The 72,089-nt window shown below is 40.1% G+C and overlaps 1 protein-coding gene across 1 annotated transcript; it reads right to left on the bottom strand.

The window, feature by feature from the left end:
• Positions 1 to 12,229: 12,229 nt before the first annotated feature.
• LOC124286810 lies at positions 12,230 to 42,400 on the bottom strand. Its single transcript, XM_046723244.1, has 2 exons — positions 42,257 to 42,400; positions 12,230 to 15,764 (listed from the first exon to the last, which is right to left on the bottom strand). The coding sequence occupies exon 2, from the start codon at positions 15,705 to 15,707 to the stop codon at positions 14,526 to 14,528; it is 1,182 nt and encodes a 393-aa protein (XP_046579200.1). The 5' UTR covers positions 15,708 to 15,764; positions 42,257 to 42,400; the 3' UTR covers positions 12,230 to 14,525.
• Between the last annotated feature and the right edge of the window lie 29,689 nt (positions 42,401 to 72,089).

The raw sequence follows: 72,089 nt of genomic DNA, 5'->3' as shown, positions 1-72,089 counted from the left end.
CGTACAAGATGGCTAGTTCGAATCCCAGTTGAATACATCGATAGGTGCAACTGGACCTAGTGTCGCTGCACTGACGTTCTAAAGAAAGTGTACCAACACTTGAGCGACGGGTGAATTAACCCGACTTCATGTTGGAAGTTATTTTTAGATACCATGTGAACAAAGTTTCTCCGCATGAAACAATGATCCAAAGTTAGAGAATACAGTTAACGGGTGGCTGTAAAACTCCTTCCGATACCTCTTTGCATTATTGGTCAGGCTCGCTGAATTGGTTGACACACGTCATCGTATCCCAATTGCGTAGATGGATGCTCATGCTGTTGATCACTGGATTGTCTGGTCCAGACTCGATTATTTACACACCTCCGCCATATAACTGGAATATTGCTGAGTGCGGCGTACAACTAAATTCACTCACTCCCGTTGACCTCTGTCTACTTGTTGCCAACCACCAGCTCAGGCAGTACCTACTCTAACAGGACAAGACTCGTCCCCCGTCAACCCGTCAACACAGCACCCCCATCTTCCATGACAACCTGTGGTGCCTGAATGTGTAACGGTAACGTCATTCCAGGGTTGGCAGATGATCATCGTGAGCTCGGATACGATGTTCCTGACTCACCCTGACACTAACGACTGACTACCGTCGGACTGTCCTCCACGTATGGATTGCTGATAAACGAAGCATTGCTTTTGTTTACTGTCCGTCGAATGTGTGGTGTCAGCAGCCTTTTAAACCAGTTTTGCGTTTGCATTCCGTTCAAGGAGTGACAAATGCACACTTTTAATTAAAGAAACTTTCTCAAGTATTATTTCGTTAAATATATTTTGGTTGTATTTGAGCGATATATGTATCCATGATTTCAGCCCTGTGTACATGTAATACGTGATAAAATAATGAAACAAAACGTTTTTGGACGTCAGTAGAATGAAGTAGTATCTGAGAATTGTTCAGATTTGTTAGCCTCACCTTCTCACACTCAGTATATGTTGATATTTTCACTCCTTGGGGATATTTGTTGACGTTGTTTACATGACAATGCAAATCGATGCTACGATAGCGGTTGGCATGCTTGCATGAACGTTGTGGAATACATAATACATTGCATTGCTACGTGTGTCCTCATGCATGTTTGGAATAAGGTTTGAATTCTATTGTTGGATTCTATGCATATGGACGACATCACCTATGGTAAATGATACTGACATGTGAAACCATGGAAATTGGAAATTGGCTCATAAAATAAATATTCCCATGTGTGCTTAATGGTGATTTTTTTTAATCAGCTATGTACAGGTTTGGAATTAATAGGGATAAAACAAAAAACATACTTTAACTTAACACTAGGATCTCATTGGGAATGTTTGCATTTCATACAACAGCTGTCCTGTGTTCTCTGAGTCGGGTGTTGAGGGGTCTGAGGGTTTCACCGATGTTTATGTTGCCACAGTAGCGGTAGATCTGGCTTACATTCACCTGATGAAGCGGTATGACAATACTCCGAAACGACGTGTTCCTCAAAGTAAAGAAGCTGACATCAACAAATATCCTCGCCTTTATCTGTATCACTTCTAAAGGCCGTTCAAAGACTTTCACCACATCTTGTTTAACCGTTTAATGAAAACGCAGTAATAAGTTTTGTCATTGATTTTCCAACCTAATAGTAACACGTACCCTTATCTTGTTACCCTTTACATACTGCCGCTGACTGCAGCGTCAGTCACTCACTCACTCAATCAATCTATCTTTATTTCATACTGAAAAGCCACAGGCCTGTAGTACATTGGTTAATCATGTGCGGGTAGTAGAACATTCTGTCTGAGAATAAAAGCTTTATGGATATATATGGACAATCTTTCTAAATGTGTTTTACTGGAATTATTCATCAATGATATAAACTTATGCGTTTCAGGATTCACATAATAATATTTCTTTATATATCTATTTCTTAACGACAAGTATACTGGGCAAACACATAAAAAGTGAAACTCATCTTCGACCTCGTGTAAGTTGCACATTTGGCAGATTCTACTCCCTTTCTTAATACCTTGGTATCTCCCAGTTTCAACATATAAATCATGCGCGGAGCAGCGGAATCTCGCCAATGAAGATTTATATTTCCTTATGGTCAAGACTGAAAGATAATGTTCTGTATATATGGAATCTTTTATCATTTTGTAGTAAAAACATTTATTAGATAATGAGAGACTAGTTAACCAATTTTGAAGGAATATATCTTTAAGTCTGTGTTTAACTGCACAGACAAAGTGAGAATGAGATTCTACAAATTGTCCATGCCAGGCATTGCCGAAGCCGATAGATGATAATAAGTGTTTTATGTCTGTTACCCAATTACGTTTTCCATGACTATCATATAGTATCATCATTTCATAACATTTTCTTGGCAATCTGTATGAGGGCATTGTTCATAATTTTTACCAATATCTAATAATGTTTACATTTGATTCTATGCCCAGAAGTTTCTTGCATGCATACATATTAACTTTTTTCTATAACATCAAAAATTTTAAAACCCCATACTTCTGCACCATATAACAAAATTGGGTATAGTTTTGCGTCAAATATTTTGAAAAAAGACTTGTAAGACAAGTCGCCTAATATATATATATACTTTGTTATACCTATTAATAATTTCTTTGCTTGTATAGCTGCCTGCGATGTGTGTACTTCCCATGAAAGATGATTGGTAAAATGCACACCTAAGTATTTATACGAAGTGGTTGTTTCCAGTCTATTTCCCTTGAGGACCATTTTTCATTATTGGCTAGCTTACCTCCATTTTTAAAAACAACTATCTTTGTTTTAGCCTGGTTTACACTCACTCACTCACTCACTCACTTACCTCCATTTTTAAAAACAACTATCTTTGTTTTAGCCTGGTTTACACTCACTCACTCACTCACTCACTCACCCAACCCCCACTCACTCACTCACTCACTCACGCTCTCACTCACTCACTCACTCACGCTCTCACTCACTCACTCACCCACTCACTCATTCACTCTTGATAACCCGACAGACAAAACAAGCAGCAGTATATCAACAGTGAAGGTTTGCTTCGTGTCTTATCAATCGTATGACGTTTCTGACGGATAAATACGATTTACTCCACAACTAGAATAGATTCCATTATTTCAAATTTTGGGTGAGGTAAATTGTATGCAATTGTCAAGACTCAGGATTTCGGGAAGCGTCCTGCGACTCTTGCACGGGGGTTGTCTGGTCGGAGTGTTAGCAGTTTTGACCCGGGTGGGGATTTCAAAAGGTTTTGTTTTGGTCGCGTTGACGGCATTTCCAGATTTGACGTACCAATTACAAACATGATGTCAGATGCGATTCCCCATTTTGGCTTGTACCAAGTGTCCAAGCAATTACTTTGTACAGGGGAACGATTGCCTTGCCCTTGAATGTGTTTGTTATGGGTGACACGGGTGGGGCGGGGATTAATTCCTGGCAAGTCGAACACGTAAGTCGACCCTGGCGGGACTTTATATGGTTTTGGAAAAGTTTTTTGCTTTAATTAACTGCTAAACATGAAAGATGATGTAATGGTATAGTTAAATAAAATGTATGGCATTTTTCAAATGCCTCATCATGTCCTAACCACGTCCAATCAAACATGTGACATACAGAACTATTTGACTTTGACGTTCACGCTCTATGATTATCTCTTGGGGCGACTATCCTTGGTACATAAGCCTATCGTGATGAAAGAGACGTTAGGCAATTCAAGAAAGCACGATTGCACCTCTGTGATCTGAGAGTATTGTGACGATCATGTTGATGAACAAGAAAGACAACACAAACATAATCCTATATTCTATAGAAAAGTCCTGTGGCGGACGTTTATAAAATACACATATTCGCATGCTAAGAAATTATAATTGTCCTAATGGTCTGGCGTGCTGTTTCAGTCGCTCTGGGGAAGCGACCATGCAGATGGTGGCGCACAATCTGTCGGTCTTGACATTGTGATGTTACTGAAGGTCGCCCACTGCGTGGACCGTGTTGGATGCTGTTAGTGACCTGATACCACTCCTGCAGTCGGTAGATTGTCCTAACATGAACATTAAAATGATTGACTACCCTCCGTGCAGTCTGGACAACTTGCAATCGTCTCAAGACTTGGTTCCTCTGATCTCTCGTAAGTCGTGCCATGGCGATTGTGCCAATTAGGGAATTCAGTTCATGTTAACAATGACATTGCATAGAAAAGCAATTATCTCTCCGTGTTTTTATCTTGTAAATAAAATGTATGAAGAATAACAACAAGTATTGAATCCGTTTTGAGCAATTTGAATTCCGCTCTCGTAACATAATGACTTTTCATGTCCCACATGTTCATCATTTAACATTAAAATTCTATTTGTTGTGTTGCCACCAGCAATTCTTCTGCCTTGGATGTATGAATTGTTTATGAAAGGAACATACTTGCTTCCGAACAAGAAACAGTTTATATCCGTCGTTTACAAGACTCCCTTTGTCTTTTCCGAAAGCTGAAAGTAGACACGGACAGACAGTACTTCAGCAGCATGGTTATATTCTTTTATGTACATGTCTTATTAAACAAGTGTTTATTTGTTTCAGGACTTAACCTTTTGTTCCATACGCAGTGCTCTGGGTTATTATGATATATTCCACGGTATGTTTACATGTTTACACTAAACACATAACAAATAATGTCTTCAGTCTTGTTATTTATTGACTTTCCACCAATTCAACAAGTGTGTCACCTAGCAACGCCTTAAATGAATGTGTTGGTAAAGCAGACTGAAGCGTCCCATAGATCCAGCCACTTTATGTACTGAGACCTAGTGCGTGTGAGTGAGTTTAGTTTTACGCCGCACTCAGCAATATTCCAACTATATGGCGGCGGTCTGTAAATAATCGAGTCTGGACCAGACAATCCAGTGATCAACAGCATGAGCATCGATCTGCGCAATTGGGAACCGATGACATGTGTCAACCAAGTCAGCGAGCCTGACCAACCGATCCCGTTAGTCGCCTCTTACGACAAGCATGGGTTACTGAAGATCAATATTCTAACCCGGACCTTCAAGGGTACTGAGACCTAGTGACTTAAGGTTCATGAAAGTTGCGGTACGAGAGCCTCCCAAACAACAGCCCGAGGAGGATGTGATGTTTACCTTGACCACATTCCCCTCTATAATGGTACACTGGCCCGCCTCACCTGCTGGCAGCAATACATCAACGTTACATACGTTACATTGGGAAAACATTTTCTCTTTAAAATAGTGCTTTGAGTACCATCCAGATTCGAACCCACACTCTCAAACTGAGTCACCTAGGTGCCAGCACACAGGTTAGCGATCCAACCCACTCAGCCAGCACGGCTTACACAGGATGGTAGTCTGACAACTGGTAGTCTGGATCACGTACTTCGAGTCACTTTCTGACGATATAACGTGGCACGTCACGCATGGAGGAAAGCTATGCTACATTTGACTACTTTCTAAACGGCACTGTGTACCTCCAGGTTACGTACAGACGGACATGTACAGGCAGAGGCACAGGCACAGACACAGGCACTTACACAGACACATACACAGACACAGGCACAGACACATACACAGACACATACACAGGCACATACACAGACACAGGCACATACACAGACACAGGCACATACACAGACACAGACACATACACAGGCACAGACATAGGCACAGACACAGGCACATACACAGACACAGACACAGGCACATACACATACACAGGCACATACACAGACACAGGCACAGGCACTTACACAGGCACAGATACAGGTACATACACAGGCACAGGCACTTACACATACATATACACAGACACAGGGACAGGCACATACACAGACACAAAGACAGGCACAGGCACATACACATGCACAGGCACATACACAGGCACAGACTCAGGCACTTACACAGACACAGGCACATACACAGGCACTTACACAGACACAGACACATACACATACACAGACACAGGCACTTACACACACACACACAGACACAGACACAGGCACACACAGACACAGGCACAGGCACATACACATACACAGACACAGGCACATACACAGACACAGACACAGGCACTTACACAGACACAGACACAGGCACAGACACAGACACATACACAGGCACATACACAGACAGACACAGGCACTTACACAGACACAGACACAGACACATACACAGGCACAGACACAGACACAGGCACTTACACAGACACAGGCACAGACACATACACAGGCACAGACACAGACACAGGCACAGACACATACACAGGCACAGACACAGACACAGACACAGGCACAGGCACATACACAGACACAGACACAGACACCTGCACAGACACAGTCACCTGATACAGACACAGACACATTACTGATACAGACACGTAGACTGCAAGACAGACGGGTAACATTTGTTGATTTGTTATTATCTCGCGGTATTCATCGTTCATTTTAAACTTAAAGTATATGAACAAACATTTGGGTTCGGTCGGGAGAGGGTGGTTTGGAAGCCCTGCATATAGGGTTTACATAAATTTCAAATATATATTTTCCTAAGTCAATCGACAATGTTTTACTAAAAGTCAGTGGGGACCATGACGACGATACCTACCTAGGGAGAAGTACGTAATGACCTAACAATCTGAGTTACTAGATGGACTAGTGAGGAACTCGGTGTATAGTGGACAGTTGGACTGTATGCATCATTACAATTAATAGGTTGGTTATATTTTAACTAGGTATTTGAAAGACAGTATAAATTAAGACTCGCACCATGGCTTTTTATATTTTCATGCATGACGGATTCACCCTGAACAGATTAAAGAAATCACATCCTGGTAAACACTCTGATGAAAACTCCCGTCGAATACTTCCTTTGAAATTAAACGGCATGCGGTCGAAATAATTTTCCCGTGTAAAGCGATTACCTGTAAGAAGCACTTGGCATTTATATGATTTGGGATTCAAATGGGAACAGTTACAGTAGGCGTCGTGAATAGTTCACAACGTAACACGTCATACAAAGGGCAGGATAAAAACCATGTTTTTCACCTTCAATTTCCTTGTTTTGTCCAACAGGTGCGACGACACATCTACCCTCTGAGAATTTGGTACTGACACAGGATATGCGTCTGTACTGAACTGCCCATACCGTAGTAAACTTTCTTTAAAAAGGCAACATGTTTTCAGTTTACTGGCCTTGTTTTTTTATACGTCGTACCATTTTAATTTCTACTGATCGAACATATGATTTTAGACAGTTTTCACTGTAGGTAGAGTCCGAATGGTTGTAATTCTGCCCACGACCATGGTGTCTAAACAACCTGTTCACTCTATACTTCTAGTGTGTTCATCGATGTGATGAACATTGTAGTAAAACAATTCTCTTCCATTGTGTCAATACTGCTTGTCTCTGTATTCTGCAATTGTTTTCCATTCTAGATCACCTATTTCTTCTTAAGGAAGTAATATCACGATTAAAAACTCGGATAACATGGCTAAGAAGTTTGAAATAAGCTTCTGGTGTAACAATGATCTGATATCGTTAAGTAATCATCACAGATATTTACCCACCTGAACAAGAAAGAAACATGACCAGTGATCCCGCCCCAACAGTTTCATACTTGGACCTAAGTTAACAGAGTAAGTAATACCCACGAGACCGTATAACAAGTCGAGAGTCACCTTCCCCTTTATGATATTGCGGAGCTCAAGACAGCGGGGTTATTTAAGGGACCATTGGTCTTTCTACCACAATATTCAAGTGTCAAGCTTCGGCAAAGGTTTCTCAAACATTGTAGTAGAAACATTGGTGACAAAAGTATGTCTGATGCAATTATTTTGACTTATACCGTAGTGCCCTTGCCTTTTCAGACTAATACGTGGCTATTTGCCATTGCGTGGCTTTGTCACTGGTGTCATCTGCGGAGGAGAAGAATGACAAGTGGAAGCGACGATATGAAAATTGGTTTGTTTAACAATTGTCAGTATGTGTTGAATTCTTGTAACATTGTATTAATATATTTATGAGCTATTTGTCCAGATTGTTTCTATTTTATCGATGTGTTGTGTTTTACGGTCACAGGGCATGGTTGTGATGTGTGGCTCAATTAAAACCGATACATGACTCTTTTGATAGCCTCTAACTTGTTCAAATATAATTGTGTTTAGAAATGGTGGCATAATCTCGAAAAATGAATCCTGTACATTTGAAGATAAACCTGTAAAATGTACAATATATTGTAAATATCTTGGAGTTTTGTTCTCGCCATCATGAAATGAACTAAGAACTGTCAGAGTCTCTCCGCTCAAGCTGGAAAAGCCGTCATTCCCGTCATTCCCATCTACAGTCTCTTCAAACAATACCCATCAATATCATTTAAGTCTGCCTGTCACATATTTAACAGTAAAACTAAACCAATACTGCCCCATGCGTCTGAGATATGGGAATTAAATATCAAGAAAGTATAGAACAAGCTACTTATTTTAAAGAATTTCTGAATGTTGGAAAATTTGCAACAAATAAAGCCATTCTGGGAGAAACTAGACGATACCCATTATACATATGTACACAGCTAGGAACTGTCAAATACTGGATCAGGCTTCTAAGAATGAACGAACGCAGATATCCTCATCAATCATATTTAATGCTGAAAAACCTAGATGAAAAAGGAAAACTAAATTGGACATCGGAAATAAGGAGTCTTCTTGTGGATTCTCAAATGTAGTGTTTTCCCAGGACGTCGGAAATGAAAATAGTTTTATTTATAAACTGGAGCAATGTCTAACCGATATATATACTCAAACATGGCATGATGAAATTTCAAACTCTACATATATAGCTCATTCCAAGGATATATACCCACAAATTGTAATAATTGCAGCATCGAGGATAAATTTCATGTCTTTCGCTTGTCCAAAGTATTCCGATTTATGAATGAAGTTGATGTGTCCATATCAAATCAAGAATACGTATACAATGACAAACCTGTTCATCTAAAAAATTGTAAATACCCTTAAATTTGTTGCAATATTCCTGAAACATATTTCTTAAGATCTATCACGTGAATATATATATATTATATGTATGTATGTATGTATGTATGTATGTATGTATGTATGTATGTATGTATGTATGTATGTATGTATGTATGTATGTATGTATGTATGTATGTATGTATGTATGTATGTATGTATGTATGTATGTATGTATGTATGTATGGATGCATGCATGCATGCATGTATGCATGTATGTATGTATGTATCATGTATGTATCATGTATGTATGTATGTATGTATGTATGTATGTATCATGTATGTATGTATGTATGTATGTATGTATGTATGTATGTATGTATGTATGTATGTATGTATGTATGTATGTATGTATGTATGTATGTATGTATGTATGTATGTATGTATGTATGTATGTATGTATCATGTATGTATGTATGAGGGAAGCAGAGTTGTCGTTCTTGGCTGTACTTGTCACAGACCATCATTACATGATATTCATCCTCAATAAGAGATATATTATTAGTATAGCCATAGGTGCACAGTCTTTCTTCACGTGGGGTATTGGAGTGTCGCCCAGTTTCTATGGCTAGTCTGAAGTTGTTGCATCTAAATCTTGCAATGGCTATTTTATAGTATATAATGGTATTTCAGGTGAAAGCAGATATTTTTCAGCATTCAGTAGTGACTTGTACTGTGAGTAATAATTGCATTTGGAAGATTCTGAAAGAGATAAGTGCAAGTTCTGAGTCAGACAGTCTTGTAATCTTTGTTTAAAACTATATATAAAAGCTTTTGTATCCCCAATGTCCTAGCTTATCCACACAAAGCCAAATCCATATTGAAAGAGTAGAGCCCTGATGTGAGTAGCCCATGTCATCTTCCCACAATCATCCAAGGACTTGAGCATGAGATATGCTTGCTGTGGTTGTCTGTTACTCTCCATATGAATAAGCCTGCACCAGTAGCTGACTGCTCTACACATGTAGTAATACTGCAGTGGGGTTCTGCCACACTCACCCAGGACCATGTTGTTATTAGTGTTCTTGTTCAGCCTCAGATATTTTCTACAGAATTTGAGTTGAACCTGTTCAATGACTTTACAATAGTTAGATCCCCATATTTCCGCGCCATAGCATAATATAGGAGTTATCATACTATCAAATATTCTAAACAGTTCCTTTAAGTCTAAATATCCACAAGTTTGCTGAAATCTGTTGAGTGAAAATAGAGCTATAGTGGCTTGTGCTGCTTGGCATAGCTGAGTTTTTGTCCATGATAATTTCGGCGTGAACAATGTTCCAAGATATTTATAAACATTTACAGTTTTGATTTGTTGACCTTTGAAATACAACTTTTCATAGTTTCTGAGAGGGCCTCCTTTCCTGAAAACAATTATCTTTGTCGTGTTCAGGTTTATCTTCATTCCAGTGGCATCACAAAATTCTTCAACTACATTTATTTTTTTCTGTACCTGATTGGCAGAATCTGAAACAGCCGAAACATCATCTGCATACATGAGGCCAACAATATCCGGAGAGTCAGTTCTTAAGAATATACCTCTTCCACCGGTTTCTTCCATTCTTGTAATAAGCTGATTAATGAAGATTATGAATATCTGTGGGCTTACTATACATCCTTGTCGGGTTCCAACATTGCAATTAAAATAATTTGAAAGACCGTGGTCAGTCCTGATGCAAGCCGATAGCTTAGAATACATTGATACAATAAAGTTAAAAAAATCACCCTTAATTCCAATTTGTGGAAGACTTCGGAACATGACATCATGGTTTACACAGTCAAATGCCTTGGAGAAATCGATAAGGAGGCAGTAAAGTCTACCTCTCTTCTTCACAAGATATTTCTGAATCATGGCTTGCAGTGTAAATATATGATCTATGGTGGAATATGTAGGCCTAAATCCAGCTTGAGACTCAGATATAATGTTATTGTCATCACACCGCTGTTTGAGCCTGTTATTTATCACACTTGTCAGAACTTTGCACAATGAATCAATGAGAGATATTCCCCTATAGTTATTGGGGTATGTATGTATGTATGTATGTATGCCTGTATGCATGTATGCATGTATGTATGTATGTATGTATGTATGTATGTATGAATGTATGTATGTATGTATGTATGTATGTATGTATGTATGTATGTATGTATGTATGTATGTGTGTGTATGTATGCCTGTATGTATGTATGTATATACTCTCAAATAACTGTACTCAAGGCCATGCGGCCATACTACTGAATAAATGACTGATTGATATGTTGTGGCGTGGCGTGCAATGACAACCTTCGTCAACTTCTAAAGCAGTTGCCTCTCCAAGCCGTTAATGTTAAGCTGATGGAAGTTTGTCTGCTTAAGAAAATAGGTAGTGATTCGTCGGGGTAAACTCTATACATCTGACATATGTTGATACATCCATCACTCACGGTTCAGGCAACAACAGAGACTCAACACACTGCTCGCTGTAAGGCACTTTAATATGCATGCTGCATAGGCAATACATGGTCATACAGTAGTTGAATGACGTCAATACTGACGTCAAATCTTGCATAAAAAGGAAATGTCATAACATCTTGCATAGAACTTGATGCAAGTTTATGAACCGTCGATAAACCAAATATGACACTAACTAAACTAAAAGGTGAAACATTCAAGGATAATCGAAACAATGATTATACCAACAAGGGTTACCGTTAGCAGCAGAAAAATATTGCCCACAGGGTGAGTATAAACATAACAGTACTTTTAGTAATTGTCACTGAGCATTAGACGTTTACTTTAACTTATTGGCGCCAACTGGTCTTCTGCTGGTGAAGATATCTGTAGCAACGTGACATCACATCAACATATAGTTGGAAAGAATGGCGTCACCCATTGTTCCAACAACATCAACGTTTCGAAAATTTCTCAGAAAAATATGTTAGTTTTATAGGGTAAATAGTCCATTACGTACGTTATCTGTCCAGGGAGAATTCATTATATTGTTGGGTTTTCTCTGACTTTAGGTACTGAAAAAAGCAGAACGTTTGTTCTGTGTTCTGTGAGATAACGGAAGCAATATGTATGTTGATGGGGGCCAGGTGCGGGGGCTCTGTGTGTGTGTGTGTGTGTGTGTGTGTGTGTGTGTGTGTGTGTGTGTGTGTGTGTGTGTGTGTGTGTGTGTGTGTGTGTGTGTGTGTGTGTGTGAGAGAGAGAGAGAGAGAGAGAGAGAGAGAGAGAGAGAGAGAGAGAGAGAGAGAGAGAGAGAGAGAGAGAGAGAGCACACGTGTGTACTTGTATATGTGGTTTGGTGTGAGGGTGTTGAGGGTATGGGGGTCTTACATGTGTGTATGTACGTGTGCGTAGGTCCTTGTGTGTGTACGTGTGGGTGGGTGAGGGTGTTTAAGGAATGGGGTTCTTGTGTGTGCGTGTGCGTGGGCGTGTGCGTGTGTACCAGATATCTCCAGTTAGAGGGGAGCGGGCTCCGGTAGTGTGACAGCCGGGGGAAGTTTGAGTAAATCATTCAGTAATGTGTCATTGTGTCTCAAAATGCTACAAACAGAGCAATAACTGCAAGACCTAGACTATAAGAGACAGATGTTGGAACATTCGGGGACACGTTTAGCGTACATGTCCAGTCTATCTAATGAGCTTCATCACAATGGAGAAGTTGGGTTGTAAGGCGCTTTTACAATATGCCATCCATATAAACGATTTAAGTAGTCTTATACCTGTTCGCTTCGAGTGAAATGGTATAATCACATAATGCAATAAAACAGTCAAACACCGCTGCCAGTAAGTACGTTACTGATGTTTACTTTGAAAAAAAGGAAATGAGAAAGGAATTTAAACAGAAAATAGCAACATGCTGAATGAGCACTAAACAAACCTTTCATTGAAAATCCACATTCCGACTTCGTCGCCATAACATGAACAACTCTAATTTACATCAATATCACAGATTACGCGATGACATGATAACACAATTAAACTGAGTGAGTGAGTGAGTGAGTTGGGTTCAACACAGCTTTTAAAAGTATTCCAGTTATATCACGGGTTGTCAACTTACCGTGGAAGCCCGAATTAATGCAGCCATGATCCTTCCCACCTTTTGTAAAACAAAACATCACGGGTACAGACAAACCATAATCTGGGCGAACTTGCGAAGCGAACCATAGTGTTACAGCGCGATAAAGGGACGCAACTCTTCACAGCTAATTGCGGCGCCTTGGGCATCAGTATCATCCACTATGAAACAAATGATAATATAAGTGCTGATGCTGGAATTACTGAAACCAGTGTGGCTAAATGTGAACAGTTTGTGACATTTTGAGTTTGGCACTTTTCACCTTTAATCAAACACATTACACTCCGTTATCTACATACATATTGTCAGGATACTAGGCCAGTAAAATATTTTACCTCACTCATGTTTTAATAACACATATCCAAATCAATTATAAAGATAACTTTTCCAGCCAAAGTATGATAAAACGTCTCTAAGTAATAGGAATCATTCTCGGTCAGGGTGCCGTAGTTCAAAACAACCTTAGCGCTAAGACTACCTTAAGTCTATGTTATGGTATGGGAGTTACGGTCACCTTAGCGCTAAGATCACTTTGTTACAACAGCACCCAGGTGTCTTGGCTGTGGAACACGACAGGTATATAATGCCATCATATGTTTGTCAAAGACATTCGTGTTTGCATCAATTCTGTATTGTTCAATAAGTAAATCAATAATTGTTTACAATCATAGTATATCAAAAGGAGAGCTGTGCAACACTTCAGAACATGGGGCAACATTCTTAAGAACATATCCAAGTACACAAGTCCCCTCTGTTTGTATTCACCTTGAAACATCAAATAAAAAGCGAAAATATATCATAGTCTTCTTCAGATGTGACTTTTTATCACGTTTTCTCATGAATTATGAGACATAAAGTGTTATCAGTGCACATTGGCTTACTTCTCTGTGTGAACCATAAAGACTAGTTCAGATTTGTGTAAACCGAATACAAAGAACAACTTGGTGGAAAATATAGTTGTAGCATGGCATAGATTGTATAAAAGGCACAACCTGCAAAATACACAAGGTGATGTTGTCATGTTTTATAAAATAAACTTTCACATAAATCGAGAGATTGTTCAAGCCTTAACTCGACATTTTCGGTCCATGTTTTCACCGACAACTCGTACATTATGAACGGAATCACATATGACATGTCAATATTAAAACCACTGCATGCAACGCTTACACGTGCTTTCACTTTCCATCGTAAGTGTGATGTAGTGCTCAAAATGCCACCTTGGAATTGAAAAGATTGTCAATGTTCTTAGTTCTTCAACGGATATTTGCAATCACCTGCTCACAGCTTCAGTTGAGTTCCCTCGGAAAGTGACCATCGATGAAGTAGTGAAACTATAAACAAAATTACATAAAGCAATTTTTCGAACTTCCCCGTTTTGTCGTGACGCACTTCATAAAGATATGCTCGTTTTGGTCGAAAACCGTTTCCTACTAGCCTGCCGATTCATAGCCATGAACAAGACCACCACCATCACAATCAGCACTGTCAACACTATAGAGAAGAGACTTATGTAAATTGATATCCTGGCTCTCTTAGCGCCTTTCTTCTTCTCACCATCTCTGTAAGCTTTGGCGGACATCAATGCGTAGTAAATGGCCAAGGCACCCAATGGGAAATTAAAGCATAGGGTTACAAGGAAGGCAACGGCGATGTTTGTATTAGGAATATCCGGAATCTGAGATTCAGTAGACTTGGAGGCTTCGGAACCATTTTCATTTCGGTCTATATCCTGTTCCTTGGGAACTAGGGATTGTACAATGTCTTCTTTGGGTGGATCAGAGGGTTTCTCTGAGGAGTACTTCCCGTAGGGCTGTACAAGGAATGGCTCCTGATCAGCGGATTCTGTCGGAGGGGCGGTAGCAGGAGATGAAGGTCCTGATGCTCCATCTGGTTCTTTCAGTTCCCTTCTGTTCAGGGCAATAGTCCCTGAAGGGGGTTTATCACCAACAGCCTCATATTCTATCGGTGGACCAGGCGTATATTCGCCTGCCAGTGTAGCGTTATTTGTATCTTTTGGCACCTTTTCGTCAATTTTATCATCCTCACCTATCGCTTTTTGGTCAGATGAAGCATTATCAACTGGCGAAGTGATTTGACCTATGGGTCTCTTGGAAGAGTTTTGTGATTCATCATTGTAATTGGCTGCATATTCAACCATGCCGTCAGTACTTTCATCCAGGATGGTCCCAATGTCCGATTCTGAATATCGTTCTTGTCTTGGCGTCTCCTCCTCATCAGAACTATGCCCAGTTATAGGAATGCCAGCATTGTAGGACTCTTTCGTAGATTCACTACCTTGTTCCATGATTTCGTGTGGTGGCTCTCTGGTTCTTTCAGCTATGTCCTTGTCAAGCTCTGACAAGTTCTTCAGACCCAAACTCTCAGCAACGTGTGACCTAAATCCTTCCTCTTCCTCTTCACGAGAAGAACGACTCTTTGGTGAACTGTCTGTGCTTGAATTACCAAATGTAACTTTAGTTCCCTTCGTTTTCGGTGAACGCTTTAAAGGAGGAACACCAGTACCATCTGCAGGCAACGAGGTGTCTTCGCCGTCAAGTGAGGTATAGTCCATTACCTGATGGAGTTATATTAACGGATGTTCTTATCTTCGGAGAATCATCTTTGACAACTGCAAAGAAAAAAAGTTAGCATTAGGGAATGTTCCCGTTGATTGTGCTTACATACGAGACAGCTGCTAATGCATGACGCCATGCTTTATAAACAACCACGACAAGCTAGAAATTTTATTATTCAAACATCACATAACATTATTCAAATATAACAGACAGACGGAATAAACACTGGAGTGCGATGAAGAAAACAAACCTATCCCCAAAATACCGAACAGCGATGGGTCTGTTTCATGGGGGATTTGACGGGGGATAGGTGTGCAACTTGAAACGACCTATAGTCAAGACTGACGTCATTGACGGAGAATTCAGTCTGTCAGAGGATGGGACTGTTGTTCCTCGACACTAAAAGAAATACGTGGAGAGGTAGGAACATACTGACTGTTGATGCTGCTGCAGCCGGGGTTTGGAATGTGCTCGATGGGTGATGATGAGGCCATTAAGATTGAGTGATAGGCTGTATCAGCATTAAAGGCGTGTTCATGAGTGTGGCGCGCGTTGGACAGATTACAGACGAAAGTCAACGATATATAAAGATAACTGGAAAAATGAGCTGGGGTTGACATTATGTTATCGTAATAAGGACACGAGAATACTCTAAACATACTGTTGTAAATTATACTCCCGGTGACGAGCCGTTTTGTAACCACCACTGTAGTTGACATTACACTCATATTGGGATGGTCTTCAATTTCATGCCATTAATGATTTCTAAGGCCACACATTTTTCATGTGATTTAAAGTGACCGAGTGAATTACATTTTACGCCGCTTTTTGCAATATTCCAGCAATATCACGGCGGGGGGACACCAGAAATGGGCTTCACAAATTGTACCTATGCGGGGGATCGAACCCGGGTCTTCGGCTGTGATTTAAATAGACTGGTGTGTGTTGTTAAACATCAGGTGTTTGAAAATAGCAGGATTGTACATGACAATATATATTTCATACCTTATATCAAAGACAATGTTTGTCTAGGGACTGACCGTCCGGTGCTCTGGCTGACAGTATGGAGGTGTGGAGGGGGAGGGGTGAGGGAGTATGAGGATGGGGGAGGTTGGGCCAGGTTAGCACTTAAGATGATTTTCTTTCCGAAGCAGAGGAACACATATATTTAACCCAATATCTTCTCTGAACCATTGGCACTGTCTTGTCATAGATCTAAAACTCTGCGTTGAAAAACTAAGGACAATTTTATTTCCAGTGTTTTAGTTCCAATGAAACCCGCTCCATCCCATCAAAAATAACAAATAGCCAGCCCCTTGGTATTGCTTGTTGAAAGGTGGGATAGATTTAGATGAACTCAGGAGGTACCAGCATGTCGTCCCTACCCCACACCGAGATAACTTACCTGTTGCATATCAAGCAATAACACAAACCGATATCTCGTCTTGAGAAACACCAGATAAATCTGCAAAGTACATAAAGAATTCCGTGGCACGTCAAGATTTCAGTGTGTGACGTCAGACGCCTTCAACCACCCTCTGGTACAAACAACCATAAAGATAATAGACTCGTTAAAATTACTTACAAATAAGATAAGGAGGCATCAGGGAGATATGTTAAGATATCATAGGCAACAACATCAAGACATTGAAAACAAACGCCGTAATTCGAGACAACGTATCTCGTCCACTTGGGATTATACGGATGACATTCAGCTTTGTGGCGCATTCGTGTGGAAGTATAAGCAGTGTAGAATAATATTGATATATTGTTCATTAACGTATTTAACAAACGTATTATATATCATTTGAACGATACAAATTCATTATCTGTCATTTGAAATGACTTCCAATGTTTCTTCACACTACAATAAACTTCTTATGTATATATGTATAAAAAATAACACATACAGGTGTATACTCTCTGTATACATCTTACTCTATGTATTCGCACAGTGTATATTAACATACTGTTTATCACCACCTATGAACGCACGGTGCGATTATGCTTGTGATTACTCTTTGTTTGAGAAGTACGGATTTTGGGACCTACCTTGAAGTGTCTGAAGTATTGCTGAACCCATCGTGATATGCATCAACGGTTGCTGAATCTGTGGTGATATGGATCAGTGGTTGCTAATATTGGAGTTTAAACAAACTGACTCATTGCGTGCGCTTTATACAGAGAGTGTCACCCTCTTTGGATACGTTATCTTTAGCAGGGCACCACTTAGGACATGTCAAGAGCTGGCCGTGTCCAATCAGACAAACATACTCGGTTTATGCATTTACGGAATCGATACAAAACTGCCACCTTAACCACTCCCCCAATTCCTGGGTTGAGACTAAGTAGTGTAAGAACCGAACGCAGCCGGTTGAGGGACTACAGCATTCGTCCCCAGCAGCGTCCCCAGAGATGCGTCCAGTGTTGCCTCCACGTCGCCGTCATGCATGGTTGAAGTCAAGACAAGGACAATCTACAGCGAAGAGATGAATGTGCAGCAGGAAATACCCACCCACATGACGCATGTGTTTTACCAGACCTGCTCCCCACAGAACATGTCTGTGATGAGACGAACGACACCTACGACAGGACCAGAACCAGCCAAGTTGACATTTGGAACATGATTCACAGGGTGTTGTCAACCTTCTTGTGTCTTGTATGCAAAACAGCTGTATCGCCTGTATCAACGTAATCGGTCTGCTACATCCGATATTGACATCCTTAACTGAGTTGTTATACCGACCCTCCTTCACGGTATGTCGCTATGCCGCCTGTTATCAGGTATCCGTTTCATTGAATTTGTTATGATAAAATATTGATGAGACGAATACTTATTATAACATCACTTTGTATGAAGCACAGTTTTCATTACTATACTATATAAAATCTTATACAGTGGTCGCAGTATCTAGGTTATGTTAACTTTAGCTGTCTATACGCTCTGTCAACAGGGCTGGCTACCCAAGCGATATGTTATCAGACATGATACTCTGTGCCTATAAAGGCAACGACGCTGGATACACCGCTCCGAGAATGCAATGATAATGGCCACATTTCAGACGGAAAAGAACTGTGTGATTCTTATCTCGAAATAAAAAGGCTCACAGTTGTGTAACACAGGCGTGTCTGTTACGCACATGCCGATGTTTGCAGTCTGCACACCGGGAAAGTCAAACCATTTGGCACTCAGGGCGCTCCAGTGGTATAGAAATGGCAGCATGAAGGATTGCTCAAGAACAGAGCAGACAAAAAGGCTCATCCTTTCTCATTTATAGGTCACAGGTGGTTATGACTAATCCACAAACCATTTGATGAAAACCTTCCATTATCACATCTTACAAAACTGCTTTGGATGATTTCAAACAGCCGACGCATACATCCATCCCATGACTGAGTGCCTTTTATAGGCTGTTATAGAACTAGTGATATGACTGTGTTGACTTTATACTATGGTGTATATCAGTCTCACTAGTTGTAACCAGCCTTATTGCTCCTTTGACATATGTCTATATGCATTAACTAAGCACCAACTGAATCCAAAGGTGTTTTGCCCAATCAAGCGATCATACCTTAGCATACTGGATTGTACATGTAAAGCACGTGCTCCACACAATAGCTTAAAAGCAATGGATCGCATGTTGACTTGCAAAGGCGCCAAGGACATTGCGGTATAAATTTGAGAATAGTAGAACTTTCGTTACAGTTTTCTGAATAAGAAAATAACTTTAATTGACATGGCAAGCAAACAAGCTTGCGGAAAATAAATGATGCAGGTGTTGGCACGTCGGTGCTAGTCGTCTCGTGAAGGTCTGGATGACCGAGGAAGACCAATAACCGTCCTAATTTCTCTGGCACGACGCAGTCCCATGACCCATACCGAGGAAGTGGCAAGTCGTCCGATCAGACGTTCCTTCACAGATAGGCACGCAGGAACGTCTGGCGTGCTGAAGGCAACTTGAAGACATGGTGTAAGGTTCATTGGTGTAAGGTTCAATTCTCTGATGAAAGTCGCCATCTTCTACTCGTTTCCGATGGGTCATCACCAGGAGATGACCCTTGCAACTGAACCCTTTGGTGTGGCTGAGTGATGGTGTCTAGTGAGCTTCGTATGACTGCAAGCTGGATGTCAGTACTGTACTTGGGTACGTAATTGTCAATGTTATCAAGAGGAAGTACTGATAATCCATGGATGACAAAGCTTGACCTCACCGTTATCGAGCCGTCATCGTCTATTTGCTGAAAACGCCATCGAAACACTGCCCGCAAACAGACCCGATATCGAACCGCATCGCCACGTTTGAGCTAGAGATATTCCTGTTCATAATTTACAGATATTGGCGCAGGCACTTCATGAGGAATTGTAGGGATACCAATACGACTGTCAGTATGAGGGGGAGAGTTGGGGGGGGGGTTGACTAGTGCCGATGTGGTCACCAGTGGTAGTTCACTACAATCATTATTTGAGATTTGTGTGACAATCATATTTGTGTCGTAGGCAGGGGGACCATATTTTCCGGCAGTATTGACAGTGTGTATCCTCTCAGACTGCAAGTAAATAGTTACCAAGGTTTGTTTTTGTGTGTGTTTAATGAGAGTAAACTATGCAACAGTTACAGTTATCATACGCGGAATCAATAATGGTTTTCAAAGCATATGCTACATGTAGGTAATGGTACTTGGTTAATGCTCATGAGTATATTTGTATTTGCATTGCCTTCATGTAACACAATCAATACCTTGCTTTTCACATGAACGATGCAATAAATATAGCTTCACAGGGATTGCTAACATATTGTTTAGACGAACGCGTTCCATGAGGCCATTTTGCATACAATCACGTAGGAGACATAAACATCCATTAAGAAGGACCTCCGTGAGTGCATGTACTGGTATGTATGTTTTGTGTAGCGTCAGCTATTTTCAGTCTTACTTGCATACATGTACGTACAGAAACACCTGCACACAGATACACAGAGCTGAGGGAAATACCTCACATCGTGTCTGTTGGAGCAATAAGCAGCTGTTTCACGCTCCACAATACACGCAGAAACTAGTCCTCTATTTTTTTGTTTTAAACATATTTTATTCACAGAGAAAAGGATTAGGATTAACTTCTCCAACTTAGCATATCCTCTCCTGGGTATGTACATAGGTAATTTAGATTCCCGCAAATAAGGATGACAGATAGTGGACTTAGTATAGTATAAGTAAAAAGAGATGGAGCTTATACAGAATAATATCAATATGCTTTACCGATCGTCTTGTTTGCGTAAGGGCACACAAAATATTACATTTCAATGGTAGATAGAATAGAATAAGTAATGTTTTAGTACCACGTGACAAGAAATAAAACAATAATAGAAACAACTTAATCATATATACGTCCACTCATAGACTAATCATGTGAACATGTTATAACACTAATCATTTCTCTATCAGAACCAACACCAATCATGCATATACAGGGGCGGTGGGGTAGCCTAGTGGGTAAAGCGTTCGCTCGTCACGCCGAAGGCCAGGGTTCGATTTCCCACATGGGTACAATTTGTGAAGCCCATTTCTGGTGTCCCCCGCCGTGATATTGCTGGAATATAAAAGCGACGTAAAACCCAACTCACTCACTCATAAATCTATGTAGCTTTGGCAGTTGTTTTAACTGGTACTGTACTATTGACGTTTACACAGACCTCAACCCTGGTCTACACATTTGTCGTGTACTGGCACTCTCCTTCGACGTACATGTGCCATGCACCCGCAGGCTTTTTGTGTTAACGGGTTAATCAGAATAGTTTGGCATGTGTAGAAACACTGGTTAGCATTCACTGGGAAAGAAGGAAGCGATTTGCTGAGTTGGCTATTTCCGACGTGTGATTTATCATAAGGAGACAGGAACGACGCAGTTGGACATGCATGCGGACTACTATCAGCACGGCTCAGATACGAAAGTCGGGGGCACGATTTCTCAAAACCACTTAACCACAAGCATGGATGTGGGTATGCCATTAGCTCGCTATTAATCAAGTAACAAGATCCACGACTCCAGACATCCACACGAGTAATGTCGTTACCAGCTGCCGATTCCATACATGATAACGTACCCTGAAAAAACATTTGGCATAACGCGGGAGACTCACTGCAGGCAGTGGGAGTAATAGGTGTCCAACAAGGATGTATTTTACATCAACTCATTTGTACGCTCCCTGACGGAATCTTTTCAGCATTCTTACGAAATGTTAATGCATCGGAGAAATTATTCTGATGGTGACTTTACACCAGTTTTGAGTCTTCGTCTACTGAAAGTCCCACACACAAATTCCCGTTGTAAATACCTGTAAATAACCGGGATTAGATAACACAATCAAGTGGTTGATATTATTGCAAACAACAACCGTCGCCGTCGGGGTACAATAACATGGTATCTACCAAGTCTCCAATCGGAACCGTTAACAGGGAATCAGACTGTACAAGAATTAAGTGTGAAACCAACAAACAACAGAAATGAGCTGTAATTAACAATTACATTCTCAATTAACTAAATTCACAAATCAATACACTGTGACGCATTTAATGAAAAATTATCAGTGAGTTGATGTATTTGTACACCTGTAATTATACAAGCAAGGAGCCACATATTCACCATGTCTATGCATTTATCTCCCATCAAGACAGTGTTCGGGCCAGGCAATGCTACGTACATAGCTCGACACCTGTTAGTGTAATCATACATGGCGAAAATACATTACACAGTTACAAATTGGTAGTGCTCTAATGATATTGCGTTGTTTCTTTTCAGATTCCGTAGAGGGTAGTGGTGAACAACGTACTATAAATAAGACAATAGTATGGAGACAAAAGAATCCTAGTTCAGCAAAGTCTAATTCGGCATAGTATAGAACCTTCTGGAAGCTCAGAAGCTTTTGGGTACTATATAAGCGGCAAGCACATGCCTCTGTCAACTCACAGTACAGCATCTTTTCACCTTGGATAACCAGCCTAGGCATATCTAGGAGTCTGACCAAGGTAGCTCATAGAAGAATATTCTTATCGCTGTGCTATTGCTATTACTGCTGCCATTTGTTTCACACTGGTATTACAATAGTACTGATACTGTTGTTTTGTACTGCAAGTCTACTGTGTACTGCCATTGTCATTACTTTGGAGTACTGTGTGTTGATTACTAAACCTGGCTAATTTCGGCATACATTACATTATTGTATCAGTAACTCCTAGCTCCTGTTGTGGAAAGATTTCATTTCTGACTCACTCATTGCATTCAATACAGTTGTAGGTTAGTTGGCGTATTAAGGAAATCGAAAATGAATTAAACTCAAACGTAGAAGTAACGAACGCATCTATTGATAACACATACTGAAATACTGAAACCAAAATCACCTGCTGCAAGTGGCTTTATGTCAAAACACACCTATGAGGCATTATGTCAAAACGCATAGTTTGCTTAATTTTCAAATATACATTGATTAATGTACATACCAAACTTAAGCCAGCTAAACGAGTTACGTGGATGATAAATCAATGAAATAGTTTACACATTAAATTAACCGAGAAATTACATAGCGTGGTCGTTGTGACCTCTACACGTGAAACAGTTGTAGACATACACCACACATATATACAGAGACATACACCACACATATATACAGTCAGAGTGTTGGTTTGTAGACATACACCACACATATATACAGTCAGAGTGTTGGTTTGTAGACATACACCACACATATATACAGTCAGAGTGTTGGTTTGTAGACATACACCACACATATATACAGTCAGAGTGTTGGTTTGTAGACATACACCACACATATATACAGTCAGAGTGTTGGTTTGTAGACATACACCACACATATATACAGTCAGAGTGTTGGTTTGTTTACATACACCACACATATATACAGTCAGAGTGTTGGTTTGTAGACATACACCACACATATATACAGTCAGAGTGTTGGTTTGTAGACATACACCACACATATATACAGTCAGAGTGTTGTTACCCTGGGCGCAGACTGTTATACATTGTTTCATATTGTTTGTGACGTTTATCTGCAGGAGTCCCAGGTTACAGAGGGTGATAAGCTCTGGGACTAACTGCACTGTGTTTATAGAGTTGGTTGCTGCTATGTTTCATCATGCCCATCGAGGTGCACACACATCCACCAATAGATCGGAATGCCTGCATTAATCTGGCATAGAAGCAGAAGCAGTACAGTACTATACATCAGAAACTACGTCACAATGTTTGCCAGTTCTCGTCATTTGTCATGTTTGAGGAGACGTGTATATATGACGGTGTCATATCGTGTATTTATGGATGATGTTCGATGAGTTTAACGCCACAGTCAAGTCAAGAATTAAGCACAGGTACATTGTCCCTGTCGAATGACACACCATTGATTATTTTTCAAGACGTTTGGCCTGTTGTTTCTCCTTTATTGGGGAAGGGGGTATTAGATGTTGCCACTGTTTTTACTTCTGTCAGTGGTTAACCCGCGAACCTTCTAATGTGGACCACTGACTCAAGCCTGCTGACACCCTTGTCATCCCCACTTCATATCTTAGAATGTTTTCACCTCTCTCATATGAGAAGCCTACCGTATTGCCTGTGTGATCTGTCTACCATGCATAATCATATACTGACCCTGACGGGTCCATATTTACTACCATGGTAGCCGACATCAAATAGTCTGATCACACCAGGTACCCGCTGTAAGATTCAGGAATTGATACAAAGTCTCTGCTTAGGAGCCCTGGCGAATCTCATTTTACACTGAGGCTGACTGGAAAGTTTTCTTTACTGAAATATACATATACGTCCGATGAACAGCAAGCATAGGCAGGAAGACATATGGACATTAACTACTGGCAGTATAACAACGGAGTTGTACTTTCACGACATATCACGACATATCAGAATGACTTACTTAACTGATCCGGGTAGTCCCGTGGGTACCCAGGTCACCTCCCACGCAACCCCAGTACCCGAGTACCCGAGTACCAGCCCTACATCAAGTATGTATTTATCAACAGTTTCCTTATAGCTGGATGTCGGGTGTCTTCTTGATCATCCACTCCGTTACCCATTTCGTATGATGTGGACGCCGTGTCGGCATGGATGGCTGTCCTTTAAGCTGGAGATACTTGATGTCATCGCAAAAATCAATAACCCGTTTCCATCAAATAAAATATATTATTACTTGGACTGCAAGATTATATTCTGCTCACGACGATTTCAGGGAGTTAAGGAACATCCGATTATTTTCTATTCCAATATTAAGTCTACTATAACACCTTATATTGATATACTACTAAAACTAGATTAAGGAGTTTCCTTCGTATTACAATATGTGGTCAGTCATCGCACTTTTATACTTTATTCAAATATGTTAAGAAACACTAATGTCCTTCATATCACCATAGTTTATCATTCATGACTTTAGATACCATGGGGTATATACCGTTCACAATAAATTAAGAACCACATTACTGTGATTTATCTTTCATGGCACCATATACATTCATAATATCACCCATTTATTATGGTCACATGAAAGCACCGCGTGTTCGTTAACTTCTTTGAGCAGTATATAATGTTTTCCACTGTTCTCATTCGCACGAGGACCAGATTACGGCGGTTTCCCCAAAACCACAGTATAGTGTTACCCAGTTACCAGTGCAAACACATGAAACATGACAGAAACACAACATGGCTGTTCATGGCGTGTAGCTAGCCTCAGAACATTCCATAAAAACAAACAAAGTTTTCCCAATTTCACAAGCTCAACACAGAACAACACATAATTTAAACAACAACTAAACTATTACCCATACCTACTGACGAGAAAAGAGGGAACGGCAACAGACACAATGGGAAATAGAAATTTCACACTCGGAGACCCACCCTTTGTTGCTACAGCGGAGGAAGCAAGAGTTTGAAATACGTCCTGACAACCTCGATGACTTGAAGTAGTGTTTGTCTATGAAGACGTGAAAAGCACACAAGCATAGACGTGCAGAGAGACCCACGTGGCTTACATTATTTAGACGCGTACTTACATACCCCCCGCAACATCTGTCTGGTTGAACGAAGAGAGCACAGTGTAGGTGGAGGAGGAGTGTATCTGTGTCTAGCCAGAATAACAATCGAGCAGGTCAGATGAGTTTGTGTAAGCCTTAATGAATTTGAAACTCATATTTGACCAATCAGAATCAAGTAATTCATGGGAGAATAATAAAGTAAGGCTTCTTAGACTAATCATTTTGAAATATTATTTATATACATATATCTCTTTATTCACTAAGTGCTTTTATGAAATGTCAACATGGACAGATGGCATTGTCTGCATATCGTCACAAACACTTCAGATCTAAGTGTATTCATGAATTGTGTTTGCCACAGTTTTCCTTAAGCATACGAATGGTTCCATAGTAACCATTCTTAAAGTGGTTTTAAAACTACATACAGGTACACCAGAAATACACGTACACGATAAAAACTGCGCACAGGAACTACACAGGAGAGGAATAGAATTGAACTGGCGATGTCGCCTATGGTATACAGGAACACACATTTTTGTGTTAGTTTCAAATAAAATTGAATAAGTCCAATCAAACCTTTTCAAGATATCGGCGCTTGCCTACGCCCCTTTCTAAATACCTGCACTGGAAGAAAACCAGAGTGAATTCCAAAATATGGTCACTTTGGATGTTGGTTCCCATGTAATATCTAAGAATATTTCAAATTTCAGTTGTATTTTCCTACACAACACCATTTCGCCCAAGCTGGTCAATTGTGGGAATGTTTTGACATCAACTGTCCCATAGTCACCTTTCCCTTTCTGACGCACAATATTCTAACAGAACCAGAGTCTACCTGCCACAACCTTCAGGTACAAACACACATGCTCGTTCTACCAATGTTTCAAATAGCGTCATTCGACTTTTGCTCGGGGGTTGATGGATCGCGGTTACAACATCCAGGACCTCTGCAAAGTTCTGAAGACATTCTCATGTAGAATGAAATATGGATGATGCATCAGTGACAAAATTAATGTCCGACGATATTCCAATTTTATTCTTTCCCGTGCTGTTTTAGATCAACAATTGACCAGTAGTGACAGGTATGTCAGGATACGATCACCTATTCACGAACAAGTGGTATCATCACCGAAGTGCCTCATAAATACATGCCCATGATATCATGTCATTTTTATCATTCATGGGATTATTGAAACATTTTCGCCTTTATATGTTTTCTAGTCAGAATGAGGGATGTACATGATATGGTAATCATAAGACGTATCTCTATCTCACAACGGACCTTCAGTTGAAAAGTATAAACAGTCGCTCTAAATAGTAACAATATATACAGTAAACCTATCAGTAGGAGTCTACCAACTATCTGGTTCTTTGTAAACTTTCAACCGATTGAAATATGAATTAAGGATGCAACACCCACTTTAGGAGAAAGTATTACATACTTCGATACTGTCTTGAAAACCTCTGTCCCTTTTTCGTTAAAAGTGAGTAGGAAAAATTGAAGAGAATGGTGAAAACAACTAGATATTAGCCTTTGAATCCATAACTGCGTATATGTTACCTTTCAATCCCAACATGAACACATCATATTATATGACGGAGGCATCTAGATCCTACACTAAAACAGTCCAGGGTTTTCACTAAATGTAGATTTTCACTTATTTAGATATAAGAGATAACTGGCACTCTTTCATATCTATAATCATGAACAACTGAATAAAGTCTACCAGTATGGTTATTGCCCAAACTGGAACAAGTGTCTCGCCATCAGCACATCAGAAGGAAACAATGTCACCTCCTTAAATGATACATACACACCAAGACCTCAATTCCAAAGCCTCAAACATCAGCCATTCCAACAATATCGGATTCATGTGCAGTACAAAAACCCTCTCCGCTAACTAGGTTAGCAAGCCAACAAATGTATTGAACCGTACATTCAGGTGCCGCCGAACACAGACATAATTGTTTCAGAATTATCATCGTGACAGACGTTAAGCAAACACCTAGCTGATATATTACTGCATACATCTTACGGCTCGCATCATGACGAGAATGACTTCTGGAAATTAGAGAAAGACGAGCTAGGTTTGCGTTATTGGTATGTCGGGTTTTGCAGAAATGAAGAATTGCGACACATGCGCATAAATCACATTCCTTGGTGTTCATGACTCTGGCCTACAAAGCAAAGGCATGAAATTACCTGTCTGTCTAGTGGTATTGGCTGATGGTGCAACATATTTAAGGGGACCAAAATTACACATCCGGCTCTTGAAGTAGGTCGAAGCTTCTTTTGTACGCCATTTACAGTTGGTTAAAAAAGGGATGCAACTTGAGTGTGACGATCAGTGTACGGTAAACGGTTCTCGAGGAAATGGTTATAGATTGCAATCAGACCAACATTAAGGAAAACAGTCTTTAAATACTTACAAGGCACCGTGGTTTTTGAGTCTTCGGATCTAATTAGGTTGACTGTTACTGACTTAATGGATCTCTTGTGGTGTTGATATTCAACAACTGAGTTGTCGTATCAACACGCAAGCTTATTAGACGATGAAAGTCAATATGGCAGTGACATCGGGGGTTTCTCTGGGTTTGTATGCTCCACGAATACAGTTGACCACTTTCCGCAAAGTCTGTCAGTCAGGTGATGAAATGAGAATGAAAACATTAACTTATGGCATGCTCAAATTCCGTCTCCTCCGCGCATGTGCGAAGCCTACCACTGACTGTCATTACCCGACGATAACGCCAGGGCACAAGTAGTCTGTCTCACAGTCCCTGAACCACATTATGCTAAAGCCCTGAATTAAGCAAGTCTAGATTTTCCCAGGTTCAGTTACTGAATCTCCCAACTCACTGGGGCTCCTTTTCAATTTAAATGGGTTTATTTGTATATATATATATTCAGGGACTAAGCGTTAGTCTTGGGCATATGTTGCAGGAAGTTGTACGGAGTAACTGGTTTGACTGCCCTGTTACGCTTGCCCTCCTCCATTCGTGATCAACTCGTGTTATGCCGGGACAAGCCTTTTCTTGGTGGTTACGGACAGGGGCGAGTGGTGACGAATGACACCTTGTGCAGCTGTTAGGACTATTTGTCTATTTGTGCAGAGTGTGCTGATCCTTGCATTAGATATCAATGTATGTACTTAACCATGTATACACCCGTATACATATATATACGTATTGGAAACCTCATCATGTTACATTGTAGCCTTGAATGAATTAAGTAATTCAATCGAGTACCCGCGGGCTTTCCTCACAGGAATCTGCTTGATACGTTGGTTGGCTGGTTGATGCAGATTGTACGAGTGTCGGGTGCTAGCGGTAGGGCAGGACAAGGTGGCTCACTCAAACACCTGCTGTCGTTACTGTTTCAGTAATCCATATTTATAATTTCATCATTATTTCGACTTTTATGCCCCACGGAATCTGTTTCGGCTGACGATAGCGACGTTTTCATATATACATATATTTACAAACAGGAAAGTACGTTACACTAACCAGTATGGTCCAGACTGATGTACTCATAAGCAACTATATATCACTGAAATATTAGATTATTAACACGTCTGGTCGAACATGACTCTCATGTGACAGTTTGAGTGAGTATTGCAGGTCTGGAGATAAGGAGAATATTTCTCACCAACTCACAGATTACACACGCATGCACATATGAACGTCATGCACTGTAGTCTCGAGCAATAATCTTGAATGCGACTTAAACCCACATCCACCACACTCATAAGAATAGCATTTGAAGGAAACGACCACGCCTGAACGAGTAACAGATCAAAGACTACAGCTGCCTTTCATACATTATAGAGAAACAATTTAATTAGGGAACTAGCGCCATGAAGCCCAAAAAAAATCCCTGAATATGTGAGAAGTAAACGTAGCTTCGTCTTGAAATAGAATAGAGGTGTACACAACTACTTCAGTCAATGCCTCATTCCAAGTCATTCACCACAGGACTCTTGCAGTTGCATTCCTACATTGCAGTTATTGCCATTGCATTTTCTTGAGTCATAAATTCCTTCTCCAAAACTGGAAAAAATGTATCTGATGTATATTCCAGGCTGGACTTCAGTCGGTCTGGTGCACCTTCTGACTGACAAAAAGGAACAACAAAAACACAGACAAAATAACACGCGTAGTTCCGGCAGGTTTCTTTTAATGACCTAATCTTTAGATGTTCGACATGCTGGTATGGGCGAAATACAGCCATGGCTACTTAGACTTTGGTAATGATGTGGATTTATTGAGTCCATGGCATAAACAGCAGACGTACCGGATCTGTCTCAGATCAAATTCTGTTTTGTAATTGACAATCGGTTTAACTTCTGTCTTTCAGATTCGAGGGAAACAATTTTTATGGACGGATGACTTCTTTATTGCAATATATGCGACGTTTCGGTGTAGATGGAAACACCGTTATCTAGCAAGTGGTACACAACCTTTATCACAAGGAGAATATATACATGAAGGGTATTTAAGTTTATACAATTGAAGAGGTTGAAGTACAGTGTGAAGACACTACTGGTGGTAGCATCTACAATTGAAGAGGTTGAAGTACAGTGTGATGACACTACTGGTGGTAGCATCTACAATTGAAGAGGTTGAAGTACAGTGTGATGACACTACTGGTGGTAGCATCTACAATTGAAGAGGTTGAAGTACAGTGTGATGACACTACTGGTGGTAGCATCTACACCGACACGTCGCATCTATTGCAATAGAAGTTGTCTATCCATAAAAAAGTGTTCCTCTTCATCAAACCAGCTTCTAAATGCCACTTAAAGAAGAAGTGTGTTTAACATTGTTGGATAACGGAAATGGCTTTGTTGCTACATTTAAGTCACAGTAGTCTTTTCTGAGCTGTGAGCAAAACCTGCTGCCGACAAACGTGTTTTGAATGGTTATGAAAAAGTTAGGTATTGCTTAAACAGATATCTTATGTCAAGACTTCCGAAATGAAAGGTTTCATTGACACATATAATATACTGAACAGCAAAAGAAACGCACGTTTCGAAAAAATGAAATTTCATGAAGGTAAGCGTTCATGTTTATGGAACTTTCATGGTAAAGTGACGTAATGAGCCCAGATGAGATGATGTCATGCAATTTGACGTCCATACGAACCATTCGCACAAACACACCAACAGTGCAGCAAAACCATAACTTTAGCACGTGCGTCGACGGTTCTGGGTGGAAAGCATGCATTTCACTCTGAGGTATTCTTTATAAAGGCTTGTGTCAAAAAACAGTTCAGTATTGACGCTAGGAGGTGTACACGCCACACAAACGATGCCTAGACTAACGACTGAGCAGAGGGGAATGGCCATTGGAAAGTTGCACGGAGGTAGCTCTGCAACCGCTGCAGCTAGGCAATCGGGCTGTCATCTTACCGCATTACACGACTTGCTCAACGTCATCAGCAAACCGGGGTTGCTGCTGATCGTCCCCGTACCGGACGGCAACGAGTGACAACTCATACACAACATCGGTTCATCCGGGTCACTCATCTAAAGAACCAAACTCAAGCAGAAACAGTAACAGCAGCCTTAGTTCTTGGGTCAAGTGGAGCAGTGTCCAGCGATACGATTAGGCGTCGTCTTCGGGCTGCTGGAATCCACTGCCGACGGCCATATGTGGGGCCAGTTTTGACACGTCAACAACGCAAGCAGCCCTCACACAGCAAGGGTGTTGATGGATCATCTGGCTCAGAATAACGTTAACATTTTTCCATGGCCGTCTCTTTCCCGGATATGGCTGCCTTTGAACATTCTGGGACGAAATTGGACGGAGGATTGGGGCAGGTAGACAGCCACTCACACTTGCACAATTGGAATACGGATTGGTGTTTGAGCGGAACCAGTGGCCTCAGGCAGTCTTTCAGACTCTAGTGAACTCAATGAGGCCACGTTGCACGGCCTGTGTGCAAGCTCAAGGTGGCTATACGCGTTACTAAAGAGACTGTCACTTTTCGCGTTCAGGGGTATCTCCATTTGACGGACTGTGATCAATTTGAACTTATTGCAATTCAATGTCAACAGCAACTTTCAACTGTTAAATTGACAGTGTTTCTATAGAAGAAATGATTAGACATGATTTTGGTTGTCTTCTGTTAAATTTCATTATCTCATAAACTTTAAATATTCTTGTTGTTGTAGAGACATGTGGGTAATATGGTTGGATACCCGAGGTCACTGAGTAGTCACCGGCCATTGATAACCGCCAACTTGTCAGTCGTCCGACGTTCCTGGATGACAACGCCAGGCCTCGCCATTTTCGAGCCGTCATCACCCAAGGACAGAACAAGGCCATCGAAACATTGCCACGACCCACAAAGAGCCCCGATGTGAACCGCTCCGAACATTTTTGGGACTATCTTTGACGCTCAGTTCGAGCTACAGATGTTCCAGGAATTGTTATTCACTTTTCAGTTTTATTTTTGTTTTAATCAGAGTAAAACCATAGTTACCATTTTGAAATGAGTAATTTTTATTTTCATAGCGTATACAACAACATGTAGTGTTAGCACATATGAAACATACAAGTTGCCTGATTAATGCTGACGTGTCTGTGACAACATTGTGACCGGGAAAGAAAACTTGAAGTACGTCTTTTGGTCTGTTTTGACGTAATCAGGCTCTTGTCGTGGGTAGAATTCTCTTGCATTACATAACACTGAGCTTTGTAAAATAGTGCATCTTATTTCAGGTGATTATATCTTAAGAACGACCTGATCCAAGGTTATCTACAGCAATTCAGATCAGCCAATTTACAATGCATATAATAATAATAGTCCACTTTTATAGCGCCATTCCAGGATGAATATCTTGCTCAAAGCGCTATTATTATTTCCCCGGATAACCCAAGCTGCCCGTGAAGCGCTAGAAGGTGAATAGTCACATGACTGTTCCACCTAGTAGCCATTTTCTGCTGGGTGAACAGAGGCAATTTTGAACAAACTCACTTGCCTAGGATGAGACCACATGTATCACATGCGCTCCGTTGTGGGGCAAGACTGACGTCCTAGAAACCGGGAGCCTCTCAGGAGTTAAGCTGCCAAACACGGTCACCCATCCAAGGACTCTCCGCGCGCAACGTTGCTTAACTTCAAACATTCAATTCAGATTTTATTGTTTGATTATATAAAGACAAGTTCAAAATAAATTCCGCTGCGCATTGACACCTCCCTTATGTTCTTCCTGATTATGGACATTATAAAGGTTTTATCGTCATTATTTTAGAACGTCAACGTCGACACACCGAAGGTATGTCTGTCTGTAATCAATAATTATTATGCCTAAGCAATACTTATCATAACATTCAGACTGGAAGATCATTTAAACATTGCAAAGTTATTCTTAACAGCTCCATTTTGAAGCCTAAGGAGGCTTAGTGTGTATTGTCTTAGAATAAAGAAACACCGACCAATCACACATCCTTGTCGTAACCCAGCCTTGAGTGTCAGGATTTATAAGCACCGGTACATAACAGACACAAAGTCACCAACTTCCAGGAACAGAAGCTTTTTATGTTATGACATGACCTATTGAGAAAGCCCTCGTTAATTACTGAAGAAATGCACCGAGGACTCCTGTTACGGGCGCTGCAAACAGCATGGAACAGCATAACGCTAACGACGTAATTAGAACGGCAACGTCATGCTGGTTCAGAATCATCGGTCGGTGAGCAGTACATCTTCACGCACAGCAATCTATGCACCGTACGTTTGTGCAGTGTTTTTTTCTGCATGCTGGTTATCGTAATTGTGTACGTAAATATTAACTAGCGCTTGAAAATGGGTGCCCATAAATAATATTAATCGTCGATAGTGAGCTGCCCGGGCACCTGCCGACATCCGTCTGTCGTACATGAATGTATTCACAGGTTTTTCTATGGCTCGGATAGTCATTTCTCTATGAACATTTGTATCCCTTTGCCTGTCTCCAGTTGCATATGTTGAACTTGCACAATCAGTATACCGATGGTGATTGATTTCGGGATTTCGAATTAAATACCATGTCAACCGCAAATCAGTCAAGTCTACAATTCTAGTAGTCGAGCCTATTATTTTTACCAAGGCAACTATTCCATATAGAGTGTCTACATATAACATGTTAGGAACCTCAAAAATGTACAGGTTAAAAAAGCAATGTTATGAACAGTTAAATACGTCACAGGCTTTCATAAGTATATGTCCTGTCTAAGCTATACAGTTATTCAAATCGTCCCGTGAATTGTTGAAAAGAATCAACATTATTCATAGATATTGCTAGTAATGGAATATCCTGAATAGAAGGGCAGTTGTACCAGTGGTGACAACCGACAACATCGGGGTATGAGTGAGTGAGTTTAGTTTTACGCCGCACTCAGCAATATTCCAGCTATATGGTGGCGGTCTGTAAATAATCGAGTCTGGACCAGACAATCCAGTGATCAGCAGCATGAGCATCGATCTGCGCAATTGGGAACCGATGACCTGTGTCAGTCAAGTCAGCGAGCCTGACCATCCGATCCCGTTAGTCGCCTCTTACGACAAGCATGGGTTACTGAAGATCAATATTCTAACCCGGATCTTCACGGGTGTGATTGGGGTATGAGGAAATAGAGGGGTAAAGGCGCGATTAAAGTATTATCATTAAGGAAGTGGCGTCGAACGTACATAAATTTCACAGAAAGTATTTAGAGTAATAGTGAGGGAAGAGACGTTTAAAGGGAACCCCGATTTTGAATAACACTTAGAGAATAGGAGTAATAGGGGTTTAGGAGGAAGTTATTTGAGGTTGCATAGATGCTATCGCTAAATCAAATACTAGTGTTGCGAGATCCTTCAATACGTCGCCAGAACCAAGGTCAAGGTCGCCTATTCGGATTCCATCAACATCACGTTACCCTTGTTACCGTGGTCTCACAGTGCCTGAACCACATTGTTTCCCCTACTGCCTGGCAATGCTAAATCCCCAAATGAAGCAAGTCTAGATTTCATTAGGTTAAGGCATCTCACTGGGGCTGCTTTTCAATTTAAATGGGTTAATTGTCAAAATTACAGAGACTAGGCTTCAGTCGATTGTCTCAGCTTCCTATGCTGCTTTTTAAGAATCTTTGAGTCTGTGAAACTCCTATTATTCATAGCGTGTATCGGTTTTTACTGAAGAGTATTAGATGTTTTGTGAGGAGAAGAGTGTTTTCAACATTTCTAGTTTCTTGCCGACATATGCGAACTGTGTTGGATGGTTTGAATGGATAAACAGACGAGGAAGCTGAGATGTACGTCTTTGTTATGACAAACCCAGTCATTCATGTGGAGACAGGTGGAGATACAATCTCGTATACGACATACACATGCAATATGTAAACAACATAAGTGTCGACTTCATCCCTGAACACACGCAGTCGACTGTCGTATGTATGTATGTATGTATGTATGTATGTATGTATGTATGTATGTATGTATGTATGTATGTATGTATGTATGTATGTATGTATGTATGTATGTATGTATGTATGTATGTATGTATGTATGTATGTGTGTGTGTATGTATGTATATGTGTGTGTATGTATTTATGTATGCATCATATATGTATGTATGTATGTATGTATCATGTATGCATGTATGTGTGTGTGTGTGTGTGTATATATGTATGTGTGTGTGTATGTATGTATATGTGTGTGTATGTATATATGTATGCATCATATATGTATGTATGTATCATGTATATATGTATGTATGTATGTATACGTATATGTGTGTGTGTATGTATGTATGTATGTATGTATGTATGTATGTATGTATGTATGTATGTATGTATGTATGTATGTATGTATGTATGTATGTATGTATGTATGTATGTATGTATGTATGTATGTATGTATGTATGTATGTATGTACGTGTTTAAGCCGGAACGAGTACCTTGTCAGAACCAGTAGGCAATCCTGACACGTGTCCTGCCAACACCTTTGTTATCGTCGTGTAGTGGCAGTCACCATACAACAGAGAGTGATACAGACCGACGTACAAAACATACCTTGTATCTTGCATGAAAGGGGAAAACAATGAAAAAATAACATATATAATTCCTGGAATATATGTACATATGTTTATAGATTTAATGAATATATAATATTATCACGGAGCCAAACCGAAAATCAAACTTCTTGTGGATGTTTGGATGTTACACAGAAATACACAAACACACGAACAAAGAAAGCACGCGCTGGGCATGACTCCAATACAACTTTCATGGCGCCACATAACTGTACAAATATAACGGCTTGTATAACGTTTAGGCTGTAAGTGACATTTACAATCCGCAGACTAATTGTCACAGTTGTTTAGTGAGTATTTACTCGGCGTTTATCTCCATTACCTGATTGTCTACAACTGTTACAGTTTATAACGTGCAGCACATCTAATCATAAAAGGTTCAAAGAGGTTTGATCAACATTCAGATTCCGACCAAAGTGCAGCTCATGCTTGTCTGTTGTTATATGTACCGCTCACCGTGGTAAATAAATATGTCTAAGTGGCCCTCCAAAGAAGCAGAGAATTAACTCGAGGAAAGTTTTCAGTATATAAAAGTAAATGGACAAAGGTTCAGACGAAGGAAGTAGGCATCTGACATTATCATTCATTACTGTTTCAAATTGCTAATCAAGCTTCGGCTATTTATAGCTAAATCGGAGTCTGTTTGACTTATGATAAACGTATGATATATTAACTCACATAAATGTGTTTGGTTAATAAGCGCCTTTGAGCAGTTGTATGCATGTATGTATGTATGTATGTATGTATGTATGTATGTATAATAATGTACCTTACACAATAGTGGCTTTGTAACTGAACATAGTCTCATAGCCTTACATAAATATAAACCAACCGGCACAGAGTAACTTCCTTGAGTGGCATTTTAGAAGTTGGGAAGTTCCTGCATGGCAACGGTACAAGAATGTGTATCGAAACGTCGGACTCACGAAATAGAAGAAGTTGTTATCCATAAAGTTTCTTCATTACGGCACATTGTAGTAGGAAGAGTGAGTGAGTTAGTGAGTTTAGTGTTACGCCGCATTAGCAATATTCCAGCAATTTCACGGCGGGGGACACCAGAAATGAGCTTCACGCATTGTGCCCATCTGGGGAATCGAACCCGGGTCTTCAGCGTGACGAGCGAACGCCTTAACCGCTAGGCTACCCCACCGCCCCTGTAGTAGGAAGAGGTGAAGAGCGGACTCTGTGTGTTGAGCTCAGTCATGCTCACCCAACACTTTAGGACGTAAATGTTTCAGCAAGTACACTGAGTGGCATCAAAGGTTCCGATGAACAATGCCAACATGGAAAGGGTGCTTGAACTATACAATCCGATATACAATGAACAATGCACATGAGTTACAACTTGAGTCATTTTAGTACAAATTTGTGGAGAGGAAAAGGGTAAGCAATGGGTTAAAAGGTTGTCAGATGTGTTCATGCGCTTTGGACTTACTTAGGTCACCACTGCCTGTTGCGGTGGTACAACACTAAATGTATAGGTAAAGCTAAATGTGCCCAAATTGTCAGTTTAGACATTTCTCTGTTTCGTCTTTACTCCAAAATGTGAACATGTACAAATTGAAATGATACATCATCCTGCTACATGGGACGAATCTATTTGTGTGTGTGTTGTTCATCCAACCAGAGGCTGCCATGTCATTATAGAGGAATGTGAAGGACACGTTCGCTATAATCTATCATGCAGACACCCATTATTACAACGACAACTGGTATGTGAGAACCCAGTACAACCAGGCCAAGGTTAATTATCAGTTTCCTGGGTGGAAACACGTGTGGGTGCTTTGGGTTGACACTGTCAGTAAACGTTACAAAGCACAATATTATATGGGATATACACATGCCGTCAGTTTTCTACAACGTTCTCGAACGTAGCCTACTAGGAACTCATATCCGCCAATGTCGACCAATGGTCAACTATTGACGCTGTGGTCTTCTATCGAGTCTACACACAACTATTGACTCTGTGGTCTTATATCGACTCTATGGTCTTCTATCGAGCCTACTGGTTTTCTTTCAAGTTTATGCTCAGGATTTTGACTCTATTGTCTGTGCTCAACTGTTGAATCTGTGGTCATATATCGACCATATGCTCAACTACTGACTCTGTGGTCTTCTATCGACTCTATGCTCAACTATTGACTGTGGTCGTCTATCGACTGTATGCTCAACTACTAATTCGGTGGTCTTTTATCGACTCTATGCTCCATTAGTGAATTTGTGGTCTTCTATCGACTCCATGCTCAACGGTTGACTCTGTTGTCTTCTGTCATCCCTATGCCCACCTATTGACTCTGTGGTCTTCGATCGACTCCATGATCAACTATTGACTTTGGTCGTCTGTCGACAGTATGCTCAACTATTAACTCGGTAGTCTTTTATCGACTCTATGCTAACCTACTAACTCGGTAGTCTTTTATCGACTGTATGCTAACCTACTGACTCGGTGGTCTTTATCGAATCTATGCTAACCTACTGACTCGGTAGTCTTTTATGAACTGTATGCTCAACTACTAACTCGGTGGTCTTTTATCGACTCTATGCTCAATTATTGAATCTGTGGTCTTCTATCGACCCTATGGTCTTCTTTCGACTCTATGGTCTTCTATCGACTCCATGCTCAACGGTTGACTCTGTTGTCTTCTGTCATCCCTATGCTCACCTATTGACTCTGTGGTCTTCGATCGACTCCATGATCAACTATTGACTTCGGTCGTCTATCGACAGTATGCTCAACTACTAACTCAATAGTCTGTTATCGACTCTATGCTAACCTACTGACGGTGGTATTTTATCGATGTCGATATACTCGAAAGAAATGTATAAATGATGGTTCCCTAAATCTAGAGTTAACGAAATATGTTTAAATATGTTACAATGTAGAAATTAAGCCTGTTTAAAAAAGCCCGACCCAAATATGAAGAAAACTAAAACAAGTGAAAGCAAAACGACTTAGTAACAAATTCAGTTAGTATTATATCCGCATTTTTCGTATTTCACGATCTTTAGAATTAGTCAGTCACACTATCAAATAAAAAGTGCCTAAGTGAAATTGTCAGCCATGTTAGAAACTGGAGTTGTTGCCTATACAGTAACACAAACCACAAATCTCCGTACATAGTCGTATTGATATAATTAGGATACAAATGATTACGTATCATACGCTGTAATCCTAATAATATTCCCACACATACCATACCATCTCATTAAAAGATTCAACAGAAAAGCCTACCGGAAACAGTCACTGTCTTTGGACAGTATCACTAAATTCTACCTCATTACCATCACTTCCGATAATTTTCACAACTTTGTCTAAACGTTCTCACCTATTTTGGATGAGTAAATGTGTGACGTGTTTGGGTTCAAAACTATTTCACTTCTTATAGGACTGAGCAGTATGGACCTACAGCATATCGTAGACATACCGAGTATACAGAAACCTATATCTAAGATATTGACAAACCAAGGTTCATAATTGGGACGAATCTGGAAAGCACAGATACATCGTAGACATATCCAATATACATAAACCCAAGGCTAATAATCGGGACGAATCTGGGATTCGAACACACGATCAACCGACACAACTTATCGAACAAAACAGTGCATATTATCGTGGAGACATCTACACCCTAGACTAACAAGTCTCTGAAATGAACATATTTTACAGAAAAAAACAGTTCGTAGTAAAATAAAAATATAATGAAAAGGAGCCCTGAGACTTTCTTCATTGTCAGAACTGTGGAAATCTAGACTTGCCACATATTCTAGACTTGCATGGTCTTTCATAGATATGTTTGTTTCAGGGTCTGTATGACAGACTGTCTATACCCCTAATCTCTGTTGTATATATTTGTTTCAGGGTCTGTATGCCAGACTGTCTATACCCCTAATCTCTGTTGTATATATTTGTTTCAGGGTCTGTATGACAGACTGTCTATACCCCTAATCTCTGTTGTATATACACCCCCACGCTGGAGATTCAAACACAGGAGCTGCGGGTATGCTGAAAATATGTAGTGGTAGACGGCCTCACGGACACTAAAAAAACATCATACGAAAGAGATCACAAACATTCAACAACCTGTGTCCTTTATCATAACAGTCAGCATGTATTCGCCCCATATCTACATCCCCGTGAGAGTCACCTATCTTTGTACACCTTCGATTTTCCTTACAGTGAAATCGATACAGCGAGCCAAGAAAACAAACACCCACCATAGCACTATCGCTTGAACAGCTGCTTACATGGGAATGTAGCCAGCTCACATATTCAGTGCATGTGGTGTTAATGAGAAACACTTGCACATGCTGATATGCACGTGGCATTATAACATGGCATGTGGTGTGATTGAAACAGCTATTACTTTCATCTTTACTGACATTGTCAGAACTTGTCAAATAACAATGCGCATTTGTCAGAAATATATATAAAGTATAAATACACGATGTTGAATATGGATCTAAAATGACTGACATCATAAGAATCCATCACGGCATGTCAGAGAAATGTAGAATAAAGGTCATAGTGACGCATTTCTCTGATGTTTCAGTACTTCTCTGAAACCCATGACCACTAGTACAACGGGAATCATCAATGGGCCGAGTGGAGGATTCGAACCCATATCAATAAATGTTGACATGGTCATGAGATATAAGGAATCAAAAATGGGGCTAAGAATAAATATTTTCAATTGTCAATAATAACAAAAAGCCGAGTCCTAGCGATGAAACATATCTCGCATGCTTATCACTAACAAATTATTTATGGGCAGATTATTCAAACGACTCCTCGTGCCCACCTCTACACTGATACAGTAACAAGGTATTGCTCATACTAACTGCACTTGGTTTAAACAGAGGTCTCAAAGTCTCACCATATGTTAGAATTAAACTAGACACCTAGAATAAACAGAATCAGTCACAAAATACCAAAGACTAAATGTATACAGTATATTATCGCCCATCACATGTATATTATCACACGCAGGAAAGCCCACACTGGGGGAAATAGAAACACGCGCGTCATCATGTGGAGGTAATACTGTTATACGCATGTATATAGCATACATGATTGATTAAATTGAATACATTTCGTCCGTTGCTGACTGACAACCGATGACAAGAGGAGTTGGCTTACCTGACGTCCACGCGTTACTAGTGTGATGCTACAAACTACAGGTAAAGGTATGATACATGATGTTCTGTTTCCATGGAGACCGTTATGAGACTTGTTTAATTCACAGAAATGGTGAAACCGATGCGTCAACTAAATAACAGGATATGAATGCACAGTAAATGTATTCACATACACACCTTCATAATCACACACCTCCATGTCTTTAATATTCATTACGATATTGAGCTAACAGCATATGCTCTTTGAGCATATCCCTGTGACGTGGAAAGGCGCTATATAAATGGCCTATTATTATTATTATGTTTTACAGATTAAATATAATATGCAGCAGAGAGGGTTCGGGTGATTATTATTATTATTATGATGATGATGATGATGATGATGATGATGATGATGACATGTTCAGTGTATGGACGGGGAATACTGGTAGTTTACAGTAGATAAATCACGTAACATTATGTTTGGGGGAATGTAAGGTGCTGGTCACTTCTGTAGTCTGCAAAACCGGTGAGTTGATATCACAACGGTAAACCAATGGTAGCCCCACACCTCCGTCAAGGATTTGACCAAAAGAGATATAGCGACAAGCACAACGGGTCGACTCATCCCGAACGAGCTTCTTTATAACACCATTCAGGTTCTACATGGGCCATAGCGTTTTATTGTCTTGTACAATAATAACATAAGATTCAATTAACCTTGTTAACACCCATCCACATGGAACCATCTCCAGATTATAAAAATATGTGCCCACCTGTAGATTCAAATCCTAATCCTATTTCGGTTTATAGTACTCTATCTGTTTGAAGGGCTTTTCAAAACATACAGCATTTTCTTCAATGAGTGTTCAACAAAATCACTGTACACAAGCGCTTCATGTCGAGAGAACGATACACAATAAGTCTGAAGGGCTAAATGTCAGTTGTGTATGAGACTGTTGATTTATAGGAAGCACATTTACTTGTAGCTGGTGAGCCTGTTACTGGGAGAGTATTGACGTCCCGCCCAGTCGATACGTTTATGTACCTGTGAGGCTACTAGGCCACTGTACCAACACCTACAAGTTAATATTAACTATGCTTCCTATACTCACAAAGAGTACATATGGAAAGTTCTCATTTACATGAATTATGAACATGACCTAAATTTGAATATGTATGCATGACTGAAAATGAGGCCTAATGACGATGTATTACCACGGTATAAATGATCAAAATGGTAACTTCAAAATAGAAGACAGTTACCAAACTGTGCATGCAATATGGTTAGAAAACTCTTCCAACTCACCTTGTGATAGAACACAGTAGGTAATATGTACTCCCAGAGACTAAACCAAAGGCAAAGTTTACAAACTTACTAGGTGGCTGTGTGTTACATACAGAGCTTTATACAAGCTGAGCCAACATGTGTTAGCGTTCTCGCCAGTCAAATGATGCAGATGCATACGTTGACACGCAAGCCTTCAGTTGCGGAGCTTGGGTTGATGGAAGCACCAATGAAATGCAACCACGGGCTATCTTGACGCTAAGACCTTGCCAGCTTTCGGGAAAACTAAGACGTGAATGCTCCTATGTGGAATGCGTGTACAAGCGCTACGAGCGGTCGTGTGCGGATTATACGCTTGTTGAAAATAGGTACATTCAGGTTAAGACTCGGATACGGTATGTTGCTGGTGTGATGCTGGCTGATGATGCCCCGCCACTTGAATTGACGGTTGTCGTAAAAGATTGCGATACGGTTGATGCATGCCGAAGTAATACTCTTTGGAAGTCGTGTTGGAATGCGCACCATTTGTGTCTCAAGCACTCTACTCAAGTTGAACCAAGGTTTCATTTTAAGAGGAGAATTTCGTTCACATATCTGAGTCAGGAACATATTACCCTACCTCGACTGTCAAAACATTTCTTTATCCATCTTAAACAGTGTATATCTGCATTATTCATCTAGCATGTTGAGACAGTCGACAACTGATATCTTCATTTCATATCTATTCATAAGCAACATGTGTTAACAGAAACTGCATTAACCCAAGCTGTTACAATATCAGCGCGTGCTATAGGCGTCATGTCTGCTAAGTAAGTAAGTACCTATATACACCAGTATTTCAAAGGAATACTCAAAAGTGTAAGAACACGACCATTTCAAACTTAAAACTGTAAGACTGATTCGGACACAAGAACACACCTGCATTTCCTCGAGTCCATGTTTTTGACGTGCATCTTTCCTTGGGACAGGGACACTCGGAAGAACAGCCAAAGGTAGTGACAGCCTTGTCTTCCCAGAGGAACATGGCCCCATGCACTACTTACAGATAATCCATACATTCTGGCTCCACTGTGTCTGTCTTCTTTCCTGATGTTGCACTGGATAAAGTCTCAATCGCAACCTTGTTGAGGTAAACACACCATCGACCAGCGTGTCCACATCGACTTTCCCAAGCTGTCACAGAGTTTACAACTATGACCGATGATCCAGTGAATGGAGAGTAGCAATGTATCAGTATACATACAATTTTGAAAGTCAGCACAAATTGTAAACCTTTTCAAATTTTGCTTTGGAGATTTTGAGTGCCGTTAATTTGAATTTAAGTCATGCGTTCTAATAATAGATTCGATGAACCATAAAGTTATTTCAATAACAAGCTATGTTAAATTTAGGTATTATATGTTTCTTTGGACAATCGACTGTATATTTTCTGTCTTTGAGGACATATATTCCCAAGGTAATCCATCGTATAATATATTAAAATAATATCTAATAAGGTTGTGTTATTTTCAAATGGTATTAAATAATTTGTTCCCGTTTTGTAAAGATTCAACTGAACTTTATTTAAGTTTGGAGACTTTAATGCAAATTATTCCTCTGTGTTATCTCATGATCTTATCGCAACTGGCCCAATATCTCAATCAAAAGCCAATTTATGAAATAAAATGGGATTACATGTAGCAATTTGTTACTGAAATAACGTTTGCCTTTTTACACTAGTGTTTATAACTGAGTCAGCTTTCAATAGATCCTGTGTTCCTAAATGGCACGCTTGTTATGTATTTTCACTAATGAGGCCTCTCATACTGTCTAAGTAGCAAATTCGCGATCTGCGTGTGGTATATTATGAACACTCTGACATTTGTTATCTAACTTGGATTGTAGACGTAACAAACAGCTGTACAGGGCTAATGGGTTCGGCAAAGTGGTCGATTACAGGGTAAACGTATGTTAATATTGCCCATAGCCTGGTCGTAATGTATGATAAATGCTGCATCGTATCGGCTGACCTTACCAGGCTCTAATAGGTATGTATTGCTATATATACTACTCAAAAGAAGGTAAGAACATCCGATATGTCATATATGACATTGATAATCTGTCATCTTACATGACTGTACGTAATCGTCATTTTACATAGCTGTAGGACACATGAGTGAGTGAGTGATTGGGTTTTGTTTACGCCGCTTTTAGCAATAATATAATAATAAAAATAAAAATAATGATAATAATAATGCTAATTGCGCCTAGAATCCAACGCGATGCTGTTCTCTGGCGTTACATTATTACCCTGACGGAATTGTACTTTCAAAGCTGCTACTAAGCGTTAAGCGCGACCGTATAGGTCCGTACATCCGTACGAAGTGCCTTGCCCAGGGACGCAAAACAGTATGAGACACAGGTCACAAATTTTGGTGTCTCCACCGGGATTCGAACCCGGGCCTTGGCGTGAGAGGCCAGCATGCTAACCACTACACCACTGTGCTCCACTGTGCTGTGTTATATTCAAACGATATAACGACGGGGACACCAGAAATGGGCTTCACACATTGTACTCATGTGGGGAATCGAACCCGGGTCTTCAGTCTGACGAGCAGACTAGGTTACCTGATGGATGTATTGCTACGATGTACAGCTACACCATCCTACTCCTGCATACCTGTACCATTCATACGCTAAAGCACATGACCCTCACCTTACTTCAAATGAACTTCAGTGGTGGTCGGGTTGTGTTGTGGGGGTCTTTATCACATGTAGACCCGCCGTTAAACACTATCCTAATACTATTTGGACCTTAGCATGTAAAGAGACAAGGACCGTGTTTGCTTTCTATGTAGTATCTAAACACATGTTAACATAGTTGAAAGTTTCATGTTCTTGCTCAGATACAATATACAGGCTCTTTCGCCACTATCCTGACCATGTATTTGAGAAAACAGAGATGAAAAATATACTGCAGGTAATCAAGAACAAGCTGTTGTGTATCGCAGTGTGCACGTGGAGTGCCGGTCGAAGCACGACCCCTCTGGATGCACAAGGAGACTGAAATCTGACATAGTTTAACGCCGATTGCCTGTACAGGGCCCATTCTACACACTGCTGCATTATTAATCCCCAGGGCCATGTACCAGGGTCTACTCTATTTCCATTCTCAGTTCCATGGGGGATATACAACCAATGCTGCCTCATGTGGCGCTATGTGGATTTTCCAGTTACATTTCTACCGGGTACCCTTTCCTGCTGGCTGAACAAGGGCACATTTCTAATGGAAGTATTGCATAAGGAAACATCTGGCCTGCGTTTCACTCGCAATCGCGCATGATATGCATGTATGATGCAAGGACTATACTGATGAAGTACAGATAGGACATAATGCTGACTTACCATGGGTCCGAATCACAACAAATGAAGCACCACCGATCACCTTCTGCTTGTGTGTATTCTGTCGTCGTTTAGTTAAATTAATGTCCGATGTGAACACGCTCGTACAGATAATATTATTACCCAGTTTCTTATTATCTGCGCTGCCAACCACAATACTTATTTACCAAGCGAAAGGTTAGCGGTTCAGTGTGGTAAGGACAATTACTGCACACTGATTTGAATAGAACAAACACAATGAGGAGAGCTTAAAGATGTGAGCCTGTGTGTGTGTTTAACATCACTTTCAAAGTGTTTGCACGTACCTAACGCCATGCATGCACGTATGTGTAAGTCTTCGCGCGTTTGTGTGTGTAGTTGCTTGTGCTATTCCTGGGCAACTGCAGGTTGTCTGGTGCCAAGAAAGTTATATACCATGACTTAATTTGAAACGGCTATTGTACTCAGATACTGCAAGGCGACTCCGAGTCCACCGGTCCTGATTTTATCGCAATGAGGGCAAGGCAAAGTAACAACAAGTAACACCCTTTAACGTATGTTGGGTTGACGAGGCCGGGAAAGGAACCATTGACCATCCGCTCACCGGTAAATGACCCTACTGACCACACACAGAGGCGACAGACCTTTGACACACAACGCCTTTGTTTTGACGTCATTTCAGTATATATAAATATGTTTTTAGACCTTTATTAAAATTGTGACGCAGGTATTTTACTACAGCTTGTTTCCTCGTGCCTATAGAACAAACGTGAAGCGAGAGACGGGGATGATAAAACGGAATCTCGGACTATGGTCCCAGCAATACTGCGACTGTATATGAACGTTGACGTGTGCTTCTACATTATGACTATTACATTAATGCGGTATGAAGGAAGGTCTAGTCCCGAGGATCTGTCACCTATGGTCAACGTGTACACGTTGTTAATACTGTTGTAAATAAACAGTGAAGCACTCTAACTGTATGATATATGCAACGATTGATACCATCAGAACAGCCATAAATAGCAATCAGCGGAACACTAACGTTTCCGCTGTCTACCGCTGATTCAGGTTAAAGAAATACTTAATATTATGACACACGGGATTGTGATGTAATAGTCGGAATATATACTTGTATCGGCATGTTCTCATTTCGCCTACATCCCATTTCGCCTACAGTCTTAAAACAACATACCATGGTCTGTTGACTGTTGATTACGCAATGGTAAACTAGTGGCACCCCTATGATCTAAAAGTGGACTCTTCTAGTTGAAGTAGTTGAAGGACAAAAAAAATAATTTTAAAGAATTTTTTTCCGTTGTTTGTCTGTTATGTATTTACTCTGTTATTTGTCATTTTCCCATCACAATGATTTTCACATCATATCACATCATATAACATCATATCACATCAGTGTTATGGACGTTTACTTGTGCGGATGTCCATTCTAACTTCATCACGAACACCTTGTCTCAGTCTGGTGAGGAATCTCTTCTTCATTCATCAGAGGAGGGTGCTCTGTGACGGAAGATACGTGGTCGCCAATGGTACTGCATGAACCTTTACATTTATCTATGATACACTTCTATGTCTCACAACATTCAGCAGATACTTGTGGCCATCATGTAGTACCTGTCTTCCTCTTCTCTGAGACAAGATGAACTCTGCCCTCTGCACATTAGCCATGGTGACTGTCAGTGCTTGGCGAACGCTTCATTTGTTTGAACTTCTTAGTGGATGCACCAATCCTCTTTACTCAACTACATATCATCATTGCTTTTACAATTTACATTGCATTATTCCCTTTCATTTTATTTTAACTGAACTGAACTTTATTTCAACTCAGGCCGCAGACAGCGGCATACGAGGTTACATGTGTTACAATTAAATATATTCATATAGTTATATACAATGTATGTGCAGTCGAGTATTTCATATATACATATGAATAAGTAATGCATTATATATATATAGATAGATTGCAAATCAATCTGCAAATAGACTGCATAAAGATAATAGAAATATTTAGATGGAGTATTCTTACCGACGATTCTTAAAAACATTAATAATGATATTACAGAATAAACAGTTTTCTAAGAATACCTTTCTTATTGTTATTGAATAATGTATACAATTTCTGAACATTTGGTTTGGAACAAAAATATGGATTTAAATATTTAACTCTTGCATTTATAAAGTGAGAACAAATAAATGAATAATGAAATCCATCGCCAATGTCGTAACCATTACAAAGTTTACATATTCTATCACGTTTTTGAATATTGCTCCAGCGGCCTGTTTCAATGGGTAAGTTATGATTTGCTGTTTTGTAACGTAACAATGCCTTTGAACAATTATCATTTAAAATATCCAAATATTTTCGCAACCTTAAATCCAAGTTAGATAAGGAGCTATATAAGATACCTTATGATGAATGTTCTTCCGTAGACAACCACACTTGCTTATACGCATCTTCTAGTTTACATTTAACTGTAATTTTAGTTTATTCAAATTTTCAAAATTTTGGGAATTCCAGATATAACTAAGTCCAATTTCGTTGGTCCCTATGGAGCTGGACCAAGGGCCCCTGTTCCACAAAAGATCTTAGCTCTACATCTGCGTCGTTACGATCGGCATAGCATTAACATCGCCTTGTGGAACGGGCCCTGTGTCTGTAAGGAAAGACATGTCTAGTCCTCTTAGAGGTTATCAGTTTGCAAACTCAGTTTCATATCATTCTGTGCCTAAGAAAATATGTTTTCTTCATAACAACGCGCACTTATTTCTTGCCCTAACCCTAACTCTAACCCTAACCCTTATTTTTTTATTTTCACATCAACACCAATTTACATTTTGAGATTTCAAGAGGAGGTTACGGGGGGAAGTCTTACCTAGCAGACCTCAGTGAAACATATATGTTTTATTCATTCTGTTCCTAATTCCTAACTACCTGAATCGATTCGAGTGAGTGAGTTTAGTTTTACGCCGCACTCAGCAATATTACAGGTATATGGCGGGGTCTGTAAATAATAGCATCTTACGACAAGCCTGGGTTACTGAAGATCAATTCTAACCCGGATCTACACGGGCATTAAAGAGTGAGACTGTAGAATGACTGGTAGCCTTCTCGTGCCTCTTTTGCAGCATGGTTTGTATACTCCTAACGGAGCTGAGAAAAGTTTCAAGTGCCCACTGATTCATTGAATGACGTGACAGGAACATTCACTTGGTGACTGGCGTGACATTTGGCGTTTTCTTGTTAGTAATCATGCTATCTGCCAGTCAAAAGAAAGTACGTGGTTGAAATATGTGTACACTTCAGAACCGGATTAACGCAAAATATTACTCATATTATCGAAATGTATCTAGACTTATAACAGTCACCGAAAGACCGAAACTCAAAGTCAAAACTAAGCTATGATACTCGTTTAATATACATCACAACAATGTTTTAGCCCACGACATGAGAATATAATTTCTTCTGCCCTAAAGTTCATAATTTGTGCAAGTCGTTCTTATGTGTGAGTGATTTCAGTGTTACGCCGCATTTAGAAATATTCCAGCAATATTCCAGCAATATCACGGTTTCACACACTGTATTCGGGAATCAAACTTGGGTCTTCGGCTTTAACGCTTTAACCACTAGGCTACCCAACCGCCTTTATTTATGAACATATTTCTGTTCACTAAACTAACTATTTCTATTTACTCTCCCTACTAAAATACCTTTCAGTATAACCTGATTAAACGTGTCATGATACCGTGATGACAAATTCAGATGAGACGAATGATATTTTCTTTTGTATAACTGTCTCTGTGAAATATATACCACCAACATAGCATTTCGTAATCTATTTATCATTGTGATCATGTTTGGATAATTTTGACAAGGACTGTTTGAGAAATTTAAATAAGACTATACGTAATCTATTTCTGTTGGATATTTTAGCGTAAAGATCTGTTTACCGTGCTAAAGTCGGTCCATATGTTTCAATGTGAGAGCTGTGATGGAGATGATGATGAGAGGGAGACGGTCGATGAAACGGAAACGTGAGCTCGTGTTGCCAGTGACCGGATACAGCAGTAACTGTGTTACCTACACCGTACAGTTTGCGTGTAATCATGCATCGAAGACAACATGTTAAATGGGAATTGTTATCAGAAGCCTTCACGCATTGCTTGAGATGTTTGTTTTAAAGAAGCAGCTTTGCCCTCTCCTTGTTGTAAAGTTCAACTACTTGTATTGAGACGCACATACTGTGTTTTCAGTCCTGGACGAGGGTACCTGTACATTGCACAGTTCATTTTATGTATATTTAACATTTAAAACACCACGCCGTGCGTCCAGTACGAAGTTAGATTCAGCACGGGCATAACCATGACCTCAACAACACCATGATAATGTGAAAGTCTTACACTTTGATGTGAGTAACTGGAGTGAGTAAAGCGGAATGAGTTTTGCGTGGGCTTTGATTTCGGAATCATCAACAACAGCTTATAAACGAAGTACGGCGTTGTATATGATCAAGCAGTTTTTTGCACCGGGATATTCCACTCAAACAAACGACAGGCATTGAAAGTATGTAGTACAGGAAGTTTGGAAGATTACATGAAGTGAGCACTCCCAAAGATAACTAACTGAAGTCTTGCAAGGTTTCTTTTTACACTGAAGTATCGTTCATTGTAACGTAAAACATACAACGTAGGTTCTTTCTATAAAAGAGATAATTAATGTCAACAACCTCTTTCTTTGCTGTGCATCTTTTCAGATTTCGAATTTGAGTTTGAATCTGTTAAATGCACTAAATCTACTGACGAAAATACTTTGAAAACTTAGTTACCAGAGTTTTGTTGTATTTTGCAATCTTAAAATTGTGCAAATAACCGTTAAACACCGTTCCTATCTACAATGACTGAAAAGAAGCAATATTCTATACATGTTATATACTGAACAACAAAAGAAACGTAGCTTTTCAAAACTTAACGCAAGATATATTGTTCTTACAAAATGGTGTTTTTATTATGATTGTATCGTTTTGTTAACATGTTTTTCAATCCAATTTGACAGTTATTACCAACATCAGCGTGTTTTCTGATGAAATTGCATATCGACCAAACGCACCTAAAAATGCAGACGTGGTAAAAGGTTCCGTATTCGTGAGAATGAAAATGCAAGTGCAAATCGTGACAACCCTACCAATGAAAGCGAGTCTCAAACTCGCCGGAAATCATTTTTGTTTTGACACAATCGCCATGGCACGACTTACGAGATCAGAGGAACCAAGTTTTGGGACGATTGCAAGTTGGCCAGACTGCACGGAGGGTAGCCAATCATTTGAATGTTCATGTTAGGACAATCTACCGACTGCAGGATTGGTATCAAGTCACAAACAACATCCAAGACCGTCCACGCAGTGGGCGACCTTCAGTAACATCACAATGTCAAGACCGACAGATTGTGCGCCACCATCTGCAGGATCGCTTCCCCAGAGAGGCGGATACAGCACGCCAAACCATTGGGACTCACAACAGACCAATCAGTGCCGATACAGTGCGTCGACGTTTGCGCGGAAGAAAACTCTGCTGTCACAGACCATATCGTAGTGACCCGTGAAGGTCCGGGTTAGAATGAACCTTCAGTAACCTATGCTTGTCGTAAGAGGCGACTAACAGGATTTCGTGGTCAGGCTCGCTGGCTTGGTTGACACATGTCATCGGTTCCCAGTTGCGCAGATAGATGCTCATGCTGTTGATCACTGGATTGTCTGGTCCAGACTCTATTATTTACAGACCGCCGCCATATAGCTGGAATATTGCTGAGAGGGGTGGAAAACTAAACTCACTCACTCAACCAAGTTAAGTACGTGACACTTGTAATATAGAATTCCACAACAGAAGCAGTGTGTGAATTATTACCACAATAGATGTGTACCATACAGCTATCATCTGGCTAACAATACAGACGATGGAAAGTAAATTGGTGCATTATATTATTGAAATTATAATTCATGACGTTCCATGATCCCCAAAGCGAACTTCACACACGATTTCAATGCAAGTGGGATCGCTAATAAGGTGATCATGAGACTCGCAGCACGTGATTGTTGTGTTTCAAACTATGACCAGTGTTTTCAAACAGCACACGGATCATGTTCAAACAACCTACATGTCATTGCCGTGTGTATGGAAGGAACTGGAAGGAATTACTCGCATAATATATTGTTCAAGCTGATCATGCCCAGAAGACAATCACGCCTTTTTTACATCGTCACAGAGCTTTGGAATATCTCATGATTTCCTGGCGCTCAATACAACAGGTAAGCCCACATACTCCCCTGGGGCGACTTTGTTATCGTTGTTGAGCGATCGTGTCGAGATCGATTCAGGTAGTTAGGAATTAGGAACAGAATGAATAAAACATATATGTTCCACTGAGGTCTGCTAGGTAAGACTTCCCCCCGTAACCTCCTCTTGAAATGTCAAAATGTAATTGGTGTTGTTGTGAAAATAAAGAAATAAGAGTTAGGGTTAGAGTTAGGGTTAGGGCAAGAAATAAGTTTGCGTTGTTATGAAGAAAACATATTTTCTTAGGCGCAGAATGATAAAAAAACGGGGGTTTCGGGCGGAAATCTTTCCCCTTCTTCATGTATGAGAAAATATGGAAGCCTAACGGAACCAGATTAGAATATGTTGGGTGCTGAAGAAGTTCCAAGCACTGCATTCATGTATTGTGCCCATGGTAACGACTACCTCGTGCCTGTTCAGTTCTTCCAGCTACTGGAAGATATTTGTCTTCTATGATAGTAGTGACGTCAAATATGTCCACTATTTGGTTGTTGAGGGGAAAGTGGTAGAACAATGTTTCATTCAGAGCCACAATCGTTGCAAGGACACTTCTGGATTAGCTTCACATAGAATTTATTAGATTATCTATTAGATTGTGCTGATGTTTAGTGATAAGCAAAAGTTGACACTTTCTTCAATACCAAACAGATACATTCATACCTTCGATACATATTTAAACCGCCTCCGTGGTGTAGTGGTTAGAGCGTCCGCCCGGAGAGCGGAAGGTCGCGGGTTTGATCCCCGGCCGCGTCATACCAAAAGATGTTAAAATATGGTACTTGTTGGACCCTATCTGGCGCTCGGCATTAATGGGTACAACAAGGACTGGTCGGCTCGGAGTCAATATAATGTGTCTGAGTGGGGTATTCATGCTTAACTGCGGCATGGCATCTCAATGAGCTATATAGCTGGCACTATAAAACCAGCGGGGCTAGTACAAGCAGACACACATACACACACATGCATGTCGTCACATGAGCGAAATATTCTTTAAGTTAAACCCCATTTCACCTCACCTAACCTCACCTAACCTCGATACATATTTACTGCTGCTACATTGCAGTGATTCACAAACACAGCGGGCTCATGATATTGCCGGATTCATGCAAACGACTGTGCTGTAAGCACAGACATCTTGTGGTTATTAAAAGGGCTTTGCAGCTGTCTGTTTCATCTCTCCTCCCCACTGTCTCACAAGGTTTATTCCAATCTCTCATTCACCAATGCAGGTAGCGTATAATTTCAAAACCAATGCGAACTCTCTACTGTAACATATAGCACTTCTGTCATTCCAAGAAAAGAAGTGATTTCTGCAAAGCGGCATTGAATATTCACTCACTCATTCAAAGTCAGTTGCCCAAACTGAAAGCACATGGAAGGACAGTGGGTCTGTGAGTCTACAACCCGGGGTTGTAAAAGTCGGCTCACTGGAGGAACAGTATATTTAACACTGTCTCGAGATTCAGTGTTTAACTCTCTGTCTACCTGTCTACCAACTTTATCGCTCAAACTTACATCCTTTTATCTTCTAAACACTGTCAGGAAATGACAACCGAGATAATCAGTGTTTAACACTCTCTTCTTACCTGTCTACCAACTTGTATCGCTCAAACTTACATTCTTTTATCTTCTAAACACTGTCAGGAAATGACAACCGAGATAATCAGTGTTTAACACTCTCTTCTTACCTGTCTACCAACTATTATCGCTCAAACTTACATCCTTTTATCTTCTAAACACTGTCAGGAAATGACAACCGAGATAATCAGTGTTTAACACTCTCTTCTTACCTGTCTACCAACTTGTATCGCTCAAACTTACATCCTTTTATCTTCTAAACACTGTCAGGAAATGACAACCGAGATAATCAGTGTTTAACACTCTCTTCTTACCTGTCTACCAACTTGTATCGCTCAAACTTACATTCTTTTATCTTCTAAACACTGTCAGGAAATGACAACCGAGATAATCAGTGTTTAACACTCTCTTCTTACCTGTCTACCAACTTGTATCGCTCAAACTTACATCCTTTTATCTTCTAAACACTGTCAGGAAATGACACCCGAGATAATCAGTGTTTAACACTCTCTTCTTACCTGTCTACCAACTATTATCGCTCAAACTTACATCCTTTTATCTTCTAAACACTGTCAGGAAATGACAACCGAGATAATCAGTGTTTAACACTCTCTTCTTACCTGTCTACCAACTTGTATCGCTCAAACTTACATTCTTTTATCTTGTAAACACTGTCAGGAAATGACAACCGAGATAATCAGTGTATAACACTCTCTTCTTACCTGTCTACCAACTTGTATCGCTCAAACTTACATTCTTTTATCTTCTAAACACTGTCAGGAAATGACAACCGAGATAATCAGTGTTTAACACTCTTCTTACCTGTCTACCAACTTTTATCGCTCAAACTTACATCCTTTTATCTTCTAAACACTGTCAGGAAATGACAACCGAGATAATCAGTGTTTAACACTCTCTTCTTACCTGTCTACCAACTTGTATCGCTCAAACTTACATTCTTTTATCTTCTAAACACTGTCAGGAAATGACAACCGAGATAATCAGTGTTTAACACTCTCTTCTTACCTGTCTACCAACTTTTATCGCTCAAACTTACATCCTTTTATCTTCTAAACACTGTCAGGAAATGACAACCGAGATAATCAGTCTCGAAACAGATTCGGCTAGACCCGAAATGCAGAGTAGTGAACATGGCTAAAGTAGATCATGAATGTATATTTAAAACAATCGTCTGCAAATTTATTCTTAATTTACGAACTATCAGAATATACTTCCGGTTTATCCCAGCAAACCGCATGCTTTTCAGTCGGAAATCGTTTCAAATACGAAATCGATATTAGAAAGACATTACAGACGTCAACTGATAAATGTCATGTTTCCCGACAGACATTACATGTGATGGTGGATATATCTGCTACCTTCAACACACAGTGTTCCATAATTGGCCACCATAATCCTCGACATATACTGCCTCACTTGATGTTTAAGTGCCCGTTACTGCCTGAGTGTGTTGTGTCTATATCTCTCGTGTAATTGTCCCAGGTTACCTAGACAGGATACTTTTACTGCGCTATTATTTCCTGTCTGCAGTTGGTAAGGAAACCTAGATATTGTATTGTGACCAAGACGAGTGTTAAGCTGACCATTATCCTTTTCACATGAATGTCAACCACCCTGTTTAAAGTTGAACGTGTTGTGTCCAACACAGTATGTGGGATTGTAGTTTGTCTCGAGCTGATAATTTGGTGATCAGTTTTCGTGTTTCGGTTCTGTGTCCTAACTGATGAATACATAACAATAGCCTTGTTAAATATCAAAACATAACATTTACTGTGGCGAACACTGGCATATAGCAAATATTTCTATGGTCACTTTACCCATGAAGATCCGGGTTAGAATTCATCTACAGTTAATCATGCTTGTAGTCAGAGGCGACTAACGGGATCGGGTGGTCAAGCTCGCTGACTTGGTTGACACATTTCATCGGTTCCCAATTGCGCAGATCGATGCTCATGCGGTTGATCACTGGATTGTCTGGTCCAGACTCGATTATTTACAGACCGTCGACATATAGCTAGAATATTGCTGAGTGTGGCACAAAACTAAACTCACTCACTCGAATCGGTTAAGGTAGTTAGGAATTAGGAACAGAATGAATAAAACATATATGTTCCACTGAGGTCTGCTAGGTGACTCTATGGTCACTTCGTGTTCGAAACATTGATGCCATACACTAGTGTTAAAACACTATTTTATAACATGTTTTGATACTGAAATGTACAGTACGCTATGTCTTTGGACATTCAGAAATGTCCCCACCTGAAGATACTGATTTACTGAGGCTAAAGTGATGAAACTGAATCAAATACCGCCCTTCCTTAAGTTAGACCAACATGTACGAGCTAGTCAACAATGAAAATGGGTGTTCCCGCGATTGCTTGGAATGACAGGAAAACTTGAAATGAGCCAACGTAATGGTCGAATGAGACACAACACACGAACATATGCGCAGGCACACAAAACCATGTGTCATGTATCCTTCCATCAGTCTTAAGAACCAACTGGGTATAAAAACGTCAAAGATTTCTCGCATTAGGCCACTCTCCTGCAGTCAAAGAATTTTGTATAAAATGTAAAAAAGTATTCCTCACCATGTAATGATGAGAAAGATAATATAACACATGTGCCGGGGGCGGTGGGGTAACCTGATGTTTACTCATTGTTGTAGCGTGCTCCATGTGCATCACTCGGAAGCGAACGTGAGGAAAATAGCATTCGGAATCGTTCGGGTACAAACTTTTTCCAGGTAAAAGTTCAGAAGGTATGTGCGAATGTCAACTTTCGCGATTTGGTAAGCTCTGGGGGCGGTGGGGTAGTCTAGTGGTTAAAGCGTTGGCTCGTCACGCCGAAGACCCGGGTTCGAATCCCCACATGGGCACAATGTGTGAAGCCCATTTCTGGTGTCCCCCGCCGTGATATTGCTGGAATATTGCTAAAAGCGGCGTAAAACCAAACTCAGTCAGTGGTAAGCTCTGATTGGTCAATTGAAAAGGTTAGCTGACGCGACCTTCTACTAGAATAGTAGTTAGTTAGACTCAGTATAAGCAGTGTAACGAATATACTGAGCCTAAGTTTACTTAGACTGACTTAAGACAGGGGGTCATTCCACATCGCATGATTGCCTGTCTCTGCTACAGCGGACACATGAAACTACGGCTTGACATTTACCAGCGGACCGCGGCATTAATATTTGTAAGGAACATAGCGTTCCTGTGACGCTCCCCCTGTGCTTTAATGTCGCCTTACCCTAGACCAGAAGTACGAGAGCAAATCCACTCTGAAACAGGTGATGGAACAATGACGTCATCGGTCTGCAGAGTGAGATTGATGTGATAGGACTTGTTCCAGTTAGATTGTTGTTTGCTTATCCGTTAGCCTGTCCCGTGTTGCTCTATCATCTAGATTATGTGCACCCAGGACTTCAAAGTAAAGCAAGTTTGACGTAACTGAACTTAATCCAGTGCAGCCGATCAGCCAGATAGGTGGCGTTAGACTGGAAGGAGCGATCACGATAGCCTTTGATATGTACACCTTTTTCTTCAATGTCGTAAATCGTGGGAAAATAGTGATGTCAGAAATGATGACATTATGATGGAGAGAGAGAGAGAGAGAGAGAGAGAGAGAGAGAGAGAGAGAGAGAGAGAGAGAGAGAGAGAGAGAGAGAAATCAACCGACAAGACTACAAAATTAGAAAACTCCTTGAAGCCATAAACATCCAACGCCACAACCCCACCATGAATCGAGATCAAGGTTATTTCATCTCGTCAGCCTATCACCACCTTATCAAAGACCACCACCAGTAATCCTTCCCTACCTCCTTTGTCCATCTGGCTTCCATGCTCCCTCCTTTGTGCTTGTAATCACAACTTTTGTACGTCAACTCATCAATTGTATAAACTCAACTCTAATCACAATCAATCACTCTGTACATCAACCTCCTCTGCTGTAATCACTTATCAAATATCCAATGTACACCAACCTTGTAAATTGTATATACTCACTATACAGCTATGTATATATTCTCCTTGCTTCAGTTGTTGTATCACTTGCTTGATAACGGTGTTAGTACCTACACCGAAACGTCGCACTCATTGCAATAAAGAAGTTGACTATCCATACAAATCAGTTTTCCTATTAAATGAAGGTTGACTGGTGGCAAGAGGTATAATTTATTATTATTATTATAGGATATTTATATAGCGCACATATCCACGCACTAGTGCATGCTCAAGGCGCTGGTATTTTTTCCCTCGATCATTTGATGTCAATATCAACTGCACATCGTATTAGCAATCTCAACTCCCTGGGGAGTATACAACTCTTGGGGAGTATACAACACTTGCTGCCACTAGGCGCACCGAGTTTGAGAGTTCCCTAAGCGTTTCATGACTCGAGCATCTTTGGCTCCAGTCCACAGTTTGTGCAGATTATGACAGCTATACTCACTGACATAACGTTAATAGTCCGAACTAAGACCGTAACAACCTAACAGCCCACATACAGATGGAAAGTATCTTCACTATGTGGATTAAAAAGTCAGCATGCCTGAAGAACAGTTTCATTTTGGTCTCTGCCGTTGCTCTAAATAATCTCTTTCATCTTGCAAAAACCGATAACAGAATGGTTGGGATGAACTCATACAGGTGCCAAAGCCATTTATATCTTTTGAAACACAATCCCAGCACTAAAGTCACGTCGTAAATGTACTGTATGTTTGGGTTGTCAACAAGGGAGTTGTTTCTGTCCGGGACAGGGGAGAAACATCCAAACCCCATAGCCGTCCATTTTAAGGGCCGAAATCTGATAAAATAATGGACGTATTGATGTACGTTCATTTACATGCGTAGTTGATCATTACGTTTTTGGTATGAAGGAAATATACCTTTCACGTTCTTTGGGTAGAGCATGCCTTTGAACAAAGTTAAGTACATTTTACATTGTGTGTCGTTTATGATCTGTAGAAACCTTGTTCTGGGATCTATTTCGATGAACTGACGAGCCTGGGTGACACAACTTCTGCTTGTGGATGAAATGTGACGTGTTTATTGAACTTGTTTACCTCTGGATACTGTTGTGCTGAAACGTCAACGCCAGAGAATAAACACTGTCGACTGTTGGACTTACAACAACACGACTCATATATACCGTTTTGTGGCTGACGAACATCAGTTTAGTTGTTGTCATTACCGTAGCCCACTGGATCCTTTTTCATACATTCCTTCACCAAACAAAATAGCTACCGACATCTGAAGTAAATTACCGCAGTGATGTAAACGCATCTATCTCACAGTCGGATCCTATTGAAGTGAATTTAAAACATGTGATTATCTGCAAATGTCCCGGGAAACTGACGTGTTCTTACAGATCATCAACAGGACATGAAAATTCCCGATAATTACCTGACAGAGAAATATTCTGACTTTTTACATCCCCAGGAAAACTCTGGTTTCTAAAATCTCTTTCCTCATCAACACACAGTTATACTGATAAGGTCAAACTTTATAGATGAACAACAAGAAGATACTAGAGAAGTATACAGTGACATTGTGATTATCACTGTACTTACCTTCTTATTGTTTTTGTTAATTATATTCTGTTTTCTACCTGATTCATACCTGCTTGACAACAATACAAGAATCTGAATCGAAACGTCCCATCACCTGACTAAAGAAGTTGTTCATCCATAAAGTCTGTCCTTGACTTACTCTCCAACTTCTAAAATGCAACTTGAAGTAGTTAGACAAAAATTATACTGGCGTGCTTGTGGGTTGTACTGTTGCGGTGTTTGTTCATTCAATACTATCCACATAAAGAAACTGTGTATGTGCACACAGAAAATTCCTTCAGAATTGGAATACAACACAGAAAACACGAAATGATGTAGACACTTTATAAGCTGAAATATCGGACAACACGAAAATGTCAAAAGAACATGAACAATATCCGTAACGATGACGTCAGAAGTTCAAAATCGATTAGGGGGTCACACGACGAAGTCACAAAGTCAATAACGGGTATGACCACCGTGTGCGTGAAGCACAGCAGTGCATCGACGACGCATAGAGGCTACCAAATGAGTATTGAAGGCCTGGGGAATGGTCTTGGACGTGGTCACTGCCGTCTGGAACCTGTGTCTGAGATGAGTCACCCGAATCCATATGTCCTGTCTTGGCATCGTTACGTCGGGGACGCCCAGAACGTGGGTGGTGGACGACGTCATTACTGTTTCGATAACGCCTGACCAATGCAGATATCGTGTTACGATGGCATTGGAAATGTGGTGCCACCTGTTGTTGGCTCATTCCTGCTCGAACCATTCCAATGGCTTCATGACGTTGAGCAGATGTTAATCTTGGCATGATGTGCATGTGACTTCTCATGTGAATGTGTGAACGTTTGAATGACCAAAGATCAAGCTTTCGACAGTGTCAGCAATTTCTGAGTTTCACATGTTGTGTGCAGCTGCACGTGCTGCACGTGCAGTAACACATTGCAAGTCCTTAGGTCACCATCAATGACGTCATGCCGCCTGGCACGTGCACGTGCATGAGCGTTTGATTGTCTCCAAAACTTGCTATGTTCACACCTTTATTTATGTATAAAGACGTTGTGTGCCTATATATATATATATGTTTTCTGTGTGCACAGTTATCCTTGCTTCAAATGCCATGGGAAACCGTGAGATTACGAGCAATGAGTTGTTTGAGCTGATTCATACCATGACGCTATTAGAGTAGGTCATATCGAGATCATCCTGACTGTTATATATTTCACATGAATTTCGCATATTCGGTTGTCTCGAACGGATTGAATGGTCAAGGCGAATGAAAATATTATGAATTAATCTCTGATAGGTCGAATCACATATATCGAATTTTCGATTGTGTCCAACACAATTGTTTGCATTAAACGACATGAAGACGATTGCTCTGGAACGTCAAACTGAAATTATGTGAACCTATATCACCATCAATATCAAACTGAAACTTTCATCTTCTAGTATACTGAACCGCAAAACAAACCCCACGCCGATAGAGGTCTCTTAAATCACACACTTTAATTCGCTCTAATTAACAATCAAAATGAAGCATTGAGTTCAAACCTGACTATTATGGTGAACACACTTTCGGGAATCACATTACAAAATCACAAAAACTGGTACCATTTGGATACCTCAAAGTATCGTGTGTGGCCTCCATTGGCATCGTTGCATCGTCTGTACATGGAATAAAGTAGCCGGTTGATGAAGGCCACTTTAGTCTATACTCTGCAAAATGCCTGATCGAGTCCAGCCGCAGTTGTCGGCCTTGGTTGGAGGTCATTAAGTCTTCTTTGAGTCTCATCCCAAAGCTGTTGTTTTGATGGAAGATGTGATTTCTGTGACGTCCAAAATGTGGTACAACGTTGGGTCTTATGGCTTGGTCAATATAGCTAGCAGCTGTCCCGCCATTTCCTCGTCATGGAACGAGATTCTGGAACACCGTGATTCAGACCGATTGCAACCCACACCATGATGCTTCGACCACCCCAAGAGTCTCTTTCAACAATACACTCACTGGAAAACCGTTACCCACGCCTTCGCCATACTCTCACTCTGCCATCGGCTGTCGAAACACAATCTCGTCTTTCATCAGTTCTCCATTGTCGATAACGCCAATTTCGATGTTGAGTTGCCCATTGCAGTCGGTTTTGGCGCTGAGGACACGACCACGATATGGTCTGTGACATCAGAGGTTTCCTCCGCGCAAACATCGACGCATTGTATCGGAACTAATGGGTCTGTTGTGAGTCCCAATGGTCTGGCGTGGTGTTTCTGTCGTTCTGGTGAAGCGACCCTGCAGATGGTGGCGCACAATCTGTCGGTCTTGAGGTTGTGATGTTACTGAAGGTCGTCCACTGCATGGACGGTCTTGGATGCTGTTAGTGGACTGATACCGCTCATGCAGTTGGTAGATTGTCCTAACATGAACATTACAATTATTGGCTACCCTCCGTGCAGTCTGGCCAAGTTGCAATCGTCCCATGGCTTGGTTCTTCTGATCTCTCGTAAGTCGTGCCATGGCGATTGTGTTAACACAAGAATGATTTCCGGCGGGTTTGGGACTCATCTGTTAGGTAGGTAGGTAAGTGAGTAGGTAGGTAGGTAGGTAGGTAGGTAGGTAGGTAAGTGAGTAGGTAGGTAGGTAGGTAAGTGAGTAGGTAGGTAGGTAGGTAAGTGAGTAGGTAGGTAGGTAGGGACAAATCACAGATGGAGCTATTCTGCCATGCATGTGTCTGTACCAGATGGTACTCTATAGGTGGTTATCATGGATTTCCATTGACTCCATTGAACATAACAAACTGTGTTAAAATTGAGCTTAATTGATTCTGATTTGACATTGGATATTACAGACTGTGAGGATTCAAACGTTTCCACCTGCTCTTCTTATAAACTTCTGAACTCACAAGCTGCTTTAAGGAACATGCATCTATATTATTCTAAAACCGTTTTTTCTCATAAACATCTTATTTAGTCGCTGGCGAGCGAAATGCTTCTATTGCTTTCATTGGTAGGGTTATAACGATATGCACGACGTCGTGCAATTTCATTTTGACGAATGTCATGCGGAACCCTTTACCACAGGAGCGTTTGGTCGATGTGCTCTTTCATCAGAAAACACACTGACGTTGGTAATGACTGTCAAGTTGGATTGAAAAACATGTTATCAAAACGGTACAATCATAATAAAAACACCACCTTGTTAGAACAATATTTTGCATATAGTTTCGAAAGGTGACGTTTCTTTTGCGGTTCGGTGTATTTTACGAGTACGGCAGGAGGAGCATCTGTTGCAGGTATGATGTTCCTCATCAACATGATATAGCATACCAAGACAATATCAAGGGTACACATGTGGACGACTTCTAGACGACAAGTTGGAATGTATTCGCCACAAAGGGCCTTGAAGGAGTATGTGCTAAATACTGAGCCAAAAATAACAACTTTGAGTTTCCTTTCAATATCAGGTGCAGAGAGAAACAAGAGGAGCCTTTGATTTAAACACATCAACTGATAAATCAAGGTATATTTTCGGTATGTGGTGTCAGTCGTATGAGTCGCAGCAGTTTGTGGAGTTGTGTCCCTTTAGCGTGTCATGGTCACATTGCCATGACAACTCGGCCTGATGTTGATCACCAACTCAAACCCACCCAACCAATACGCGCTCATACACTCTATCACTAAATAGCCCAAACTAAGAGTGAGTGAGTGAGTGAGTTTAGTTTTACGCCACACTCAGCACTATTCCTGCTATATGGCGGCGGTCTGTAAATAATCGATCTGGAAAAGATCAAGTGATCAACATTATGAGCATCGATCTACGCAGTTTGGGAACTATGACATGTGTCAACCAAGTCAGCGAAACTGACCACCCGATCCCGTTAGTCGCCTCTTACCACAAGCATGGGTTACTGAAGACCAATTCTAACCTGGATCTTCACGGATACCAAACTAAGAATTTAAACATCCGCATATGAAGAAAACGCTCAAACCTTGATAGTTTTAACGTTGTCTCAGGGGAAGAACAGTTTATTTAACGTCATCTTCTTATCACTGATCACTGGGTATAATATTTACACTTTAGTAACACGCTTCTTTTGTAATCTCCAAATCTTCATAGAGGCGGGTGGTAAACTCCTTCACGTGCCAAAACAGCAATCACTTATATTCTTTTAAAACACCTTCCCAGCAGTAAAGCTACATGTTGGACTTGTTCCTAAAGTATAATCATAAAATATGATAAAAGGGGCCCAGAGACTTTCTTCATTTTCAGAATCTCTGGAAATCTAGGCTTGCCGCAAAATCTTTTACTGCATGGGCTTTCTTGGATATATTTATTTCAGTGTCTGTATGACAGGCTAGACGTGTTCATGTTCTGTAATCAGAAAATATGTTTAATAATTCGGTTAAGATAGGACCCTGATCTGTAGACACTTTCTTGATGCTGTCTTGTAATTTCTTTCTGGCTATTGTCGTGTACAGCAATATGCATACAGTTGTATTGTCGTGTACAGCAATATGCATACAGTTGTATTTATTGTCAAAAGTGTATTAAACATGCATATTTTAACCCTAGGCAGCACATCTCAATACACAACATTGTGACTGACTGAAACCTTCACGTAGTGCTGGACGTCATATTTACGATGTGTAAAAACGGAATTACGTTGCAATTCAGGACGTTGGTTTTACGTTTTATATCTATTTTGGGATTACCAATATGACTGATGCCCGATATATTCGAGGATAAAGGATAATAACATCTGGAGTTAGTATTAAATTTTCACATTTTACTCATTCGAGCACATTTAACATGTACTGTTTATGGCAGCCTAACATCCTTTGGAATAACAGCTGATAACAGCTGGTATAATTACCCATTTCAAATAGATCTTTTTCCTTCACCGTCAAAAACGCAACCACATTTCAACTTAATTACTGAATCTAAGCAAACACATCCGTCTTGTAGTCAGATCTTATTGCAGGGAATTTCAAACATTTGCTTGTGTATGTCACCCAACTTCAATTGCTACCTTCCACACAGCCTCCAGTAGCTGGCTACCATGTTCCTAGACACATGCTGCCCAACTTGATGTTTAACTGATGCTGCCCAACTTGATGCTTAACTGGCGGTTACAACTGTGGTGTCTGTATATTTCTCCCGTGTATATGTCTGTTGTTAAATAGACAGGTAAGACAGGGATTACCTGTTTAGACAGGGGATTTGCTCTCTTCAGGAAAGGAGAGAAAGTTGTGGAAACCTTGACATTGCATTGAGTCGATTCGGTCATGTTGTGATCATCTGGCCTGCACTAACTGGTAAAAGAAACTATACCAAGGATACTTCAACTATACCTTCCAGGAACCACACAAAACATTTGATAAAATGTTTGGTTTGTTTGAGTGGCATCCTAGAAGTTGGTGGTATAGAGATGACAAAACATTATGGATGATCAACTTCTTAAATTTAACAATGACGACGTCGACGTTTCGGTATAGATTCTTGAACTACTGTTTGAATACGATTTAAGAACCTATACCGAAACGCCGCCATTGTTCAAATAAAGAAGTTGATCATCCATAAAGTTGTGTCATCTATAGTCTGTTTGGGTCAAAATGATACCGATGAATCACAATCTAACACCAAATAATTTCATGATCAAACATTCATTTCAACGCAGAATGTAATGAAAACATCAGACCAACTCTGGAATAAAGTTTCATAACGTTTGTCTCCAAAATAAGTAAGTTACTTAACAAACTATCAACATTTTGTTTTGATTTCCGTGTGAAGTTTTACGAGGGTGAAGTAACAGTAGTACTGTTGCAGGAACATCCTCGTGGGCGGGAAGCACTTGCAGCTTAGGATGTCAACATTAAGGGGTTGTGTCAAACCTCTTCCGGACTGGAATTCACTATCACCACTCTCAGACTGTACACTTATGATGACTGGTTGAATGATAGCATAATATTATTAATATCTGAAACACTTTAATCCAGTACTGAATCTCTATTTCATTTTCAACGTTCTGTACACATTTTTGACAGATTGCTGTTGTTATTTTACTTTGTGTACTTCGCTTTGAACGTCCGAAAGTTTGAAAGTGGTATTGTTGCGACCCACATCAGATTTGATGATACCCCATATACGTTCTATTGGATTGAGATCGCAATGGTAAGGCGGGCAGTTTCCTGGCCATGAGCTTTGAGATAATGGTCTACTTTACAGATTGGTGTTGATTTGTTCCGCTTTATTATGTCATTCAAAACAGATTTATGGAAACGGAATATCTTGTTTTTCTAGCCATGTTATTATATCACTTTTCCTGCTGTTGGATGTTGGAGGTTTTGCATCTGGATCCTGTACGCTATGATATGGCGTGCTGTACATAAGAATTAACATCACTGAGGAAGTGCTGGCACCAGCTGCTTTTTCATCCAACTTAAGACAGTTTCCCCATTCATTTCAATGTGGTAATCTCTGTCGTCTTTGGATTTCGCCTTGAACTCGAGTGAACAGTCAGGCAGAAACCCCACACTTTTACAACCTGCGCGTAACACAATGAATCGCTCACCCTTGCACAATGTCAGTTTCCTGTTACATGGTTCTGTACACACGGGTTAGAATCACTCTTTGGACAATAATTTTCCAAAATATAAATCTAGACTTTTGCAATACTATATTGCTTTTAGATCTTATCATTAACATATATTTCACATATTTGAACGAAATCGGTGAAGAAATAATAATTGTAGAAACTTATACACCCGATACATAAAATATACAAGGGGTGACACTCGCAATGCCAAAAACCTCATCGAAAACCGGACAGCCCGAATATTTTAACGTGCGGTTCAATCAAACCTTACGTTTTTCACAAAGGATTGTGTTGAGCTTGTAGGTCATTCGCTTACCTTTCTGTTCATCGTATTCAATTTGTCTAACTGCATTTCATATTTGACCACTGACCCTCGCATTAGCACTACCCTCTGCTTTGAACAAACGTCTGGCCTCTCTTCGGTAAACATCGACAGTTTCCATAAATCTTTTAGTGCACGAAAACGTTATTCATGCAGTTTCGAGACACGAAAATCGTTATACATGGTCGTAATGTAAACAATAACACAGACCCCATTTTCAACACCGACATGTGCGTTGATATTTCGTGTCAGCTCGCTATTGTTTCGAAATCGTACATATAAAACATGGATCTGAACGACCACATTGATTAAATATAGAACATTAGCATCTTTATTTTAGCAAATTTAATGACGTATAATTCGATGATTTGGTCCCATTTTCTCCTGTTTTATGCTGGAAATAAACTGAACGCCCAGTAATAGTAACTAGAAAATGGTTGTTTACCACATGATATGATTAATAATAAGTAGATCCAATACATTTGAAACACATAAATGATTAATTCAACCATGTACTTTTAACAATGTATGTGCATTCAAAAATGTAATAATGTTAATGAAGAATATCTTTATTATTTTTATTAATTTAGCACTAGCTATCATTTCAATATAACATCCATATCTATTCTTCCATTTTGCATGGGGTTGATCATGGTGATGCAATATAGGCATTCATCTTAAAAAGTATAACAATAGTCATGGTATGGCAACATCTGCGTGATGCAACCGAGAAGGTGATTACACATCGGACCATCTGTGTGTTATCTACTGGATATGGAAAATCACATGATTATGATATATATAAAACTGGGTGTACTCCATTCCCTACACCACTCCAACCCCAGATACAGCTACATGTTTTGTATGTAATAGGAAAATGGACACATTATGAAATATTGATAGAAGGAAACAGATAAACTGTTGACAGAACTACACCATGATTGTTGTAGGTTGTCAGATAACCAGGGTTTAAAAAGGTGAATAAAGATCTTCACATTTCCCACATCTTGTGTTAACCACACATATTCAAATCCAAGTCTAACCAAAATATTTGAATATGAGTAGCCCATATGCATGTGGCACAACCAGAGTAAGGTAGCATTGGCAGTCTGTGTTCATCCAAATATAGCAACCTGCACCAATACTTAATAGCCCTTGTGGTGTTGACAGGTTGGAGAGGGGCTTAGGCACATTCTCCCCAAAACATAGCATTGTTTGTTGCTTTACACATTTTGAGAAAACATTTACACATTTTATGCTGTACATCTTCAATAATTATACACTATGAGGCCCCCTATACTTCTGCACCATAACACACTATAAGAACAACCAATAGCATCAAATATCTTAAATAAACTTTGACGTGGTCTATTTCCAACTTTCCTCTGTTCACCAAGAGTAGTTTGTGCTTTAGTCCAGATAAGTTTAGGTGTTAACACAATACCCCAATATCTATAAAAAAGACACAATTTCGAGATACATACCATGAAATTTTAATTCAATACTGAACTGGTCTACAAATTCAGAGCACATTCTCCAAAATTCAAAGCAAAAACACTGATTGTATGTTGAACTATGTATGCATGCACTGCTGTAAAGTATAATAAAGTCCATTGCAGCATTAAATCAAACTTGTTAACTGCTATTTGGCTGAATAGTTGCTGATATTAAATTACATATATGGTCATTGACATGTACTAGTATCAGATCTATTTTGATATCACCAGGGTTATCATGCTCAAAATGATCAATATATAGCAAATGTATACTCTGATACTGGCTTCAAGCCATAAAAACTACAGTACTCAGGACAGGTTTCATTAGTAAAAATTATAAATAGTGGAATGTACATCAGTCTAAAAAGTTCATCTTCAAATATGTGCACTTTTAAGGCAATGTATGTTTTTTTTTTATAGTAATGTACTAACATACTGATCTCACTGTGTATTTTTATAAATGCAGTTTAGTAAAATAACGCTGTTGTCAGTTTTCCAGGTCTCGCACGAATTTGTAGATAGAAATGGTCCCACAGTACGTGACAAAACATGTCTCATGGGCGTTGTTTTGTTGAAACAAGATCCGGTTGTGGTGTTGTTGCAGGAACGCTAGGACAATTGGACGCAGTATTTTGTCAATGTACGTTTGGGCATTTAGATTTCCTTCCACTACGACCAGCTCGGTCTTTATCTGAAACCTGCCCTCATTAGAAAACATGACTCTCTGCCACTGCCTGTTCTGCCATGGTTAACGATGCATACCCGGTGCAGATGTTTACGTGTCAGCTTTATGCCAGGGAAGGGTATGTGGGCGCGGATACAATATCGTCGGAATCGTCGTGCAACTGTTCTTCGGCTGACAGGATTTCGTAACGTAAAAAACGTAACACAAGTGACTGCTGATGACGCAACAGGCAGGAAACAGTTTTCCTCTTGGCCTTGGTGACGAGAGGTCTTCCACTTCGAATTCGGAGCCTGTCCACTGTGTGCCCTGTCTGCCTGTAGTGTCTCATCAGCCTCGTGAATGTAATGCGAGTGCAGCCCAAGATCGTTGAAACAGTGCTTGCGTAACGCCCATTTAAATAATTCAAACGGCCATCTGTCTTGCTTCCTGCGATAATACCAGCACGGTTGCTCATGTTTTCTTAAGGGTATGATGTCACGGAAAGATTCAATGGTCTTGTCATGCCAAAATTATGCACTTGCTTCTTGCTGACATTTTGCGCAAAAACGTTTCACCCAAACACAATCTTCATGACAAACGTGACCGCTGCAACGGGTTGATCTTTCCATGTCATATCATATCAGAAATATGTGTTCATGTCCAACATTTATTTGTGTTTCGTTTCTTTTGCCCGATAGATATTTATCCATTTCACGTGTTCACGGAATCAATTCTGTTAAGTATATTAAACGACTTTATTCTTGTCTTACTGACACTCTCCTTGAAAAACTACAAATTATAATCTCCAGATTATAGCTGCCCTTATAGTAAGCTGCACTGCTATACAGTCACCTCACCTCGTGCTCAAACAACTACAATGATTACCTGTGAGGGCCAGGATCCAATCTAAGCTACTGTCTCACATACTAGTGTGTTCATGGTGAATCTCCTTCATACATAACAGAATGTCTCCCTATGTTCATGTCCGTGAATCTTATACTGTATCACATTACAAGCTAATCACCTGTTCATTAAGAACCGATCATTTTCGTAACCATTATATAGATTAAACTCACTCAAAGTTGAAAGCTTAAGCTACGAAATTAAAGATTCATATAATGATGAAACGGCGACGTGAACCCTGTGGTTATGAAAGTTGGCTCACTGGAAGCACAGTTTATTTATGTTCCTGTTGAGCTTTGATCACTCACCACTCTACTTAAAGACACTTTTATCTTCCAGAACATGGTAACAAACTGAATGGGACGAACCTCTATATGTGCCAGTAACAGCAATCGTTTTTTATTTGAGAAACACCATCACACCAAGCCATGTCGTAAATGGTGGGTGTGTCAACAGGAGATGGGTTTTATGTCTTGGTGGGAAGAAACATACTGTATAGCTGTCTATTTTAAGAAGCTAAATCAGATTATATTACATATATAAACAAGTATATGTATATAAACTATACAGGATCAAGAGTCATTGATGCGAGCCCATGATGATAACGTGTTTGCATGTAGGAAATGTATGTTCCCCTTCATTTACCCACCAGGAGCCTACGACTACACCACAAGCGTCCCTTTTAAAACTGGCTTCTTGTTGCCATGTAGTTCGAGAGATGTGTTTCTTGCTATCGCTAAATATATAACATATACATTTGCTAGAATGTATATCCAATTAGGACATTTCAGCTGACTGCAAGAGTTTCTGAACAAATGGGTTTCCTGGATTCAATTGTGATGTGTTTTATACATATGAATGTGTATGTGTATGCATATCTTTAAAACATCCACGAGGTCCCCATCCCACACATTCGTTCATCAAATAGAAAATCGAAGACCTTTAGAAATAGTACTCTAATAATGTATTCGTATTGAGCTCATTAAAGTGAACACTAGATTATCTGCAAATCTCCCAGGAAGCAAACATGTTCTTGTAGACTTGGAATCAACGAGACTAGCTGATGATGATGATTTCTGCCAGAAACAAATGTGTGACTTCTTATCCAATCTCCCAGGAAGCAAACATGTTCTTGTAGACTTGGAATCAACGAGACTAGCTGATGATGATGATTTCTGCCAGAAACAAATGTGTGACTTCTTATCCAAACTACACATGTACTTAAAAAGCTGGTTTCAACACACACCCTCCTGTAATTGGCCTTAGTCATATATATAATTATATAACCTATACGGCCCATTTGATGTTTAACTATTACTATGCACTGTGTTACAGCGGTATGCGTGCATAGCAATAATTATCTGTGCACTTAATAAAACGGCAAAACCATTCCCACTTTTGTAAGAAATCTCTGCTAACAACAGAGTCGATTGCACAATTGTGATTATGAGTATATGTATTTTGGAAGCTGCATTAACCAGTGCCTTGAGCATGTACTTGTTGCGTGGATATGTGCGCTATATAAATATCCTTTAATAATATTACAGCTTTGCGGCGCGGTCTAACAGAACAAGAAATTCCCCCTCTTTTTACTGACTTGTCACAGCGAAATAGTTTGCAGAATTGGTTCTAGTGTTAGTGGATATGCCTGCAGTAATTCAACTAAACTCCACAGCTTAACATTTCACGACTGTACAATCCCATCCGGTGGGGTACTATACGCTCATCTCTATACTGGAGATGTATGAACTCGGCCTTTGACAATGCTTGCAATTGTTTATGATAGTGGGAAATATCGTTGTCACTGTGGTATACAAGCAATAGGTAGATCATCAAATCTGAATGACTCTCAAAGAAGAAGCTTGTGTGTAATTGGCACAAAATGTTTTCTTTACAACACTTGGGGTCATGTGGTAAATGTGAAGGTCAGTAGAATATATTGTGTACGGAGATAAGACGTTATCATTTAAAGCATCTCTTGCCACTGTAAATGATACATTATATGACCAGCCTCAACTTATATTTGCATACATTGCGTTCAAATATCTACCGAAAGTTTCCTATTCAACAGTGACGGAAACTATACATAAACAGAAACAACATAAATACCGACCGTGCTATTTGAATGTGCAGTTTTGTATTTCTGTAAATGTATTCAATTTGTTAAATTCATACAGTCAGAAAATAAGTTCAGATTGTTTCTCACAGCAATACCCCCATTCACTGACACGCGTCACTGATGACGTTGAGTGTGTAGAAACTTTATATTCTGTGCTTTGTTGAGAGATATGATCTAATACTTACCAGGAGCTCACAAGTTTCACACAACACGCGTCCCTTGTAATTAAGGCTGCTTCTCGATGTATCTCTTTCAATAAAGTGTAGACATATTCGGGTTGTTATGAGTTTGAGTGAGCTTTATCTTTCTCCTATAACCATAAATACATTTCGAATTGCACTTGCACAGTTTCGCTGCAGCTCCCATAAACTAGCCATTGAAACTGGCAGATATCTCGATATCCCAAGGAATGAAAGACTATGCAAAGTGTGTAACACTGGACACGTGGAGACTGAATACGACTTTTTGCTGACTTGTGAAGTCTATGATAATCTTCGCCAGAGATATATATATATATATATACCCCTTAAATAGTCTGAATTTCCAACTTGGGCAAAGTTTAATTAACTCATGTCTTCTCAACAAGAATCGGTCATTAGAAATCTGGCATGCTACATCTTTCATGCCTCAAATTTGCCTCAAAGCCCTGGTATAGTATAAGTACCTTGTAATAGTATATATTACTGTACGGGGACTGGTATATCATCCTTGTCCCTTGCTGTACTCGTACTCGTATTATGTATCACATGATAAAGACAGGTATATTTTCCATCCCTTAAATTCTCTTTCTCAATCAATTCAACTTAATTCAGAACTGAAGGCCACAGGCCCATAGTACAGGTATATACAAAGTTCAAAAGCAGAGTGGGTTTCTCTTCAATATCGCATGGTATATGAACAAAGCAATA

The sequence above is a fragment of the Haliotis rubra genome, unplaced genomic scaffold, assembly GCF_003918875.1.
Source record: "Haliotis rubra isolate DU_JTF1 unplaced genomic scaffold, ASM391887v1 Scf391, whole genome shotgun sequence".
NCBI classification, from domain to species: domain Eukaryota; kingdom Metazoa; phylum Mollusca; class Gastropoda; order Lepetellida; family Haliotidae; genus Haliotis; species Haliotis rubra.
This window is presented reverse-complemented; position numbering and strand designations above follow the sequence as displayed.

Excerpts from the sequence above, each read along its gene's own strand:
- LOC124286810 (XM_046723244.1), bottom strand. The coding sequence starts at position 15,707 with ATGGACTATACCTCACTTGACGGCGAAGACACCTCGTTGCCTGCAGAT.